Source organism: Pelodiscus sinensis, chromosome 1, assembly GCF_049634645.1.
Source record: "Pelodiscus sinensis isolate JC-2024 chromosome 1, ASM4963464v1, whole genome shotgun sequence".
NCBI lineage: Eukaryota > Metazoa > Chordata > Testudines > Trionychidae > Pelodiscus > Pelodiscus sinensis.
In genome coordinates, this window is record NC_134711.1 from 158,586,826 (window position 1) to 158,658,914 (window position 72,089).

The following is a 72,089-nucleotide window of genomic DNA, read 5'->3' on the forward strand; positions in this document are numbered from 1 at the left end:
GCTTTTTATCAATTACCATGTTGCCAGTATCAATGTTCTACAGAAATTATTAAAATCTCCTTATTTGACAACTTTCTTAACATCCTCGTGCATTGAAAACTAATGAAGTGAGATTGATTGACAAGACTTTCCCCCTCCTCTTTGATCTTTATGCTCTGCTGTGAGAAGTTTGGGCTTAGCCCTTGGCTTTTTTTAAACAATTCCATGAGCTCTGTTGTTCTGACCAGCCACAGAAAACTTAATTTTAACACTTTGTCTGCAAGGGATCCAGGAGTTAAGGAATTTCCTTGTTCCAAAGAAAACTATATACGAATGCACCTGGATGTTAGGGTTTGGTATCCCAGACATTTTCACTTGTCTCTTCCCAAAATTATGATTGTCAGTTATGCTAAATCTTGTTAGTTCATTATGTAAAATACAACACCATCTTTTATGCTAAGTATCAAACATCTTTCCTGAAGGACACAGGAGAATTTTAAAGCCCTGTGTAAATAAAGAGCAAAAGCCAGGCTTGGTATAGTGTGGTGTAACTCCATCGGCGTCATTGGATTTTATCTATTTACACCAGGTCTGAACTGGGCCAGGGTAGCGCAACCCTCAGAGCACCCAAATGCTAGTTAGCATAGGGCTCTCTGGGGTGTAGCAATGAGTCTTAGCTGGCCTGATCACCTCAGTGCACCTCACACATTGTTATGATATCAATCCAAAAGGGGGCATGTAATAAATCATTGTAAAACTAATAACTTACTGATCATTAATATGCTTCTGTGATGTATGTATGTATGATTAGCCTATAGAGAATTATACTGAGGTGCTGGAAATATTTAAGTAAAATGTATGTAAACTGGGAATGTCAAGGGAAGTTGATAAACAGGTTTTTTTCCAGAAAGGGCTGACACCTTAAGCCATGTGTGGCCTATGAGACCAGACAACATATTTGTTTCTGAGACTATAGAAAGAACATTTATTTTATAAAAATAAGCAAGGAAGAAGCCAACATGCTGCCTACTCTCAGCAGGGGAAAGAAACTATATCTGTGGACACACGTCAGGACAGTGCATTTCAAACTTTTCCTGGAGTAGATGGAAAGAAATGGGTTGAAAACCTGTAAGTTGTCCTCAACTGCTGAGTAAAAAACGCAAGTGCTTTGGGCTCTGGCATTGCAGTCTGGCTAAGCATTGGCTAGCCATGCTGGAAAAATAAATGGGGTGAGAAGCTTACTTTGAACAAAAGATTCTATTTTGTTTAAATATGGCTTTAGTTTCAGAAACATTTTTAATTCTGGTTTGCAACCATTTCTATCTCTATTCCTTCTGCTTAGTATGAAGTATCTGCTCTTTGTTAATACATTTAATCTTGTTTTATTACACAAACACCCCAGTGTGGCAATTCAAACAGAAAGGTCGAACAGCCAAAGTACAAGCCTGTACTGTAGCCTGTCTCTTCAGAGGAGAAGAGACTTTTTGAGACTGTGCTAGTGAGAGAGACCGGATGTCACAGGGAAGACAGTTTTGGGAAAACTCAAGGCCAGAAGGGCTGTTGGTGTTACCCTATAAGGCAGGAGCGGGGAACCTTTTTTGAGCCAGGGGCCGCTGACCCACAGAAATGTCAGTCAGACCCAAGCTAGTAGATTTTGTGTGCTCCAGCCCCACGGGGAGAACAGCAGGGGGGTGAGGGACTGGAATGCCAGTGTGGGCTCCCCAGTGCTAAGGGGAATCCTGAACCCCAGGGGCCAGATCCAGGCAAGTCTTAGATCCCCACCCCTGCTATAAGGAGTAACCAGGCTGCTAGAAGATAGGAGGAGGTCATGGTTGTTGAACTAGGCTTCTGGAGTCAGGACTGAGACAAAGCTTCCCAGAATACACACAAGCCTCGGTCATCAGGGCAGGCACTGATGCAACATTTTACTAGTCTGGGAGACTCCCAAAGCATCACAGGTAGCACTAGGGCAGAGCTGCATCAACAGGTGTCACAGGTGGGTACTGTGTCAGTTCCAACCTCATTTCAGTTTAATTCTTCCATTACTGTGAGAAGATCAGAGAAACCATTGTGTTTTGCATACAGACTGGTCAGCTCTCTCTTTTCAACTCTGGCAGCTGTTCCCTCTGATCTGTATTCTCATACACCAACTTCTCATTAAGGAATGTTAGGCTCAAACTCTTTGTAAGCAGTTGCTCTCTCCCTATAGTTCTGAATCTGCACACGCTACACCTTGTCTCTTATCTGTGGCAGAAGGTTCTCTACTCTGTATTTGTCATTCCCTATAGATCCACTATACTCCACAGCCCATGCTTCAGGCTATCACGGCTGGCTGGTCTGGTAGGAAGAATGTTTGCCAAGAAACAGTATTGAGAATACTGTAGCTGATGCAAATGAAAGCAAATCATCTGCAGATTTTGTTACCAAAGAAGATGACATTGCACCAGTGCTTGAAAAAATAGAAAAGCCCACAGGCCGTTTACATGATCAGTAACACCAGTTCCCTCATTCCTAAAGCATGCTGGATGGTGGAAAGGCAACCAAACCCTAGAGCAGATCCTCAGCTGGTGAAAATTGCTGAAGCTCCACTGATTGATCTCCAGCTGCTGTGAATTATCCACCCTTGGCAGTCTTCAGTGGAACTATGGCAGTTGACTCTAGCTAAAAATCCTTTGGGAGGAGACTGTTTCCCAAAATTGTCTCATCATCCATGTGTTTATTTCCCTGGGGACAGGTATCAGTTTAGCACTGCATTCCTCAGTATGTTTAGCGAGTCGAGCTCAATCAGGTGCAAACTGTGTCTCCGGCAGGCTGGCTAAGGTAAGGTTACCTCCTTTTCAGAGGAAAGAAAACTGGCATTCATTGAATCCTTACAAACTGATAAAGCTTCCAAACAGGGGAGTATATAAGCAGTCAAATACTGGGAACCATGGCAGTTTTAAAACATGAATTGAGGCAGGGAAGTGAAGAATAAATCAAACAGCTGTACAATTAGCAAGCTCCTAACTTACTTTTAGTTTCAGAGAGAGCGCTCTCATTTGTGCCACAGGGATATGTTTTTAGTTAAAACACCTTGGTTTTAGTCTCTCAGTGCAGCAGACTACTGTACTTAGGGACAGCTGCTTTGTATAACTTATGCGGTGCTGAAGGTTTACAGAAAGATGGAAGGTTTTTCAGCTAGTAGTGTTTACTTCCTGCATCAGTAAATGTCATTCAGCTTTTAATGCAGAGGTTGGGAACCTCAGGCCTGGGGGCTGTATGCAGCCCCTGGCTTGCTTGCCTCCTAGGCTCAGGCTCCCCCATGGTGACACCCTTCCCCCTCCTCCTTACCCCTGCCCCCAAGGGCCTGGAGCACACAAAATTAGTAGACTGAGCCCCCTGGGGTCTGGTGTGTGAGTAGGGTTGCCAGGTGTCCAGTTTTGAACCGGACAGTATGGTATTTGAGCTTTCTGTCCAAGAAACAAAGTGAGAAAATACCAGACATATAAATATCTGGTATTTTCTAATTGTTTTATTATTATCAAGAGTATCAGTATGTAGTTGCATACTGCCTGGCTGGTAAACGCGCTCACGCTGTGTGAGTGTGTCTACCAACTACACAGTACGGGGGAGGGGAGGCGAGGTGGGATGGAATCCCTGAGGCTAGACTTGCTGGGACCATGTGTGGGAAGGGCAGCACCCCAGGATCTGTGTGTACCTGGGCCAGACCTGCTCCCCGACAGCTGGTCCCCCCCGGCCAGTCCTGCTCTCCCTGACCTCCTCCTGGCTAGCCCTGCTCCCCTCTCAGCTGGTCTCTCCTGCCCCCCCCCCCCCCAAATCTGAGATCAAGTGTGTTCGGTATTTTTTTGAAACCCTCTGGTAACCCTATGTGTGAGGAGAATGTGGGGAGTGTTCTTCTCAGTTGGGGGATAGTCAGTGAGGGTGTTTGGGGTTGTTGTTTTTTTGCTTCTCACTTGTGTGCAGCCCCTGACTGACTTTTCTATAGATTAACGGCCTCCAACCCAAAAAAGGTTCCCAACCCCTGATGTAATGTTTGAAAGAGTGGTGGGTTTCATCTATCTATATGTGCATATGTAAATAGCTATATAAGTATGTGTGTGCATGCATAAATATGTAGCATGCCCGAGAGAGAGAGAGAGAGAGAACTATAACTTGGGTTTCAGTGAATAAAGCCAATCCATCTTCTGTCACTATTACCTGCTCTCTCGCACTGTCTGCCTCACAAAATAAGATTTGAATTGTTCAAATTAAATTAGAATGTCAAGGCCTTGACCTGAATAGAAACAAACTGCAGAGAATCATTATACAGAAGATATTCCTATATTGTGCATGGCCTGAAATGCTGTTAATTTGTGAGCCTTGTTAATTCACTCCCAATAGCCTGCAATATTAATGCAGTTGATTGTCAATATTAACATTCAGTATTATATGCATAAAACGCTTCTTGTTTGCTTTTTTTAAAACATGCATGGTCAGATTCAGGTATAACACTCTAAAATTTGTGTTTTTATTTAAGCCATCCAGATCTCATTACATTAGGCAAACACTGCACAGGAGAGAAGTGGATCATGTAAATTCCCCTGATGATATTCATGAATTTTCCTATTGTATATAACAGAATATTCAAAGCATATTTTCAATATATGACCTTGTTTAAATTCTGGTACTGAATTTCTATATTTTATTACTATTTAAGGTGACTTTGATTTACCTCTCTGGATAACATTAAATATTCTGTCTCTTCTCTTTTTCTAACTATAGTTTAACTATTTTCCTTTCCTCTATCCGTTTGGCTGGCCTCATAGTGCCAATCCATATTTCTGGTTGGGATTGCCATCTAAACTTAGTAAGTTTAGCTCTAGACAAAGTACCGTTTTTGATGTGTTTTAATCAGTCCACAATGTATGGCTACTCTGTGCTGTGTCATCGAGTGCTAGAAATGAGATGGCTAAATATTTGTTGCTAGGGGCAGTTTTGCAATGTCTCACATGTAGCATATTTGCTGTTGGTGATAGAATGTGTACAGCCTAATTCTGCAACCATCAATGGCCATTGTCTTTATCCTTATGGAAGAATCCTGAAAAACCAATGTTTGTTTTGGGGGCCATCTTACTGTGTTTAATAAATTTCCATAGGATGGCTGAAAAACATTATACAAGGGAATTTTTTTTTATTAAGTTCCATAGTTTCCAGAGTAATTTTTATGGAAAACTTTTACACTGATGTAAAATCCTGTTGTTACAGCCCTTTTAAATTCTGAAGGACTTAAAAAAACAATAACAACAACAAAAACACCCACCACACATAGCTCTGGGGAAGCCAATGGGAAGATTTGTGGTAGCAAGCACAACACCTAGTAGCTCTCAGGATGAGGTGTTATGTTTATGTGGTGTTGAGTCTTGTGCATGAGAGAGGTCTAAGTATTCCTCTCTCAACATTATCTTGGTTGCAGTACCTGCAGTATATTTTTCATGGTTTTTCTCTGTTATTCCTTTTAAAATTTAAAGGGGAGATGCCTATTGTGTGTTGGACTGTGTAAACTGAGGAGATGATTTGGGGGACCTGTCTATGTGCAGTTTGAGTCCATTTGATATTATAAACTCTGTGTATTTAGTTACATCAAACTCCATTTTGTTTTCTAAATATCATTTTGATTATAAGCTGGCACTGTGCCTTCATATTGGCTCTCTAGCCTCCATACTGAGCTGACATACACAGAAGGTGTTAGAAGAAATACTTGTACCTACCAGCTGGCCAACTAAGAAGGGTCATGTAACCTTGATCATCATCCATTTGAATGGACAAAGAGTTGGCTAATGGTAAGAGCAAACCAGGTTTTCAAATCTGGACTCCAGGAGGCTGGTGATTAAGCAACAGAGTGGCTGCCCCACCTGAAGGGGGGGATTGAAGGTCTGCAAAAGGAAGGGTCTCACACCAGCCTTCTTAGAGGGAGACCAAAATCAGAAAGCAAAGCTATGCAAGAGGAGGAAGGGGAGAGGAAGGATCCTTGACTCCTGGAGGACTCTTATCAAATTTCAAGGAATGAGCAAGTGTAGTGAGGAAATGTAGGCAGGGGATGATATATCAGTGTGTGTTGTTTTGCATAGATCTGTACATCTTTTTGTACTGTCTAGCACAAAGAGTGATTGATTTAGAAATCACTCTGCAAAATCTCTGTAGTATTTAACTATCACATGAACCTGAAGGGCAGGCTATAAACCAGAGTACCCGCAAGAATGGACTTCTGGAAAGAGGATGCTTAAGCTACTGGGGAATTTGGTAGGTGGGGGAAGAGATGTTTTACACTTGTTACTAGTCTTAAGGCCTGAACAGACAGACTGTGGGATTCCAGGGAGGGAGCACAACCCAGCCCTGCTCTACCCCCACTCCAGCTCTGACCCCAGTAGCAGCAGTACTCCACCACCTGCTCTGCCCCCAGCTCAGCTCCTCCCCCATCCTCAGTTCTACCCCTAGCTCTGCTGTCAGCCCAACCTGCTCTGCTGGGTCAATGGTGCAGTAATGGAGAGGGGGCATAGACCAATCCCATTACTGGTAAAGGGAGGAGTGTGCCCCAGGAAAAGACTGGCACCACTGACCTAGACCAAATTGGTACTTAAAAGTGCATAAATCCAGTGTTGAGATCGAAACGCAGAAACTTAGTGTCCAGCTGGGGGGCCACGGTCTAAGCAGACAGCTGCAAAAAAGAAAAACGATTGGCTATGAATGAGGCCAGGTCTACACTAAGGAGGAAAGTCGACCTAAACTATGCAACTCCAACTACGCGAATAGCATAGCTAGAGTCAGTGTACCTTAGGTCGAGTTTCTGCAGCATCCCCCTGTGGGAGATGGATGGGAGACACTCATTACCTACCCTTACTCCTTATGACCTGGTAAAGTGCTGGAGTCAATGGAGATTCTATCAGTGGTTGATTTAGCAGGTCCTTACTAGACCTGCTAAATTGAGCACTGGGAGATGGGTTGTCAGAGCATGAATCTCCCAGTAAATGGAGGCCGGGGGGGGGAGGGGGAAGTGAGATTATATATAGGGGCAACGGATATGATTATATTGTCAGGACTCCTGCTTCCATTCACTTATTGAATATTACAGTTGTGCCCCTTCCCTTTTTTATTTGAGCAGTGACATTGTTTTTCTACTTTCATCTCCCATTACCAGGGCTCCGATATATTGGGAGGCTTTTCTGTGACAGCAGTAGCATCAGTCATTGCATTACATCTGCAAATACCAACTCCAAAAGGTTACTTGGGAAACGGTTCATTCAAATTTTCATTACTGCAAGAGAGCAGTTTTTCTGAAGAGCTGTCCCCTTGTACGACAAATAAAAATCAGCACGGTTTGCTGTGTTCGTCTTGCTCGCCTTCCATCTGCCACAGCTGGAAATAAGCTCTGGGGCCTCTTGAGGGGACAGGCAATAGGAGGGCGTGCTCAGTAGCATGCTGGCCAAACTTGGTGGTTTTTTTTGACTGCTTTGAAAGGCATGTCAAGGCAGTGTCTTTTTTTCCAATTAGCGGAAAAGGCATGCAATTCGGTTTCACTCCGCTGAACCCAATCTGCAGGATTGACAGCATGCCTTGAAGAGATGCCTCCAGTAGATAATTAGAGCGATGTAATGCGAGCACTGTATGAATTAACATTTGCACTCCCATATGAATATTCAGTGCTGAAGGGTGTTTGGTGGTTCAGGTCATTTTCAGTGATTAGCAGGGCTGCCTATGAGGGGCTTGTACAATATTGATTGGTTCAAAATGGGACCAATTAGAAAATTATAAAATGTGCAGTAGGTCAGAGATTAGCTGTTTGTTAGTATTTATAACTTTCCAGTAGGCAGAGACCCAGAACCTACATTGCTCTGTCCAACTTGACAGAAGACAAGGGTCCTTTTTTGGTTGCTAAAAGCAATGACATGCTTTGTTTTATTATATAGAGTGGGAGTATTGCTGGATTTCTTTGGACTGTATTTTTTCCCCTCTCACTTCTGAGTGCCGAGGTTAATAAAAGGATGATATGTTCCAGTTATTAATAAAAAAGGGAAAATCATTAGTCCAGCCAAGCCTGACTATTATAGTAATAAAAATACACAGTTACATTTGCACAGCAGATGACTGCATAAAATATTGATTTATTGCCTTATTTACCTTTGCCCAAGAATTTCATAGCTACAGGGCCATTAATAAATATAAATCTCAGGGGAAGGACCCAACCAAACCATGGAAATGTGTTCAAATCTAACCCAGGGCAAAGTGAGTTCAGGTTTGATACTGGCTCTTTCCCCAATTAACATGTGATAAAGACTCAGAGAGGACTGGAAAAAAACATTCCCTGATAACTGTCAGATTCGGCTTGCTTCCTGATTTATCCTCCTATATGTATTTCATTGATTTATGACATTGCCTCTCATAAATCGCTACGTGTACTTACAATACAGTTAAAACACACACAGCATAACTCATCTACACTGTCAAAAATTTTGATGAAATTCTAAAAACTCACCTTCCCTTTTTAAAAAGAAAAGTTCTCCCTCCTTTTGTTCTTCCCCGCAGAAGAAGCTGGTGTGAATGATAGGCCTTGGAGGCTATCTACTCTGAGTTGGGACAAGGGGGGAAGTGTATGCCAGAAATATCGACCTGTGAGTGGAAAACATCCTGTGAGGAATCATGACTAGGTGTTGGACACAGAGAATAAAATCCTCAGTCTCTAAGAACAGTCAGGTCAGGCTCCTCATTGAAGTAGGAGGAGAAGTCATCTGTAATCCAGCCATGACTCAAATAGCTTTATGGGTTAAAAGCAATATCTTGAGTTCAGGAAATGAAGTGAAGCTAATGGAGGCCATCGAACAGGGGCGGGGGACGCTCTGTCTGCTTTCATCCTACAAGGTGCTAAATGTCCTTAGGTGCCAATGAAGTCAATGGTAATTGAGAGCAGTCAGTACCTTGTAGGACCGAGTCCTCTGTAGGACCATTTCTTAACATCCTGAAGCCATTGCCTTTGTCTTCTGTAATTTACCTAGGCTATGTACACACTACAGCTTATATCTGTAAGTAGAAGTCATGGCACGCAGGGATGTAAGAAGCAACTCCCCTGAGTGATATAAGTTATGTTGACCATACTGGCTTTTATCTCGGTGGGAGAGTTTCTTGCACTGAGATAACTGCTACTATTTATGGGGGTTGGAGTTGTTAAGCCAGTGTAAAAGCTCTCTCCTGTTGGTTGAGAACATCTGCATTAGCAGCAGTGCAGCTGTATGCTCTGCAGAGCACCTGTAGTCTCTGACTGTAAGCTCTTTGGGGCAGAGGCACTCCTTTTTTGATGTATGTAAAAAGAGGAGAATAAGGGGGAATATGATAGAGGTCTATAAAATCATGACTGGTGTGGAGAAAGTGAATAAGGAAAAGTTATTTACTTGTTCACATAACATAAGAACTAGGGGTGACCAAATGAAATTAATAGATAGCAGGTTTAAAGCAGACAAAAGGAAGTATTTTTTTTTCACTCAACATACAGCCAGCCTGTGGAATTCCTTGCCAGAGGATGTTGTGAAGACCAGGAATTTAACAGAGTTCTAAAAAGAACTAGATAAAGTCATGGAGGATATGTCCATCAATACTTATTAACCAGGATGGGTGGGAATAGTGTCCCTAGCCTCTGTTTGTGAGGAGCTGGAAATGGATGACAGGTGAGGGATCATTTAATGATTCCCTGTTCTGTTCACTCCCTCTGGGGCATCTGGTATTGGCCACTGTTGGAAGACAGGATACTGGGCTAAATGGACCTTTGGCCTGACCCAGAATGGCCATTCTTATGTAATGGTGTGCTGGTCTATGATAAGAGCTTCTAGGCAATTTTATAATACCAATAAGAAAGGAGAAGACTACATTCACTATCACATGGTGTTAATAGCACATGGTGAGCAATAATTTTTGTTTCAATCAACATCCAAATAGTACAGCATATAGTTCTCCACAAGTGTCTGTCGAAGCAAATTCCTATCCTCTCTCTGATAACATGCAGGAATACCCAGCTGTAGTTCTTGGGATTTATCAGCAAGGCTCCCAGTCTATACTACGCAACTATAGTGAATTTTGCTGCGTGATGCAGCAATGTTAATTGATTACATCTCTCTCAAACTGGAGGGCATTGTGGGAGAAGCAGGAAGAATCTTGTCCAGATGAGATGACATGGTATGAAAATTCTTGAAAGTTCACAGAGCAGGGGCCCAAACCTGCATGGGAATGCATCAGTGGCTTTCAACCTTTTTTTTTTTTTTTTTTTTTTTTCACCTCATGGCCCAGTTGAAGAAAATTGTTGATGCCTGTGACCAACATAATTTAACTGGAGTGTGGGCTCTGGGATGGGGCTGAGGATCAGAGCTTTCGGGAGTAAGAGCGGGGGTGTCTGGCTGTGGGGAGTGTCAGGGCCAGGGCAGGAGGCTCTTACCTTGAGCGGCTCCTGGTCAGCAGTGCAGTGGGGGTGCTAAGGCAGCTTCCTGCCTCTCCTCGCACCACAGACCATACTGTACCCCCGAAGCAGCCTGCAGCAATGGGAGTGCAGAGCTAGTGCTCAGAGCAGGGGCAGCGTGCAGAGCCTTGTGTGCTCTTTTCTCCCTCCCCCTAGGAGCCCAGCCTGTTGCTGGTCACGTCTGGGATGCAACACAGTCTGAGGTGCCAGTGCAGGTCACCTGAGCACCCTGCAGCAAGGAGACCCAGTGCCTGATATTCTACAACCCAGTGCTGAAAACCACCAGAATACATCTCTAATATAGTCTAGAAAGGGACATGCCATGGGGCGCTCCTTAAGCCTTACTGGAATGAATGCAGATCCACTCTGCTTACAATGCTGCCCAGATAACTGCCATGTCTTCCTACAAACCTCCTCGTGTGCTTCCAAAGTGCTGCTTCAGCCCCTTCTGCTCCATACCCTGTGGTCCCCTCAGCCAGCTGTGCAGCCTGGGTACGGCCAGCACCAAGCATTCAAAAATTGAGGTTGGCTTAAAAAGCATGGGATTCTTTGAAAAGTCATAAATGTTGGCCTCTTTGCCTTGCAGTTTCTGAGTCTTCAAGGTTGACTTTTTCAAGATTTTTATCTCCACGTGTTCTTGGACACATTTCACTAACATTTGTGGTACATCTCTGCTGCCTGGAACTTACGATGATCAAAGTAATTGACTAAATGGTTGTTACCTAGATACAGGAAAACCTTGTAAGTAAGGTTAGAGATACAATTAAATCCCCTCCTCCTCCTGTCTTCTGGGGATTTAAACAATTGATTTTACATAGGTTACAAATTAAAACTTTGATAGCATAAAGAATGCACTGAGTCCTTGAGGCCAACTGACTTCAGTTGCTCTTGAAAAAACAACACCGGCATATGCTAATGAGGTTTACAAGATACGTGATAGATCTATGGGTTTACAAGTTATGAGGATTTGGACTAAAGCAGCATTTGTAGTTGCTATGAGGTAGGCAAGGCACCATAGTTTAAAGTGTGATGATTAAACTCTGTATTATGTGGCAATACATATTTCAGATCTGAATCCTAATCCTAGCCTAGACTAGCTTCTCCAGCCCTTCACCATAACTCAGTCCTTTCTCTCATTGTCAGCTCTGAGGTGGGAGGTGGGAGTTGATATAAAACACATGCCCACTACCAGTGCTTATATTTTCGTGTAATTTTGATGATTAATTTATCGGTGTCTGCTAACAACTATAGCTTGAACTTCTCTAGTCCAGCACTTTCTGGTCTGAAAACATCCATGGTCTAGCATGATTTTATTTAGCCGGATAGTCACTTCCCATGGGTGTAGCCAAGTTTCCTGTGATCCCATAAAGTTTGTTTACAGCCACCAGTCCTGGCTTTCAGTGTTGTGTGCTGTTTGTTTAGTTCTAATTTACCCCTAAATGTCTTATAACAGCTCAGTAAGCAGTGGCAATACTGCTGGACTATATTGACCTCCCGTGATCTGGAAAATTCTCTGATTCAGAACTGGTCAAGTCCCAAGGATGCTGGACTAGAGAGGATCAATATGTAGTGGTTTAAGATGAAAGGCAGAAGAATCCTTGAACCTGACTCTTCTCTCATACCTATTTAACTCTTTGATCCTGATCTGTAAGTGAAAAGAAAATGCGACTCATTGGTGTATACTTTTACAGCAGGAGCCTTCTCTGTGTGGATGTACTGAGTTGGGTATGGAAAAATGGTGCTTTGTATCCACCGGTGGTAAAGCTATTACTTTGCAAACTGTGCCGTCTCTGCAAAGCATAAAAACTTGAGGGCTACGTCTATGCTGGCATGATTTTCCGGAAATGCTTATAACGGAAAAGTTTTCCATTAAAAGCATTTTCGGAAAAGCGCGTCTAGATAGGCAGGACGCTTTTCCACAAAAGCACTTTTTGCGGAAAAGCGTCCGTGGCCAATCTAGACGTGCTTTTCCTCAAAAAAGCCCCGATCGCCATTTTCGCAATCGGGGCTTTTTTGCAGAAAACAAATCTCTGCTGTCTACACTGGCCCTCTTGCGCAAAAGTTTTTCGGAAAAAGACTTTTGCCTGAGTGGGAGCAGCATAGTATTTCCGCAAAAGCACTGACAATCTTATATGATTGTGGAAATTCAAGGGGCCAGTGTAGACAGCTGGCAAGTTTTTCCGCAAAAGCAGATGATTTTGCGGAAAAACTTGCCAGTCTAGACACAGTCAAGGAGTATAAGATAAAGGATCAGATTCTGAACTCAGTGTCCCTAGGAAAAAAACAAAACGAAGCGCCACCACTGACTTAACTGGAAACACTTGGGTTTACACTGGTGTTGCTGAGATCAGAATCAGAGCCAGTGGCCCTTCTGATTGTGCTCTGCAGTTAAAAGTAAAATTATTAAGAGGGATAATTAACTTCCACTGGGAGCTGCTAACAGACTTTTTGGTGTGTGAAATTTCTGTCCAGTGTGTTGGAGTGTGATGAATGGATAATTTATTTCTTAAAGTAGAATAGGTTCACTATTAAACTTTGACATAGGAAGAGCTGTAAATGGAATCTGAAAAGATGTCAGAAGAAGTCACATCAAAGAAGGCAACCAGGTATGTCTAATAAAGAAATGGTGCTCCCCTCCTGCTGTTTAGATCTCATTAGCATGAATGTGTTAATGGGAGATACTTGAGTTGGTAGAAAAGTCCATTACTGAAAGAATTACCTTTCAATGTGGAGCTGGCATGTGAGTTGCCAAATCTTAGTTCACGAGTTAAGATAATTTAGAATTAATTATATTTGGAACACTTTGCATCAGATAGTCAAACAAAGACTTGAATAATCAACAGCCTGTTTAGGCTTCTCCGTCCATTTGAAGCCCCTGTGTGTGCCCTTGAAGCCAATGGGAGCACTTAACATGCTTTGGACTTCCCAAAATCAGGCCATGAAAACTTAATAGAAAAGCCCACTGAAGTCAATGGAAAGATTTCCATTGACTGATTCCAGTGGGCTTTGCCTTTATTTAAATATTTTTATGTTTAGGACCCTCACTTTAGACACCCTTTTAAAAAAAATCGTGGCCTTTGTCCAGATAGTTGCTCACCATTATTCATTTAAATATGATACTGCTACAGCAGAAACTCAGTTATGAACACCAGTTACAAACTGACTAGTCCACCACATGCTTTTATTTGGAATTGGAGGCAAACCATCAGGCAGGAGAGACAAAAACAACACAAAACAAAAAGCAAATAGAACATAAGCTACTTTAAAAATAAAGGGAAAGCAACATTTTACTTTTTGCAACAGTAAAGTTTCAACGCTGTATTAAATCAATAGTTAATTGTGAACTTTTGAAAGAACAAGCATAACATTTGATCAGCATTACGAACATTTTTGAGCTACGTACAACTTCCAGTTGCCAGGGGTATGTTACTCTGAAGTTCTATTGTAATTTGTGTGAATCATGGCAGACTAGTTGTGAATTACTGAGATTTTCATAGAAGCAAGGAGACCTGCAATTATACGATCTTGTAATCATTCCGACATGTTTAAAGAATTGTGTATACACATTGAAAACATTATTTTAAAGGCTGTCACCAACCAAACTGAAAAACAGGTTTTTTCCAAACAGGAGGTAAGATGTGTATCTCGATCGTGTGAATTAAACACTATAAGTCTACACAATGGAAACTCTATTTACACACAGAGTCAACAGGAAGAGAGCAATCTCAGAAAATGAACCTTTTGGGCTTGTCTCTGTATGCAGTTACTCAACTTGGGGAACATAAAAGAAAGGCAAAAACACCCCCCTGTATACTGAATCTGAGGAAGTAATCAATTAATAATGTAATTGATGACATTCAAGATAACAGGATCCCTGCCCTGGATGGAGGCACCGTAAGGGACCTTTGGGTGATGTCGACTTGGATAGGAAGTTTGCCTTTAATCTCTAGAAAGTGTGTTATGATTTTGTTCTCTATGCAATCTTTCTGTTTCTATTAGCCCTACTATCTCTTCCATCTTACTCTTTGGTAATAAACATGATTGTTTTCACTGTAAACGCATTTTAGTGCTGTGGTGTTATACTTGAAATTAGTCTGGGCTGAATCATGAAGACTGGCGTGTACTGTTTGGGTCAGGCCAAGAAATCTAAAACAACAGTGAGTGTGCAGTGGATATAGGATTGCCAGGTGTCCGGTTTTGAACTGGACAGTCTAGTATTTGAGCTTTCTGTTCAGGAAACCAATTGAGAAAATAGAAATGAGAATATAAATGTCCGGTATTTTCTAAATAAGATGTAATGTAGATTATGATGTAATATCAAATGTGTCCGGTATTTTTGTTGAAACCATCTGGCAACCCTAAGTGGATAAAGGGCCGAATGTTACAGGTGGACTCTCCAAAGGGGCTCAGAGAGGGACACGTCTCTATTGTCAACCAGAAAGGCAACATAAGGGCTAGCATAGCCCTGAGGAGATTGATTGGGTGGCAAACAGGCCACAGGTGTCAGGAAGCTGAAGCCCAGTTACTCATAAACAGATCTTCCTCTTGCTGGAGATAGCAGCAGGGAATAAGGTGACTCATGGTTCTAAGCACCCCAGAAAGCCTCACAATGTTTCATCACAAAATATATTCTCCTATTTTGTCACTGTTACCAGAGTCTTAAATATTCATAATCTAAAAATCAGTGTACTGCCAGAAATAATGAAATACAAGACCTTATTGTAGTACAAGCTCTTAAATCTTGCAGAGAAGAGGAGGAATCACCATTTTTTTTTTGGTTCAGATTGTAAAACGGGTGATTTAGCGAATCACAGACTAGTGAGCTTCTACAGGACTCTTACGTAGTCTCATTTTAAAGGTTCCCTTTGTTGTTTGTTAATTTTGTTTCTCATACAAAATCTCCTGCATCCATTTTATGACTTGCCTTGGAAATGGAAAAGCCTAAGCCTAACCCAGCCCAGGTCCCTACAACTGGGATGAAGAGGGCCCACTGCATTTATGTAAACACGAATACTAATTGCCTGTGATTCCCTCCCAAAGACTCAAAGCATTGAGGAATGGGGTGTTTCCCTCAAGTCTCCAGCTAGCATTCTTCCTAGGGCTAGCCCTGTAGGGGAGGCATAGTGATATGAGCCAGAGCTGATGAATTTCTATAGTGCTGTCTTCTGCACAACCAAGGAGGTTCCCCAATATCTCTTTTCTCTGATGCTCCCCAGATAATACACCTTCCCCTCTTTGTTCTCCAAATTTGATCACTGATATGCAGCTCCTTTTTTTTCTTCTTGGTACTGAAAATCCTACTGCTCTCCCAGGCCTGCCGACAGGGGCAGGACTGAGGCAAAGAGAGCAACTGCCCTAGGGTATGGCGATTCAAAAGGGAGTGTGGCTCCGGGCCACTGCTACTGCCAGTGCAGCATCCGGAGCCGAGCATCCAGCCCTTTAAATTGTCGCCAGAGCCCCAGGCGGCATGCACCAGGTAGTGCTGAAGGGCTGGCGAGGGAAATAGAGAGAGGAGCTAGCTCCCGGACCTGCCCCTTCTGCCCGAGGGTTCCCTAGTGGTCCAGCTAGTCCAGTATTCTGTCTGATACTGATCAATAGTGGTTGTTTCAAAACAAAACAAGACGCCCCGGGAACAACCTCTCCACAGGAAAGTTTCTTACTAACTCTCTTGACTAGAGCTTGTATTTTTGGATGTTCCAAATGCCTGCATTTTTGTATCTGTAACTTCAAGTTTAAAGGCACATGACTGGATTACCTTTCTGCCCATAACCTGACAAGGAGGGAAATATTTTACAATTGTAATATTACATTTTTAGTGGCTGTATGTGTAAGACTGAGAGTCAGTTGACCTAGTCAGGTTCTCCTCCTTAGGATAGCAGCAGAGAGGGGCTCTGAGGCATTTCTGTTGTACTAGCAAATATATATGTGTGTGTATTAAAGTTGCTATGTTCAATGTGGGTATTTGAGGCTGGATTCTGCCTCTTTCAGTGTCACAAAGCTCCCATTTGAATGCAATGAGAGTTACTTATCTTGGGAGGTGGAAATCCAAGCCTTCAGTTTTCATGGTGTGGATTCAACAACAGGTATTAAACCCTTTCCTTTCATTCAGAATGGAAAGAGAGCACTGTGTATACAGTAGAACCTCAATTTTATGGACCGACTAGGGTTACCAGGTGTCCGGTTTTGAACCAGACAGTCCAGTATTTAAGCTTTCTCTTTGGGAAACAAATTGAAAAAATATAAATATCCAGTATTTTCTAAATAAGATGTAATATAGATTGTGATATAATGTCAAGTGTGTCTGGTATTTTTGTTGAAACCATCTGGCAACCCTAGGACTGACTGCTCAACCACACACCTCATTTGGAACTGGGGGAAGTACACAATCAGACAGCGGCAGAGACACATCCGCACATCTCGAGTATAGTATTGTGTTAATTACTAAAAAAATAAAGGGAAAGTTTAAAAAATTGACAAAACGAGGAAACCATTTCTGTGCTTGTCATTTACATTAACATGGTTAAAAGCAGCTTTTTTCTTCTGCATAGTAGTTTCAAAGCTGTATTAGGTCAATGTTCAATTGCCAACTTTTGAAATAAAAGGTTCTCAATAGTGACAGATGACAGAACGAGGAGCAGTGGTCTCGAGTTGCAGTGGGTGAGGTCTAGGTTGGATATTAGGAAAAACTATTTCACTAAGAGGGTGGTGAAGCACTGGAATGGGTTACCTAGGGAGGTGGTGGAATCTCCATCTCTAGAGGTTTTTAAGTCCCAGCTTGACAAAGCGCTGGTTCTGATGATTTAGCTGGGTTTGGTCCTGCTTTTAGCATAGGTTGGACTTGATGACCTGTTGAGGTGTCTTCCAACTTTATGGTCCTATGAATGATGATGATGTTTTGTTCAGCATTATGAACAATCTAAATTTTTGAGGTGTGTAACTCTGGGGTTCTACTGCAAATATCTACAGTTTCACCATAGTTGTGAGCTTTTCACTGGGTTTTATTTTATTCTCTCCAAGTTCCTTATTGGGGCATTTGGGTTCTGTTTGTTAGTTTTCCCTGGTCGCAAAATCTGCTTTGTCGTCTTTTGCTTCCAACACTTCTCTTTTGACCACGCCTGTACTCTGTTGCAGTTGCATTGCATATGAGTGAAATTTAATTTCCTCAGGAGAAGGGACTTTGCTTTCAATAGTTGTATGAAATACCAATGCATAATTAGGTAAACATTTAAAAAATGCCAAAGTCCCATTTTCAAAAATAATTTGGGCACTTAACAGTCTTAATCTCATTTCGTCTCCTGTGAGACATCTCTGAAGTGTCTGTTACCTTTGAAAAGAGGACTTAGACTCGTAGATCACTTAAGTACTCTTGAAAATGTTGCCCATTATACTGATGAGGTTCACAGGTAAATATTTATTTGGGTACTATGACTTTTTAAATTTATTTTTCTGAGTAGGCTATATGGGGAGGCCTACATGAAAAATGTTATTGCATATAGAGGTTTTTGTACTAGATTGGTACATGTGAATGTTATGTTTGAGTGTTGTCCACTCTGGCATGATGAATGCAGAAGTGGGGGCCAGCAAAAGTACCCCAAAACCTTGTCTTTCCAGGCTTTGGTATAAAACTCCACCCTCCCCCCATCTTAAAAACCTAGATTTTGGAGATCAAAAGCACTTGATGGTGGCAGTGGATTTTTAACTCACGAACAGGGGTGGACACTTGAAACCAACCCCAGGGCATCCCAAGCTCTTTTCCCCCAAAGAGCTTGAAAAAGAAAAAAGAAAATACAAATTGCAGTCTGTGGCTGCTATCCCCTAGTCAGAGGCATGCAGATCCCACAGACAGGTTTTCCAGGACAAAGAACTGAACCAATACCAGCTTAATAAAAAAGAAAAAACTTTTATTATCAAAACAATATTCCTGTTGCAAGCATAAAGACTAGATGGAAAAAGTCACCAATTAATATACTCATGGGGACATCCCATGGGCCAAAACTTAGAAATGGGTTTTCCTCTCTTTTGTAACTAACAGCACAGACAAAGTCCCACAATAAAACCTAATGGATTTATCTAAACATTACCCTACTTACACATTATGAAGAGTCTTTTCCTTGGAGAGAGACATGTCTTCTGTCTCCCTCAGTATCTAGAGCAAACTGGCCAGAGATGATGACAAAGGGAAAATCCCTTTGTCCCAGTTTGAAATTCCTATCTGCATTTCTATTGGCTGACTGCTACCTAGCTAGGTACAGTTAACCCCTTAGTCCCCGGGCTGTTGGCCATCCCTCATGACCATGACAGAGGGCATGAACAATATTTTGTATATTTTTACATTGAGGAGCTTTAATACACTTATTTCCCTTGCTCCGACTACTTCCGTCTCTGTATCTATATTTTTCTTTAATTTACGTCTCCTTGTAATATAAAGCTTGCCTTCTTCCGAATCCATGACTGCTTTTAATCAAAGGCAAGAATGCTAAAAAGCATTAGATTCCTTATAGCTTGATGGTAGGAGTCCCAAGTCCTGCTAGAAGGATATTTCAGAAAACTTATTTAGAAAACTTCTCCTGATGCAGAAGTCAGGTAATTCATCTGATCTCCCCCCCGTCCACACACACCCCCTCTCTCTACTAGAACACCATCTCACAGAAGGGAAAACCCAGCCAGCCGTGTATGCTCATCACTTGGTCTGTCATTCTGAAGCTCTGATGTTTAATTTGCAATTCAGCATTCAACTTGTCTTGTAATATTGGCTTGCCATTAGGTAGGCATACATCCAATCTCCCATTCAATCCCTGACTCAACAACCACTTAAGTTTGAGGAGGTGGCCATTAAATTGGAAAGGCCTCTCGTAACAAACGAGACACATGTGGGAGTCATCTGGAGAAAGCAGATAGTTACCCTTTCCAGGAATCAGCTGATGTCTTCTCCTGGTGGTAAATTGGAATATTGGAATCAGAAGGAGCTGATGGAATTTATTGCTCTCTGGATATGAAGATGCAGCTGGTGGAGGGTCAGGATTCTTTCCTACCAGGTTTATAACCTGTGTAGTATTTGCTCCTTATTCTCAGGCTGTAATCTTCCCTCTGCTATTTGGGGCTTCAAAACCTCACAGCTGGAGTCTTGTAACTCCTTCTTGTCCAGACTGCCAAAAGATTCTGTCACCTGCCGTGAGTGCTGAATGTTACAGCGCACTTACTCCCTGGAGTGAGTGTATGTAAATATATATTGTGTGTGTGTGTAAATATATCACTAGTCTAGTTAGAGATGTGTATAACTGGTGCAAGTAAGAAAATAATCCTGCCTGTTAAACATACCTTGCATTCATTTTGACAACTGACAGTAGAAAAAGTAACTATGAGAATTCCATCCCAGTCATGCCACCCTAGGTGGTCCAGATAGATTAGAGAAGATTTGAACAAGCATGCAACTTTTGGGTGCTCACGCAACCCTATCCTCTATAACTTTTGAAGCTCCATCATGTGACTTCACTGCAGGATCAAACAGGAGGAGACAATGAGCCATGAATGAAAGCTCAAGTCTTTAAAAATATCAGACTCCTGACTCCGGTATCCCTGTTGGCCCCATGAGCTCCGCAGCCCCGCCTGCTGTAGGCTCCGTAGCCCGCCCGCCCTTGGCCTTGCTGGCTGTGGCCTCCCTATCCCGCAGACTCCAGGACCCCGCTGGCTTCCCGGCCCTGCCGGCTACGGGCTCAGTGGCTCCTCTTGCCCCCGTCCTGAGGACTCCAGTGGCCATGCCAGCTTCCGGGCCTGCTGCAAGCTTTGCTGCTCCCTTTCCCTGTGGGCTCCGCTGCTCCGCTGGCCGGTTCTGCTCCTAGCTGCCAGCAACCTCTGTGCTAGGGCTTTCTAGTCCAGCAATATCTGTTGTCCTTCCAGACCATGGACGTTGCCGGACCAGAGTCCTGGACCACAGAGGTTCAACCTGCACTTACTCCTTTTCAGGAGTCTGATTTGTCTTGCATACGCCTCAGATTGCATTTCACGTAAAAACTACGTAAAATTACAAAAATGTCACAGCACACTATTACTGATACATTAGCTTCTCATTTTGTTTGTATGAATTTTTCGCTTGTTACTGACTTTGCTAGTAATTTTCATGTAGCCTGTTGTAAAACTAGGCAAATACCTAGAGGAATTGATATCCCTCCTGCCCCCCCAGAAGACTGCTACACATACCCCCGACTGAGAACCGCTCCTTTAACACACTCAGAAAACAGAATGACTATACTCAGGAGAGGATTTCAAATGAGTTCCTGAGAATCAACTCTGACAGCTGAAGGCCTTGTGTGGTGCGCAGGACTGCTGATGGTGTGGAGGCAAAGGGGGCAGTTGCTTCGGGCCCTTTAAATCACCACCTGGAGCGCTGCCCAGAGTATATGGTGGGGTCGGGGGAGCTTGCCATGCTCCAGGTGGCACAAGCAGCTGGCTGCCCTGGCCCTGCCCCTTCTGCCTGAGGCCCCGCCCAGGAGCACAGAACCATGCTCCACCTTGCCCAGGAAGTAACAAAACCTGTTATTGCCCTGATGGTATGTGTTAAAGTGGCCTTATTGTTATAAAACCTGTGGCCCACTGATCTTTTTTATCTTCTTTCTGTACTTGATCTGTGATACTCTGATGCAGTTGTTTCTCACACCCCCACCCTTCTTTTGTTAAAAAAAACTCTTTGACGCAGCCTTTCCTTAATTGAAGAATTGTGCTGAGCTTAATGCCAGTATTGTGAGTGCCAGTCTGACATTCGAGGGCTGACAGGGTGTGCTTCAGAGGCCTGGCGTGACTGTGCAGGGTTAAAAGCGCTTCCATTTATAATAGAATTTACATGCCTCAGAGGTTTCCCATCTCTTTAACCTGTCCATAAGGAATTAATAAGCTAAAGGTATTCAGCTCAGAATGGTGGCTTGGTTGCCCTTTTTTTTTTTTTTAAGTGGCTGAGGCACGAGGTGACTGTCGCTTGATATATTTACATACGCTGCCCCATGTAGACATGACGACAGTTCCTTGATACCTTTTCTTTCAGACCTCTGCACTTAATCTTATCCTACATGGTCTGTACATGGCTAGTATAATAATACTTTTCTTTGAGATCTTTGGAGAAAGCTGGCACATAAAAGCACTTTATAAACATTAACTAATCCACAAATACAACTGTAAAGAATATGGAATTCTTCTTTTCACTGATAGGGACACTGAGGCAGAAAGTGGTTCGGTGACTTGTTCAGGAGTATTGGGTCAGTAGCAGAAACAAGAACAGAGCCCAGAACTGCAGACTACTATTTCCTCCTCTAATAATATTTCCTAATCAAAGCAGTTTCTTTACTATCTTTAGTAGCCTACCTACGATTTCATTTTGTTAATTGTGCAGCAAGGTTCGGGACAAAGTATGCCTGATTCTGAAAACTCTTACTACCAGACCATTGATTATACTTGGTAGTAAATGCTATGCTTAGTAGTAAGTGTTTGCAGGATTAGGACCTTATTTAAGAAAATTTGGATATTCTGGTCTATGTCCATAACCCAGTTTTATTTTTCTAGAACAACTGAAGATGAATTTGAAGTATACCAAGAGCAATGCATAGTAGGGATAGAGCAAGCCAATGTAGTTAAAATACCTGTTTTGAATGTTTGCTCTTGACTTGCCCCCTGAAAAATATTGGCAAAGGGAGAGATTAGTCAGACACTATGGGTAGTTAGGCATCCCGCTCCCTGAAAGTCCCAGCATTCATTTGTGCCCTTTGAAAATATCTGCCTGACTTCCTCCTCCCCCCACACTCCATCTCCACATACCTTGGATGTTCCCTGGGACTAGAAGCAGATGTACTATAATGTGCAGCAAGAGGAACTGCTCTGACAGAACTTCATCCTGGCTGAATCTGCGCAGTAGTCTGACAGGGAAGCTGGTTCCTCCAAGAGCTCTAATTCTCCTTGCAGACTGGAGAGGTTAGCTTTCCAATTGCTGAAAACTGCACACCCTTTCCCTACCCCTTACCCTGACTCTTTTTTTCCCAAGGTTCCACCCCCTGCTCACTCCTTTTCCCTTTCCTTCCATTTGCATGCTGCCTCTCCCCCTATATACACACTCACTGATGCCTCAGACTTGTTGCCTGGGAGAAGTTGATGTGGAGACTGATCAATCAGGGGTTGGGAGGGGGCACAGCAGGACACTGCAGGGATTGGTCCCTGGAGCAAGGGTCCAGGGCTGGGGCAAATAATGGGTTGACAGGTGTCCGGTATTGGACTGGACAATCCGGTATTTGTGGCATGTGTCCGGAAACCTCCCCCAGAAAATACTAGACATGTAACATGTCCGGTGTGTTCTGTTTTTCTCAGATGAAAGGCCCCTGGTTCTGGGAAGGTAGGAAGAGTGTGGGAGTGTGAGGGAGAATTTGGTTCCTTTTTTTGTTATTTTTGCGCAACCAATTTTTTTCCCCGCCGTGTTCGGTAATTTATGTGAAACTATCTGGCAACCCTAGGGACAATCAGTGCACAGCATGGCAGAAGGGTGTGTGGACAGGATGCCCTCGCCCTGGGTGGTGGCACCTACCTCTTGGGGTCTGATTTGGAAGCCAGCCACTGCTCTGTGTCAGGGTTCAATGGTTGAGCTGTGGCTCCAGACAGAGTCGCTGCTCTTCTCACCCCCAGTGGTTATTGCAGTCACCTGTCAGGTTCCCTTTTCAACTGAAAATGGAACTTTTCATTTTGAAAATGGAACACCTGGCAACCTGTTTGGATCATTTTATTGGAATCTGCAAATCATTTTGAGGCTAATCTATTGATCACCAGTGACTAAAATCTGTTACTACTACTGGGATTATTGACTGAAACTCTCATTGGTTTTGCCACCATCTCCTGCTTCCCTTACCCCTCCCCCCCCAAGAAAAGTCTGAAATAACCAATAGAAATGTAAAATATCCTTTAGAATTTCTGATATCTGCTCTCGAACTTTACAGTGACTGTGGCCATCTAAATCGGACTGTACAGGTTTGGAAGGAAAGCAGATATGGGAAGTGATGTAGTTTACAGCATTTAAAATATGTCTGGAGACCATTCATGAAAAAATGGTGTACTTTGGGGCCAGGGTATACTGGGCCCAAGTTGCTGAGGGCTGTGTATGCAACTTTAACTTTTTTTTAAACCTTAATGATAAAAATCTCACAAGTTCTGCCATCTGGATCAGTCTCTAGATGTTTAAATGTTGATCCAAACCTGTGGTTGCTCTCCAAGGCTGTGTCTAAACTACACTCCTCTGTCGGCAGAGGGATGTAAATTAGACTTATCGAAAGTGCAAATGAAGCTGGGATTTAAATATCCCGCACTTCATTTGCATATTGGCGGCCGCCGCTTTTTTCGAAATGGCACTTGTCGAAAAACCCCCGGCAGTTTAGATGCGGCATTTTCGACAATTTTTTGAGGAGTACAGGATCTTTAAAAACAGGGCTTTTCCGCCATTATGTAAATGAAGTCCAGGATATTTATATCCCAGTTTCATTTACACTTTTGATACATCTAATTTACATACCTCTGCCGACAGAGGGGTGTAGTTTAGATGTAGCCCAATGGTATGTCTACACTGGAGTTAAAAAACCTGTGGCTGGCTTGTGCCAGTTGACTCAGACACATGGGGCATAGGCTAAGGGGCTATCTAACTGTGGTGCAGACATTCCAATTCAGGCCTGAGCCCCACCTCTAAGATCCTGTGAGGTGGCAGGGTCCCAGAGGCCAGTCTGAGTCAGGTCTGAATGTCTACACCACAGTTAAACAGCCTGTTAGCCCCAGCCAGATGAGCCCAAGTCACTTGATTCAGGCCAACTATGGGTGGCTGATTCAAGTGTAGATGTACTGCAACTGGTCCGTCATCTTAGGTAGGGCCACGATAAGGTGGGTGCATAATTGGCTGGATAACCGTAGTCAGAGAGTTGTTGTTGTTAACGGTGCTAAATCCTGCTGGAAAGGGATAACAAGTGGAGTTCCGCAAGGGTCTGTTTTGGGACCCGTACTGTTCAATATCTTCATCAACGATGTAGATATTGGGATAGAGAGTACGCTTATTAAGTTTGCAGATGATACCAAACTGGGTGGGGTTGCGACTTCTTTGGAGGATAGGGACATAATTCAAAATGACCTTAGCAAGTTAGAGAAATGGTCAGAGGTAAACAGGATGAGGTTTAATAAAGAGAAATGCAAAGTGCTCCACTTAGGAAGGAACAATCAGTTCCATACATACAAGATGGGAAGCGACTGTCTAGGAAGGAGCATGGCGGAAAGGGATCTAGGGGTCATAGTGGACCACAAGTTGAATATGAGCCAACAGTGTGATGCTGTTGCAAAAAAAGCAAATATGATTCTAGGTTGTATCAACAGGTGTGTTGTAAGCAAAACTCGTGAAGTCATTCTGCCGCTCTACTCTGCACTAGTTAGGCCTCAGCTGGAGTACTGTGTCCAGTTCTGGGCGCCACATTTCAAGAAAGATGTGGAGAAATTGGAAAGGGTACAGAGAAGAGCGACAAGAATGATTAAAGGCTTAGAGAACATGACCTATGAAGCCAGGCTTCATGAACTGGGCTTGTTTAGTTTGGAAAAAAGAAGATTAAGGGGGGACATGATAGCGGTTTTCAAATATGTAAAAGGGTGTCACAAGGAGGAAGGAGAAAATTTGTTCCTCTTGGTTTCTGAGGACAGGACAAGGAGTAATGGGCTTAAAGTGCAGCAGGGGAGGTTTAGATTGGACATTAGGAAAAAATTCCTAACTGTCAGGGTGGTCAAATACTGGAATAAATTGCCAAGGGAGGTGGTGGAATCTCCCTCTCTGGAGATATTTAAGAACAGGTTAGATAGACATCTGTCAGGGATGGTGTAGACGGAGCTTGATCCTGCCTTGAGGGCGGGGGGCTGGACTCGATGACCTCTCGAGGTCCCTTCCAGTCCTATTATTCTATGATTCTATGATCTCCAAGCACTCCTTGCTATTAGGTTCTCCAAACCAGCTTTTGTCATCTTGGTAGGAAGTTTAATGGCCTGCTATCTTTCACAGGCCTCTTTGGGGAAGGATTCCTTCCCCATTCCCTCCCGTGCATACTGTTTTCCATTCTTATTTCTTTAGAGGATGAGAGCAGATTAATTTTCTCTCACATTTTCAGGAAGTAGCTCCTTTTCTTTCACCCTGAAGTTTGCCCTAATTTTTCCAGGAGCAGAGAGGCAATTCCTATGCGCTTCTCCATTTTTTTTTTAATTCCCCAAGATTCTCCCCTATTTCCCTATCTCTCTTCTTGAAGAGGTGTTCCCTCTCCTTTAGCCCATCCCTCATGGCAGTGGGTCCCATTCTACCCTGAGTCCTGAGCTGGTCCCTTCTACCAGGGCCTCCTTCCTGGGTAATGCCTTCTTAAATGAGGGGCATGTGAAAAATATGGGTTCTAAAGCAGGGACAGTCAGTAATTATGAAAGAGTTCAAACCCTAAGATTTATTTTGGTATTGAAAGACATTGATTAGTACTGGTGAAATGCTTTATAGAGAGAGCCACTTCAAATGTCCGTCCAACCTGAGATACAAACATTAAGCTGTAAGATAAAGTTCCTTTTTGTGATCATGGAGGTGTGCATGCTTGCTTAGACTACAGCATCAACTACTGGAGTTGATATTACGAATGTCTGTATGGTGTATTCATCTCTGTTTAAGGGTTTTGCGACAGGTGATAAGGTATTACACATTTCTCAAATGTACAGGGAAATAAGCAGCCAGATAACTGCCTTCTCATTTTTCCATTTTTCTCCAAACAGCATTAGCGCTTTAATATCTTATGCATTTTCCATGGCTTGTTTTTTATCTCTGATGTTTCTCAGAATGTAAAAGATATGACCAATTAATAACACGCATTTACATTGTCAAGCAAAGCTTTGTGTGAACATTCTTTGTTTAGTACTTCTATATCAATTGCATTTATTTTTCTCTATCCTGACGTATATGTGTTTTGTATCTGTGTAGTCTCATTTAACAAGACATTAGAGGAACATGGTTAGGATAAAAGCAAAACAAATAGCTTGGCTTTCCTCAAAATGAAGAAAAGCAGGTGTGAAATATACAGGTGAATCTTAAAATTGAAAATGCAGGCACCTGAAGATCATCTTTCCCAGTTAGGACTGACTGGGACTATCTTCTACAGAATATCCAGGTCTTCAATCCTATCCGATTTACTCTTTGAAACTCTGATCTTGTCCAGTGTAATTTGCGATGTCGTCACCATTGAATTTTATCATGAAAAGACTTCATAAACGTTCCCTCTAAAGAAATAATGAAAATATATAGTCTACTCAATAGCCTGAACTATAAAGAATCTGGGAAACGGGACTGATAATAGAATGTGGAACCTCCAGTAGGCAGTGGGAAAGACAAATGTAGGCTGTGTCAGGGGATTTCTGCTAAAGCTCTTTCGTTAATCCTTGCTCAAGATTCCTTGAAGAGCCTATATGTGGGGAGCAGGCAGGCCCAGGAGTATGGTGACAAGAAGACCTGAATTGCTCTTCTCCTCTGGCATGCAGAGGTAATTCTGCTAAAAAGTTGGTATAGTCTGAGGCTGGTTGGAGGAAGAGCCATTGTATATGTGATTCTGCGTATCTGGGGTCAGGAGACCCAGAGAGAGGATTCATCATGATTCCGTCCCACAAACTGTATAAATGACTGTAGATAAGACACTTTGTTGCTGCAGAGTCTGTGTGCAAGTGAGGGATGGGAATTTAATCCTTCCTGATCTCCCCAGAGTTCTTAGCACAGTCTGATTACTTGGGCTTTATGTAGTACAAGATGGATTCCCACACTCCCCTTAGGGACTATAAATACTTTAAAAATCTACTTGTTAACAGACACATGCAGCACTGATTAACATCCTCACAACTTCTGTCTGCTTCCTTATCATAATACCTTGTTTACCTAGTGCTTTTCATCAATAGACCTCAAAGTGTGTCACAAAGAAGCATTGTGTTCTACATTAATGTTCTATAACATGTACTATCACAACTTAAAGCTATAATGACTGGAGTTATTTCTGTACACTTTTTGTGGACAAGCTATAATCTTAACACAATATAATTGTTAAACTTTGGCTTCCTAAGCACAAATAAATCCATTCACTTCTTAACAATGTCCATGATAAAATTATCTAATGCAAGAGATCCAACTTTTATCTAGTGACTTCTAAAGCAAAATGGCAAAAGAGATGCAGTTCAGCAGATTGAATTGTTCTTCTCAAAATAGAGGGTTTTTTCCCCCCTGCTGGACAGTTAAGTAGCAAAAATGAAATAAAAAATAGCAAATCATTGACTAGAATGTTTCACAAGGGAAATAAAGTCTATACAGATTTCTCTTTCTATGTCACTTAAAAGATTATATTTATGTGAAATATGATAGCAGATATACAAAATGCTCCAATCTTGTTTTCTGGCTCTACTTATCACTTAAGACATGACAGAGAACTCAGGCTAGCAGTACTTTGAAGGAAGGAAAATACATAATTTGAAGATCATCACTCTGTCGCATTCACAGTTCATAGTGAGGTTGTCCATTTATACAAATTCATTTAGATGCAGCTTTCGAAATGCGTTCATTGTATCATACCAACTGAACTACACAGCACAAGATTACACTATAATGTATGTTTCCCCTGGGATACTTCAAAACTCTATCAGCAAACAGAAAAATTGTCTCCTGATTGACTCCATTGGTACTTGTAACAATCAAAAACACATACTGCAAAGTGCATTCCATATTCATGATGAAATTTGCTAGTCGAGTTAAAGAGACTTTTATTTAGTAACCACTTCAATTGTTGATCCAAAATCTTTACAGAAGGGTGGGGTGGGACCATTATGCAAATAAGTAACATTATGTATATGAGTTTTATGTAAAATTAGCTGCATCTTTATGAAACTTAGTGGCTTGTCCAATGCTCACATAAAGCATTACATTCCAAATCTTGGCTGCTTTGCAAAGTCAATTGTATGTTCTCATAGTGTCTTGACTGAAGTCTCAGGGTATGTCTACACTTGCATCCTAGTTTGAACTAGGGTTCAAGTATAGACATACCCTCAGTGTTTAAATATCTGGCCAAAGAGTCAAACCGGTCATTGTAGTGCATCAATACTCTCTCGGATTGCAAAGAGTCCAGAAAGACCATCCTCCAGTAAGAAGAGACTAGAAAGTACCCACCGCTATCAATAGATGTTGTGAAAGAACTTGGAGTCACGCTGAGTCAGTTTCAGGGTATTAGTTTGGTATGACCTTTTCTCCTGTCAGTGTCTCCTCTCTAACTCACTCATGGTGTAGAGCCTTGGGAATGATGATTTACTCACCAGTTTAACACAAGTGTAAATTGATTGAAGTAAATGGAGCTTGATTGGTGTAACTGAGTGGATAATCAGAACCATGATAATTAACATTGGATACACATGGCAAGAAATGGCTAACAGATTTTACAGTTCACTGTAGCTGGTGTATTGGCTGGATTACACACACACACACACACACACACACACACACACAGCAATAGAATAAGAGGCATACACAGGTGTGATCTGATAACCCATGTATGTATTACAAAATTTTTATACCTCGACCTCTGGCTACTGAAATAAATGAAAAAACTTACGTTGCCTTCAGTGAGCCTAGGGTCAGGCATTTAGTATTTTCAGGGCCAGATCTAAACTGGTGTAGCTCCAATGCCTTCAAATGGAGCTGTGTCAGTTTTTGCTAGCTTGAAGATCTATCCTCCGGTCACAAACTTCTGATATTCAAGAACGATCCCTTGAAGCTGATATTGAGACAGGTGTAGATGAGGGTAAGCTTGACAGACAATGGGATCGGTGGGAGGTGGGAAAGAAGAATAAAGTTCAGTTGTTGAAGACGGTGGAGACTTTGGTATAGATAAATGAGGTAAACAAGAGAACAGATTTATATTTATGGAAATTCTCCTCAAGATTTTTGCACTTCAGAAAACTTTCAGATTGGTTTAAGTTACTTTAGTTCTTCCATTGGAGAGAGAATTTTGTGCCCGACTCTTTCTGTTCTGACCTCGTTCTAATTGAATTATTCTGAGAAATAGTCTGCTTGGAACCTGTCTTGCTGCTTGTATTATTTATGCAAACAATTATACAATATTTATTGAAACAAGGGAGTGCTGCGGACCTGGTTATAAACCTTATTAACATTCTGACCACTGGCATCATTTGACAGTTCATAACACGAAGTGTTAAAAAATCCTAACCCGTATTCTGTTTTGTCAAGAGAGCTCCCTTTGTTAAATTCACATGGTTTCAGCCCAGCTTATCCTTTTGTCTGTTATATATAGACATAACCTTATCAAGTGATGATGTGTAAATAAGAGAATGCATTGTGCACATAAATAGACTCCCACTGTTGAACAAGTCCTTAGGAATCTGCATTAAAAATAAACACAGATGCAAACCAGAATGCAGCATTTATTTTAACAGCAGGAGTTTATCACTGGTAGCATTCCCTGATGGGTCTGGTATTAAATAAATGGCTTTCAAAATACATTTGTCAGTCCAAAAATTTAAATAGATAAATCTTGGGTATTTTAGCAAAGGCAAAGATGATAATGATGAACAATTCTTCGCTAAATCAAGTGATTATATTTGCATTTATTTACAGAGAATGGACAGCTCAACCAAACTGATGTCTGTTTTCCCTGTGAAAAAGGCAGGATATTTAAGGGCACAATCTAAAGCCTGCTGACTTCAGTGGGCATTGAATTAGGTCTTAAGGTACAAACAACAGTTGGGCATATAAAGGTCTCTTTGTGTGGAACCCTCTATAATGATTCGTTTAGCCATGAGCATTGCTGTTTGATGTAATGTTTAGGTTAGAGGGGCAAATATGAGTCTTTAAGAATTAGTGATGGGGTATAGAGCTACTTAGGCCAGACTAGAACCTGTGAGTTCTAAGTCAGTAGTGAAAGGTCTCTGAAAAAGAGCTATCAATAGCAGTGAGAAGAGCTGGGTGTAAGGCAGCTGAAGGAATACACAAGTATTCTTTCATATAAAACTAAAGCTTTATTTTGCAGTTAATTCGCTTTTATTAACCTGTATGCAAGCACACGTTGGTTAGTGAGACTGAAGAAAGTGAAACGGTGAGGAACACTCAGGCAAGTACTTTTGTGACTATTGGTATAGTCACTGGGTGTGCACAATGGAAGTGCCTGCGTGAGTCTCTTAAAATCTGTGAGTTTAAGTGGGACAGGAAACAAACAAAAAAGTGACTCTGGGGACCAGTCCTACAGTGAGAATATTGAATATCTCCATGAACACTCCCAAGAACCTAGGTTTGAAAGGTGTTTGTAGAATGGATATGCTGAACTACTGTGAATAGTGAAGAAATTAGTAAAGATCAGTCTGTGTACCAGGTCACGCAAATGACTCTCTTGTTGCTAATTGGCCACCCAATTCTAGCAGTGACTGAAATGAGCTAGAGGTCTCCTTCAGTGTCTGGGGTTATTTTTTTCCCCTCTCTCTACTTGTTAGCAGTGGTGCCTATTCACATAGTTCTTGGGGTGGGGGATGATAAATTCAGTCTTCTCCCCACCCCAAGGACTCATACCAGTCCCTGCTTGTGCTCCTCCTCCATCCTGCAGAAACACAGGTATCCCTTGGCTGAGTAGTCTTTCCTCTCTTACCCATACAGTGTGTGAGCTGGTGCAGTCTAGGGATGTAAAATAAATAAATAAAAATATTAACTGTGTAACCAGTACAAATTCTGTCTGTTACACCAGCATTTCTTAAACTGTGTTTCGCAGCACATTGGTGTGCTGCGGAAATATGGTGACCATGCATCCCTTTTTTTTTTCTGAGACAGTCCCAGATTTAAAGACACCCAGTGCTAGGACGGCGCAGCAGCAACTCCCTGCCTCAACCCAGCACATAAGTGGCTCCCTTGGCGCTTTGCGCGGGCAGCCAGGAGCACTGCCAGAAGCACGCAGTGTCCAGACCTCTGAGCTCCCATGCAGCATGTGCCGCTATCCAGCAAGTCCCTCCCCCGCACTGTATGGCTCTTCCCTCCCGCTGCGGGACTGCCTTTGCCGTGTGCAGCCACCAGCCCAGTCTCCTCCATCCACAGGTGGCCACCAATGCTGCAGGAGGGAGAGGAGCGCTGGTTGGAGCCGGTGAGCTGCTCCTGGGAGCTGCCACCAGAGTCCCTGCAGAGAACACACAAAGCTCGGCTAGAGCGCTGCAGAGCGGGGTACATTCGGGCTCTGCCGGTCTGCTCTCTGCTTAACTTGATGCACATGAGTAGCCCCACTGAAATCAATGGGATTGTTCAAATGTACAAAATTTAAGCATTTACCTAAATCCTTGCAGGATTGGGCCCTAGCCACTCAGGATGAAAATGTGGCCCTGTTGAAGTCCATGGTACTAGGATTCCCTAAGATGCACATAAGGCTAGAATATCCCCATTAGCAGATATCTACCTTCTTAAGAATTCTAAACTGACAAACCTTCAATTTGCCTCTGTTCTGCTAGTGAGATACAGCATAGGGCTTTCTTTTCTGTGGAAGGATGATTGGTTAATGAGGCAGGCTCTTGCAGTAAGCCTATTTCTTTCTCTGAGTTCACAAATTCAGTGAGTTGATTTATCAATATTTTAGTGGATGCAAAAGTCCCCCTACCAGTGCTCATTATACAGGAGAATAGCACATTTTTGATTGGTTTGCAGTGGAGAGTACATTTAAACATTTCAGAGTGTCTGGAGGAACTTTCAAAGCCATTTAAAAAAAATGACAGCACAAACAAATGTTTAATTTAGTTGGCACCAGCTGTCCATTGTGAATGTAAATGATGAGCCTGCAGAGCTGTATGGTTGCATGAAGTATGTGCAGTAGAAGTGTCTTGCAACACATCCTGCAGGTGCCTCTGTTATGGGACACTTTTCACTCAAAGGACGTTTAGCTGATATCACATACAGCTGGTCAAAGAATGCCTGGAGGCAATTTGAAAGCTTCTATAGGAAATGAAATGGTTTGATGAAGTTTGCTGCAAAGTATTATTCTGTAAAATAGGGCTAGTTTTGAGTGTCTTGTTTTCCTGATGATTATTTCAGATATCTTTCTATACCATTCAGTGTGGCTTTTCTTTGAACTAAGTGTGACAGATACTGCATTTGCAATGCTATAGCTGTATGAACCATATTGAATTAAGCTTATGGATGGTTCCTATATTGCTTTGGGCCAGTGGTAGGCATTACCACAGCTCCTCCAGGTACTAAAACAGTGGTAGGTGATTAAAGTGAATGATTTAGGTTGTAAACCTCTGGAGAGATACCACCTCCTGGAGTGGTTTGCACATACTAGTTCAAACTGGGCTTTCCAGAGAATAGGAGAGGGGTTTGGTATAAAAGCAGGAGTTTGGATTGACATGGAGCCTTCCTCCTGATCCAGCAAATGGACAGGGCTTCCTGTTCAAATAGGGCCTCAACCCTTGCAGAAGGGTTGGAAAGACTCTGGCCTGCTTGGGCCTGGTAAGGCACCTGGGTGACTCCTAGTAGGCATAGCGTGCTTACATCTGTGTGTTGATTTTTATGATGTTTTCTCTTCAATTCTCTTACCTTCAGAATAAATGTGCTTGGTTAGAAAGAGCTGTGTGGTAACCTGTAACGGCTGGCAATATGTGATTGGTAACCCTGCAGAGAAAGCAAGACCTAGGTGATGGCGATTAGGCAGACTGGCTTGCTGGGGATATCACGGTGTAAGGCCGGGAGGTGTGCAGCTTTGAAATAGCTCTCTCAAAAGAGAGTGGGACAAAGGTTCTTGCCATGGGCGGCTGGTATGCTAGGCGGGGGGGCGGGCACAGCCATCCCAAACCGCCAGCCTGGCTCTGCTCACACTCTGCCTACTGTAGGCATACTGGGGATGGAGTGTTGCTGCCCCCAAGAGCCCTCCCCATACTCCAGGCCTGGGAGGCTGAGGCCATGAACTACCCCACCTCCCTGTGGTGCTGTGGGGGGAGCAGCGTGGCTCCTGTGGGGAGCGGGACCTAGGCAGAAGAGGCAGGGCTGGGAGCAGGGTGGGGGAGGCACTACCTTCACCCACTGCCCATGGTCCCTGCCCAAAGACAGGTGATGCCTGGGGACTTGGCACTTGACTGGACAAAAGAGTGGGGGTTACAGTTGCCTTGAAACTGTGATGACAAGTCCAATGCTTTGGAGGTCTAAAAGACCGTGAACACGTCCATCTGTCGGGAGTTGTGTATTGTTTCTTTAAATCTGTTGCAGAAAGCCAGACCTGAGGAGGGCAGCTGGAGAGGGTTCTAGGCAGAACCCCCATAGCAAAGCTGAAGGAGACAGAATAGCTTTAGAGAGAACACTGTTTTCTCATTCAGTGGGTGGCTCTTCACCAGACGATGTGGAGTGAGAAAGTGACTAATTTTGGGGACAGCATAAATAAGGAAGATAAAGGCTGTCCGTGTAATGAGCCCACAGGATAGTCTGAGCAGAAGGAGTTCTGCACCAGAGTCCAAATGGCAACAAAGCTTAAGTGGGAGAGAGGTCAGTTCATGAATGGATGCCGCAGGGATTAGTGAGGCTGGATTTGAATCAGTTCCATTCACTGAGGAAGGATTTAAGAATAACAGTGCCATTGTTCTGGGAAAGCACAGTATTCTCTTACAAGAGGGCATATTGCATGTGATCATATTGGCTTTTACCAGACTGCAGAGGCTAGGGAGAAGTGTTGAACCTTTTAAAGGGACGTCATGTGAACAAGAATAGCATTTGTCTTCACTTGCAATATCAACCTGCTACTATTGCTGCAGGGCTCTACCTGATTTAGATTGTACACAGGAGGAGGACAGGGTCACAGTGTTTATTTTAAAATAAGAGCGAGGTTGCACACTATCCAGCTGCTCTCTGTTTACCCAACTTTAAACACGGGGTTTTCTTTCTGAAAATTAAACACACTAAATGCTGTAATGGATACAGCTGCACGGTGTGGCTTTGTGACCACTGCCCTCTTTAGGTGTGTGGTACTGTGCTCCATGTATCATATTGGCTACAAATGCCACCAGTGCTTCAAGTCCTCAGTGGAGTCCCATGAATATTAGAGCACTCTGTGGAAGTGACAGAGGAGACTTAGAACAAAAAAGGTGCAAAGTCCCTATCCTGTGCACAGTTGCTTTAACAACCAGGGGCGGCCCTAGAGTAGCTGCCAGCAACTGGTGCCCTAGGTGAACCATGCAATCGGTGCCCCCACCTCCAAACCCCTCTATGAAATTGCGTCACCATTTGGTGCCCCATTTAACTTGGCACCCTAGGCAACCGCCTAGTTGGCCTATATGGATGGGCCGCCCCTGTTAACAACCTCAGGAAAAGATGAATCGTACAGTTCCTAACCCAGCCCAATACAGTGCTAGGTTGGTGGTGGGAGGGCTAGTGACAGAATATCCACTCTACACCGCTCTCCCAGAGGAATTTGCACACAGGCCTGCATATCTACTAGCCAGAGTTAAAGTCTCTTGTTTCCTCCCACTCTTGGGTTCCCTTTTGGCAGGGGTACTGTTGGGTCCTAGCAAGCAGCTGGTTACCCTTCTGCAGCTACCACGCAGCCAGCTGCTCTTGCTCTGATGCCATCTCTGGCTTTCTCCTAAGCCTGGTCCCCTGCAATCTCAGAGTGTTACTGAGGGTATTACTGTTCCTGGTGCGTGTTATGGACTCCTACAGGTTGGAAGTGGAACTGAGTATCAGTGCACTTCATTGGCATTGTCCATTCTGGCAGGCTGTCCCAGGGCTTATATTGTAAAAATAATAAATTGTTCGTACTGCCTCTGCCAGAACCGTAGGATGGATTGAGGTAGCCACCCCAGGCTTTTGGTTGCCACAACCATCCCATGGATGGGAGGGATCCCAAGGGATTATGGGAGTCTGGTGTGCGACGACAGTAGGGATCACAACCCCCTGCACTCACCACACAGGCAGAGGGAGCCAGACCCTGCCACATTGCCCTTCTGGCCCGCTGCGCCGTGGTGGGAAGCGGAGTGCTGCGGCCCCAGGGGGCTCCACTTCTTGTTGCTGTGGAGATGACAGGCATAGTGGGCCAGGAGAAGGCAGTAGAGTGGAGCAGAGCAGGCTGCCCCAGCGCTCCAGCTCCTGCCACCCACCTGGTGAATTCAGGGGGACTCTTACTGTCGCCCTGTGCAAGGCTCCCATGATCCCCTGGGCCACATTGCTTGGGGGAGTGGGCAATGGGGCAGAGCGGGAGTGGTGCATGAATGGGGCTTGGAGAAGAGGTGGAGTTGGGGGCAGGGTTGTCCCCAATCTTGCACATCCTGTGCTCTGTTCTCACAAGGACGGCCCTGGTCACTAGCCAGTCTGGAAAACCTCTGCATGATGAAATCCTATTAAAAATGGTTTTGCATAAGCACAGTATAATACTGCTACTGTCAGGGCCATCCTTTTGGATTTATGGGGCTTTACACAGTACTCTTAAACTGATGCCCCTATGCCTGATAGCAGCCAGGAGGATGGGGGTGAGAGGACCATGAGAAGGGATGATATTTTCAGAGGTGATTTTATTACCTTCAGCAACACACTAATGAAATATTTTAAAAGGAAATTTTAAACGGAAGTCCTGTAATCTAACATTTTCTGAGGAAAATATTACAACAGTGAAAAGCTGTTTGTAGCAGTAAATTCTGAAACTGAGAGAGTATACCTGGAGATTGGTATATGCTTGTAAAAATGGTTTCATTACCACTTGAATGGCTCTTTAACAGTTTCATTGTTGTGCTAATAAGTCTGGAAGGGTGGCAGGCTTTTTCACTTTTAAATTAACTAGACTCACCAGGCTTCAGCAGCCATAGAATAGGCATAGAAAGAAAAAAAAAAAACTGAACTAATTTTCCTTGACGTTTACAAAAAATAAAAATGTTGAGTGGCAACCATAACTGGAAAATGTGAGCTCAAAATGTGAAAGAGGAGGGAAAAAGCAACCATAGAAGATCTTGTGGATTGAAAATGCTTGGGTAACCTCTTGTACTTTAACCATAATGCAAATGAATTGTTGCATGTTTTTTATCTGTGGTATCTGTTCCCTAAAGTATCCTTCCTCTTTCTCTAATGCTCTACACAATGCATGATGCATATTCCTCATTTTAAAAGCAATTTCCAGATCCCTGGTCCAGAAATATTTCCTCTGAAATCTTTACAAGATTATCCAGTAGATAGTTAATATAGAGAAGTGTACATTTTTCTATGCTATTAACTGTAAATGTAAACTCTGCTAGTGAGAAAACAGAATTGGGAAATGAGAAAAGATAGATATAATATAAATATATAGCTTGTATTAGATACGATTCTTTAAGGTCTCCTTTCAGTAAAGCATTTAGGTCCAAGCCTATTGAACATTGTACATGATGGCATGTTGAAGTTTAATTTGAAGTCCATAGTATGTGACAGGTTGCAGTCCTCCATCCTGTCTTCGGATACGCAAGGCTGAAATGCCTCCATTTTGCAAACTGTCTCCCCCTTTACAGTCCTGTGCCACTTACTTCACTTGCAAATGGGGATGATGTAGTATTTCACTGTAAGAAAAAAGAGAGCAAAAATATTCTTTCCCACAGAGATCTCCCTTCACCCTGGCCTTGTTACCCTTTTCCCCTTTCTTTATCTCTGCCCTGTTGTGCTTTCATCCTGTGCCTCTTCCAGTTGATGCATTAACTAGCTTCTTAGCTCCGACACTAGAAATTATCCCCCGCTTCCCTAAATCAGGCCTTTTGCTAGGGAGACTGATTTGACGTACAGTGACCAACGTGCTGATTTAGCTGCCGATTCTCAGCACTTCGGTGATATTTAAGGGTATGCTGAAAATCAAGCATGTGCTTTGACTAGGAACTGACTGCTCAGGTGGGGCTCATATCTGACACACGTACAGTTGTCAAACCCACAGTCTGAGGGAGAAGGAGGCTGGCGTGTGATCATTTCAGAGATGAGGAAATGTCCCAACCCAAAAGGCAATCACTAGAAACATATTCATCCTTTTTCTTTTCAGTCTGATATTGGGAGGGAAAACCTCAAATAATCAGAGGATTTCCCTGAGATGCAGTAAGGAAGGACTGGGGAGGAGGATGTGGCTGAATATACGTTGTTACCAGTGATTGTAAGGAATTTTAGACAGGGGTAGGTACCAATGGGGAAGGAGGGGCAACTGCCCCGGGTCCTTTAAATCGCCTATGGAGTGCAGTGAGATGTTTCAGGACGTCCGAGGGCTGGCTGCCTTCATCCTCGCCCCTTTTTTGCCAGAGGCCTTGCCCCTTCTGGGAGCACAGAGCCAGCCCCCTGCACTTTGGATGTGACAGAGCTAAATGAGATGTATGTACAAATATTAGCACAGGAAACTTAAAACCTAAAAAGGCCTGGGATAAATCCCTTTCAGGTTATGGAAAGATACTCATACTAATTGCACAGTTCTATTTCTGTTGTGCGTAACTTTGGAGAGCAAGTGTCTGGGAACACCAAGTCTGCCAGGGACAAAAGTGAGGGAGGTGGGTATAACAGAGGTTCAAGAAGTTAACTTGCATTAGTAGGAAAAAAGCTTAGGTCCAGGACCTATACAGTAGCTTTTTCGAATATGCTTCCAGCTGAGTGTGCAAGACCATCTTGATAGGGTGAATCGTAGTGTCTCAATGCGTGTCTGAGAAAATGGTGTAAAGAGGAAGGGAGAGTTTCTGTAGAAGGGAAGAGCTGCTGGTTATCCAGATTGCTGACACAACATGAACTCCTATAAATCTTGTCACTTTAACGTATGAGGGCCACTTCAGTCAGACGCAGACCTCTGATAAGACTGTCAATAATACAAAGGTAATGCTGTTGCAAGTGATGGAAAGGAGAGAAATTAGATCTGTACTGGAAGAGAGAGATGATGATGATGATGATGGAGTTAAATTTGGGAAGAGTAATGGTGTCAGACAAGAATTAAATTGAAATGACAGAAGAGCTATGTGAAAGGAAATGGGGAGGGAAAATAATCTAAACAATGCTTTTCAATGATTTAGTATCCTAGAGGAACAAGGCATAGTGTAGTGGTTAGAACTAGAGTCTAAAAGTGTGTCTATATTGCAGTGAAATTGGTGGCCACACCCCTCAGGTAGTCACCCCCTCCAGCTTTTATCTTCATGTCCATGAAGATGTAGCAACACAAGCTTCAGCGTGGGCTATACAAGCCTCTTGAGAACTCTAGATATCTACTCATGTTGCTAGCCTGTTCCAGGCTTTCTCCTGCTGTGCCCGCACTGCTATTTTAGTGGTGCTAGCTAGATTACAGTCAGTCATTGGCTCAGACTCAGTCCTTTTGAAGGCTGGGCTAATGCATCAAATCTGCCTGTGTTGTAATGCCAGTTGAAACTTCACCAGGGATGAATTTGGAAGATAATGTTGTGTTTCATTTCAAGATGGCATCATTAGACTTGGATTGGCATTGCTCCACAAGACATTGGAGCTACTGCTCCCAATGTAATACTGAGGCCATGCAAGCAAGTTTCCGTACCATTTTCACCTGCCAGAGCTTCTTCTCCTGGCCTGTTTATCAATTCAGTTAGTATCATTTGCTATTTCAATGTTTGGAATATAAATGTTTTTTTTTCTCATTTGTGCATCTCGGTGATGAGTTCTAGCACCAGAATTATGTAATCCATGCTATAAATACCTGACGTACTATTATTCAGCATTGCTTATGGTCTCTAATAATCCCCGAATCACTATTTGACTGTTATGGGTATGACCAATATCAAAGCTAGCAGTGCCCCCAAATGTAAAGGCTTCTCAAGACTTAAGTAGATAAGAATCTTGAGCGACTGAGTCACTAGCTGACAGTGAGTCATGGGTTCAGTTTATTTGTAAAACCAGTCTCTGTGAGTTACTGGCTGAAATGACTCTGCCTTTTTGACCTAATCTCTCTGTTCAGATGTGATCCCCAATAAATCAACACACCTTTCATTTTTCTCTGTTGATAGCTGTAGCTTTTCAGATTCTCTTTTAGGCTTCCTGGACAACTGCTAGTTATAAATCTCTGATTAGGATTTCTGACTAATAATGGGAAACTGGATGAGGTTTGGAATACTGGATGCGCTTCCAAAAATTTAAGGAGCAAATCCTCTGTTGCCGTATGTTCTCATAGCTTCGCTGAGTTGAGTGGAATGATGACCGTTTATATCAGTTGAGAAGCTGCTCCATGATGTTTATCTAGAGACCTTTGGCCTGCTAAAATGGGCAAAAAACACTGTAAAAATTGTGTGTTACAGAACGTTGACTGTTGTATGTTGGACCAGAAAGAGGAAATGCAAAGGCAGGTGAAATTGGAAGGGTGAATAGGGGGAGGAAATAATAATTAGATAAAAGATTTAAGTCCTGTTTTTTGAATCTCAAAAGATTTTGTTCTAAAATTTCAGGCCAGTTGTTGTTTTCATGAACTGGTCCCCCACCTCTTTCACTAGTAGATTTAAGCTTAAAACAACATGGCTGTGTCTAGGCTGGCAAGTTTTTCCAGAAAAACTTGCCAGCTGTCTACACTGGCCGCTTGAATTTCCAGAAAAGCGCGGACGATCTCATGTAAGATCGTCCGTGCTTTTCCGGAAATACTATGCTGCTCCCGTTCGGGCAAAAGTCTTTTTCCGAAAGACTTTTGCGCAAAAGGGCCAGTGTTGACAGCACAGTACTGTTTTCTGCAAAAAAGCCCCGATCGTGAAAATTGCGATCGGGGCTTTTTTGCGGAAAAGCACGTCTAGATTGGCAGGATGCTTTTCCACAAATCTAGACGCGCTTTTCCGAAAATGCTTTTAACAGAAAACTTTTCCGTTAAAAGCATTTCCGGAAAATCGTGCCAGCGTAGATGTAGCCCGTGTGTTAAACTGCTCCTGCTGCCTACTTAGTTTGGTGCTGATGACTATCAGTTGTTTGCAACATTGCAGTTCATCCTCCACAGAAATGTCTGACCAGAGTTGGCCCTAACCCCAAAACTGGAGCTAAACATTTGCACGTGTGGGGGAAATCTGGAATTGGAGCTCTGTTATGAGCTCAGTAAAAACTCTGGATCCAAATTGGCCAGAATTCTGGAGGAGTTTCATCCGGGCTATTGCCAGGATCTAAATGTGACATGACAAATGCTTCCCTGCAGCATCAGAGAATGAACTGCCTAAGAGGACCAAGCTAACAATAGAGAAAAAAGCTTCCCTTTATACATAAACACCGCAGAATTAGATTAGCTACACACTAAGATGGTATCTGGTTCATGTATACAGTATGTCTCTGCAAAAGAACTCTCCCTTGGAGACTTTGAATCATGATCTGAGGACTTCAGTAACTCAGCCAGAGGTGAGGAAAACACCACAGTAGCCCCACACTGTAGCATTTAATTTCCGAAAGGGAGCCTACACAAAAATGGAGAAGTTAGTTAAACAGAAATAGAAAGGTACAGTGCTTACAGTTTCCTGTAAGCTGCATGGAAACTTTTTAGAGATGCCATAATAGAGGTTCCACTTAAATATATACTTAAATTTAAAAAAACTTAGTAAGAAACCAAAAAAGGTGCCACTGTGCTTAAACGGCAAAGTAAAAAGTAGTGAGAAGCAAAAAGGCATCCATTAAAAAGTGGAAGATAAATACCACTCTACTAGATGTGTTTTTGAGGGGGGTCAACAAGCATGTGGACAAGGGAATCCAATGAATATAGTGTACTTAGATTTCCAGAAAGCCTTTGACAAGACCCTCACCAAGGGTGTTAAGTAAAGTAAACTCTCATTGGATAAAAAGGAAGTCCCTCTCCTAAAGCAGTAATTGGTTAAAATAAGAAACAGTGTGTGTGTGGGGGGGGGGGGGGGGGAGGAAACAGTCAGTTTTCAGAATGGAGAGAGACAACCAGTGGTGTCTCTGAGGGGTCTGTACTGGGGCTAGTTCTATTCAACATATTCATAAATGATCTAGAAAAAAGGAGTAAACACTGAGGTGAAAAGTGGTAAAATTTGCAGGTGACACACAACTACTCAAGACAGCAACGTCCCAGAAACATTGTGCGGCGCTACAAATGGTCTCATGAAACTGGGTGCCTGGGGAACAAAATGGCAGATGAAATTCAATGTTGATAATTTTTGAAGTTATGCACATTGGAACACACAATTCCAACTATAAACATAAAATGATGGAGTCTAAAGTAGCTATTGCCATTCAAAAAAGGATCTGGGAGTCATTGTGGCTAGGTGTCTGACAACATCCACTCAATGTGCAGCAGCAAAAAAGTGTCTAGAATGTTGGGAATCATTTAAGAAAGGGATAGAGAATATGACCAAAAAAATCATGTTGCCTCTATATAACTCCATGATGAACCTACATCTTGAATAGTGAGTGCATATGTGCCCTATCTTGAAAAGGATTTATTGGAATTGGAAAAAGTTCAGAAAAATTAAACAAAATGATTAGGGATATGGGACAGCTTCTGTAAGAGGGCGGATTAATAAAATGTGGACTTGTCAACTTGGAAAAGAGACAACTAAGGGATGTTAAAATTAGATCAATCAAATAATCAAATACTTGATGGAATTTCTATAGACTATTCGATTAGTCAATAAGAGCATTTCTGCTTTGAAATGTAGCAAAAGCAAAGGTGGAAGTACCATGTGGCATTTCACATTTGAAATGTACAAGAGCCCCAGTGTGAAAACCTGCCTGGGGCCAGCAGTCTCCATAAGATGCTTCTGAGTCTCCTGCTGGCCCCAGTCTCCATAAGATGCTTCTGCTTTGAAATGTGCAAGAGTCTCAGCGGGGGGACACTCTTACATTTCAAAGGTGGAAGGCCGCCGCTGTACCCCTGCCCCCTCCCATGAAGCTGGAGCTGGTGGGCAGCCAGCTTTTGCTGATCAGATAGTGGTCTAGTCGATTAGTCGCTTACTTCCCTTGGGAGAACATAATAGAATTCTATAAAATCATGACTTGAATAAGGAAACTAAGGAAGTGGATTTTATTCCTTCTATGAACATAAGGACTAGGGGGTCGCCAAAGGAAATAAGGAATTATTTCTTCGCACAGTGCAGAGTCAACCAATTGAACTCCTTGCCAGAAGATATCATGAAGACCAAGACTAGAACAGGGTTTAAAAAAAAGAATGAGCTAAATTCATGGAGGCTAGATCCATGAGTGGCTATTAGCCAGGATGGGCAGAGATGGTGTCCCAAGCCTCAGTTTGTCAGAAGCTGGGAATGGTCACACGGGATCGATCACTTAATGAATACATGTGCTATTAAGAACATAAGAATGACCATACTGGTAGAAACCAAAGGTCCATCTAGCATAGTATCTTGTCGTCTGACAGTGGCTGATGCCAGGTGCCCCCAGAGGGAATTAACAGAACAGGTAATCATCAAGTGATCCTTCCCCTGTGGCCCATTCCCAGCTTCTGACAGAGGGTAAGGACACGTATCTTGGCTCATAGGTCCATTAATGACTATCCTCCATGAATTTATCTAGCTCTTTTTAAACCTTGTTGAAGTCCTGACCTTCACAACATCCTCTGGCAAGGAGTTCCACAAGTTGACTCTGCACTGTGTAAAGTAGTATTTCCTTTTGTTTGTTTAAAACCTGCTACCTATTGATTTCATTTGGTGACCCTTACTATTTACATTATGGGAACAAATAAAACATTTTCCTTACTCACTTTCTCCAGGCCAGTCATAATTTTATAGACTTCTATCATATCCACCTCAGTATTTCCCCCTAGCTGGCCAGAGCACGGGGAAGTGAGGCTGGCAGCACGCCACCTCTGCCTTTCCCAGACTAGCCAGAATCGGCCCCATGGCAGACTATGAAGGACTGTGGGGGAGGAGGGTTTGTTTGCACCCTTCGCACTCCTTTCCCCACATATGGGCCTGCAATATGGCCATTGTTATAAAAAGTCAAAAAAGTTGGCCCAAGCTAAAAGTGACTCTGCATCTCCATTACCATTAGAATTCAAAGCACCCTCGTTTCCTAGTCTTTAGTGCTAGGCACTGGAGTTCACTGCCCCTTAAGACATAAAAAGGGTGTTTTCCCATAAATTGTAGGATGTAATTACTTATCAACAATTATTTGAATGTTAAACCTGATGGATTTGTAACTCAAGAATACATGTCACTGGCCATACGGAGTATGACTATTAATAATCTTTTACTTGCCTATATCAAAATATTCATTGAATGGGAGTAACGGCTACTATAATAAGGTATGATTTTGTACATCACACGGGGTCACTATATACCTGGAAACAATGACAACTTGTGCTAGCCCACAAGGACTTGGCTATTATCTGCTGCCATAACACATCGTTGCTATTAAAGACCTAAACCCTTGTGTGCTGCAGAAATGTTCAGACTGAAAGACAGTGTTTCAATAATCCTATTTCCTGCTTGTTCTCCTATCCCAGGGATTTGTGCTTTCCAAGAGCAGTATGCTGTCCAAATGGCTCTATTACAGGGAATATAGTCCTGGACTTAATGTTCAGGCTCGGTAACTAGGGGTGCCTATGCCTGTTGCTGTTTTGCTCCACACACAGGTTCAGTTTCCTTGACAAATGATGGACGCTGCCTCCAAAATTGGAACTCTGATCCCAAAGGGGCCCTGTGTTATTATAACATAAAGAATGGTTATTAAACTGTCAGAGGGTTAATAGTTTCATCTTAATAATTTTTATAGATGGTGCACATTTCACCAGCGCGCCAAAATCCCACAATGAGGTTTAAAATATTTTACTATTGGCTTGCCCTTCATATCCCAAAGAAATCTAAGGAGAACTCTTCTTGCTAATAAATTCTTTATCATAACGTAGCTGCTTTTCCCTTATAGGAGGGGAATATATCCTTTGCTGTGCTGGTTGATTAATTGATCTCATTTTATCAGCAAAATTAAATTCTCTCCTTTTGTCTAGGAAGTTATTTAAAGAAGACTCTGTGCACGAACCTGATGACCCTGGGCATCAGAGTCTTCACATTTTATTAACTTTTCATAGCTGATTTCTATTCGAAGAATCCCTTCATCTTTAAGGGGTGTGTATCTTTCATTCTCAGCATTTCAGGATGACAAATGGGATGTCTGATATGACATAATGTTGGACTTCAAAGCTTTCATAGAAGAATATGGTGCTAATTACCCCGTAAATATTCTTTCTGTGGGGTAAATTGGCCAGTTGACCAGTCAGATTACCAAGACAAATAACTAACACAACCCAACAAAAGCCAAAATAGCTCTGATGTATAAATTATTTATAGAAACTCTTTGCTATAGATATTTTAAAATGTAGAGTGTTGACTTGCTCAGAAGGAAAGAGGGAGGTACACAATATTTGAGAATTGAGTGGTCAGGGCTATAGTTTAAAACTAAGACGTATGACATACAGAAGTCTCAAGCTTCCAAATGACACAAGCAAACCATAACTTTTTCTGACTCAGCTATGGGGTGTTCCCCTTTTAATTCATGAGGAAGATGTGTTGCTCGTGGAAACGTATAGGTGTCTTTGTTTGTATTTTAGCCTGGGTAATATGCGATATTGAAGAGCCCTGTGTCCAGCAACCAGATGGGGAACTTGGCTAATTTATTTAGGCCATTCTGGTGTGGATATCAGTTGGCAGGCAAGCATGGCAATGAAATGAGAATAAAAGGAATATAAATCCTTATGGTCCAGGAGATTAGTCAATTAAGTACTGCCTGGTTTAGGAAGAAATTTCCATCAGGGGTGTACTACTCATGATTGCGAATGGTAGGGTTCCTTCCATCTTCATTTGAAACACTTGGCTACTGTTAGAGACAGGATGCCACACTAAATAACCCACTAGTCTGGTTTGTATGGCAATATCTAAGTTCTGAGGTGACTACCAAGGACAAGAGATTGTGAAAATAAGACTGTCTGAGGACAACTTCCACGTTAGGCAAACAGGTCATGGCACCTACTGGCTCAGCCATTTGTCCACTTGCTTTTGACTCCTATGCCACCTTACTGCTTATGGACCATTAGGGTATTGTTTCTGGTCTCCATTAAAACAATAGATTGGATGGACACTCATTGCATTTAGCCTGCAGATTAAGGATTTTCCCAAATGTTCAAAACGACGCTGGTGTCTGCTTGATCTTTCTCTCCTCGTTGAGGACTACAAGTCATTTAGGTGCAAAGTCCAGGAACCTTAGTCCTCTTAATATTGGACTTTGTTCTTAAATCACAGATCTGCCATAAAAGATCAATAGGAAATTGTAAACATGCAAATGTCTATAGAATCTTTATAAAGGGTGTATACATGATTTTTTTTTCTGTGGCTACCTGTGAAAACTCTGAGCTGGTGTTTTGTTGTCCAAACATTTTGAAAGTGACCATAACAAATTTGTTGTAGCAAGCATTTTTCTGCCATATCATTGAATATAGCATTCCTGTGGAATTCCACAGTTATTAATAAATAGTTAAATTGTTTCCCAATATTTTATATGACAGGCAATGGAAAAAAAAATCACTGCTTACCAAAGTAGAATAGTAATTGTGTAATAGTAACACAATCAACAGCATATTGTAAGGCGGCAGTATACGCAGTAAAATAGATACATTTAAAGACCTTTGGAAGTCTCTTACTGATTACATAGACAGAGCTACAATGACAACAAATCCAGTCCACCACAAACAGCGGGTGATGTACACATTTGTATTTTCTGTATAAAGAGTTTGTCTTGTTCTTGGACACTTCCCTGCTTTTTAGTTTTAGTATATCACATATAAACCAGAACAAGCACTAGCTATACATAAAGCATTTGGAATGTGTAAGTGTTTACAAGAGTAAATGTGGTAGAGGATGCAGGGGGTTTGTCTGTCAGTGGAGGTGTCTGTTCAGTGTTATGCATTTTAAACTTGTTTGAGTGGAATTTGGTGCAAATCCAGAGGTTGCATGGCCATGGTGACCAAGGAAATATCAAAGGGGGCACCAACCAACCAACCACCCCATCCTCCAAGCATTCTTCCTGTATAAAACACACACAATATGGGTAAATATCTTACTTTTAAAATTATAACATACTACGGGTTGGACCTCTCTGGTCCAGCACTGTTGGGCCCCTACTGGTCCCAAACAGGAGAATTTGCCAGATCAGAGCAGGTCCCCAGCCACCGGCCCCCAAGTATATTGCCTACTGCTGGCAGGCTACCCCAGCAAGCACCTGCCTCGCCTGCTCCCTCTGCCCATCCCCGCAACCTGGCTGGGCTGCTTGCTCAATTACTGGGGGCTCCCTGAATGGCCCAGGCTCCGGCTCTTGCAGTGGGGACCCAGCCCCACTTGTCATGGGCTGCCACAGGACTCCAGTCCTGACCTTGTGCTCCATGGGGCTGCCGCGGGGCTCTGGCCCCATGCTGCCACAGGCTGGTAGGGGACTCCAGCCCCAGTTCCACACTGCCCCTGGGCTGCTGACCCTGTTTCCCCTGACCCTGGCTGGCCCTCCAGCCCTTAGGCTCCCTAGATCTGTGGTCCACAAGCATCTGTGGTCCTGCTGAACCATGGATGGTGCCAGACCAGAGTGTGCCGGTTCTTAGAGGTGCAACCTGTAACTGATTTAGTTATCTCTCTGTATCCTTATATATCTCTGACCCAGATGACCTGCAATGCATACATGACACTGGGTAAAGTGTCACCTCCACTGACAGACGAACCCCCTGCATCCTCTACCACATTTACTCTTGTAAACACTTACACATTCCAAATGCTTTATGTATAGTTAGTGCTTGTTCTGGTTTATATGTGATATACTAAAACTAAAAAGCAGGGAAGTGACTTGTGTGGACAGAAATCACTTTCCAAATAGGATGTGTTGTGATGTTAACTTGCTATACTGTGGCACTGTTGGACATGAAGAGAGCCTTTCCCGCATTGCTACTGCATATACAAAATTTCATTGAGCACATCTCTTCCACATAGTTGATTTGATTAATTCTAACAGTGTCCACTCAGTTTCAGACTTTTCTTACCGCAAAGCATTTTCTAGATGCTTTGAATGCAAGATCAGTTGGTTTTAGACCACATTGGCTGTGTTTGGTGAGGACAGATCTGGGCCAAGGGAGGATAAACATGGCGTCTTCTCTGGTCACATTACTTCTTTTCATTCAGATATTTGAAAGGCAGTTGAGGAGCCTCAAGTTGCTATCTTCAAGTTGGGCCTCTGCCTTTCTTAGGCCCAGATTCAGGAAATCTCCATTCAGAGCATAGCTGAAGTGTTGTCCTGTATATGGGTGGATTTAAGCATGTGCTTAAGTGCTTTCTAGAATCAAGGTCCCTTTGCTGATCTGGTCATGACCAAATGTAAGTCTGGCAAAGGAGGGACAGTGGCAAAGGAGGGACAGTTACAACAGCCACCTGTCCAGAAATTGTTTTCCACAGAGACCTATGCGTAGCAAGGTGCAGAGAGATGATGAGCATGCTTCAGTGACAACTGGTTTTAGTCACTGAATAGTACCTGTGCTTATGGAACACTGAGAAGAACAGAAAAAGCCAAATTAGGGCATCAGCTGGAAGCTCAGGATGAAACAATCAATGAGCTAAAAGCATGCAAAAAAGAAGCCACCGTGTATGTCTGAGATGCCACAGCTATCTCACAAATAATGTCTGGAGACAAATTCCACAAATGGCTGCTGGGTACTTGAGGCAGGTCCAAAAAGGATTTGCCAAAATTTAATTTGGCAACCAAATTCTTTGACAGATAAGACACAAGCAGTTTTGTGAAAACTGTAGAAAGACAGTACTGGACATGATCAAGGGCTAGATGCAAGAAATACCAAGTGATTGAGGGATGCCCTATGCCTGTGTGAACATACGGTTCAAAATGCACCTGAGGTTGGGAGCACAACCCCTGCAAACACTCCTCTTTGTTGGATATTTTTCCAGTGGTACAGTAAACAAACCCATCCTCAGTAGAAATGTAGAAGCCTAAGACTTGTACGGTATTCCTGAGGAAACAGACACAAGAATGCTTCTGAATTCTTTGTGCCAATATGCCCTCAGGGTCTTTTGGTGTCAAGGGAACCACGGTAATTGTAATATGGATATTTGTGTCCTTGGTGTTGAGTACTTTCCAAAAATGGAATACATAGCTAAGATGTGGTTTGAAACAGGAACCCGTTATCAGCACAAGTAACAAACATTCTTTCATTCTTGTGCCTGTGGTTTGTGATGCACTTCTTCTGGATTTCTTCATGCTGTTCGTGAATTAACAGGATTTGACTGTCATCTCTATTTGGTATTGGGGAAGAAAAATCTGTGTGTATTGTCCAAAACTAAGGGAGCTTTTATTGCTTCAGAGATCTTGTCAAATTGGGAGAGTTGCCATTTGTGCCGCAAGGAAGTTGGTAGCAGTATTGTATGATTGGAGAGAGAAAGAGAAGAAGACTCTCAGAAATCAGAATTATTTGTGCTTCAATCAATCTGGCCATCAAAAAGGATTTATCACTGGTCAAACTCTCAACATGTAAGGAGATGAGTTTTGAAGATCATATGAAAAGGTCATCTCGGAAAAAATCAGGATATTTTTTTTTCACACAGGTAAAGCAGATTTCAGTATGGATGATGAATTGCTTCCTGTACTTGTTAATGGCCCAGTGACATGAAGGCTACAAGACCTTATTTGTACCTGTAGGGGTCACTGCACAATTAGGTGTTTGTAATGAGAACTCTCTTCACTCTCCCATGCACTGATTTGCATACATGCCAAAGTAATTTATTACTTAGCATGCACATAGTTGTCTAGCCAAGTGATGGCATCTTCAGTGGCATGATACAGTTTTTCTAGATAATTGCTGGCATTCATCAACAAAGTGTGTCATCTGTATTGTACTGCAGCTGCACAAAGGGCTAACATGAAGGCTCCAGTGATATTGGTTGGGGCAGTGGATCAATATGAGGGCAATGGATCAGCACGCACCACCCACCAGTACCTGACAACAGTCAGGGAAGCTAATGATCCAACCAGTGAGCTGAATTCTGCTCAGTCCCAGCACTGTCATCGGTGACAACCTCAACATGCAGCCCAGTGACCTCTATGTCATTGCACCAGCTCTATACTTGTTACAACTCAATGCTGAGGCTTTGTAGTATGCCAAGTGTGATTTGCCAGAGCTTTGAGGGACTCTCCAGAGATTGTAGTGCAGGATGATTATATTGAGTAGAAATAGCACCACATCCAACCTAATCCGAAAGTAGACTGAAAATAAGCTGTCAAATGATGTGTGGTGTGTATGTGTGGGCATACATACAAGTGATACATACAAGCGATATATTAAGTTGATCAAATCAATGGTGCCCACTGCTTGATTATAGGCAGTGGTTTTGTGTGGTTGGTGTTTACCTGAGGGTTCCAGGTGGGAATCCATATTACCATATTGCTTCTTTCCTTGAGCTCAGTGTTGTGCATCTGCAAGCTGATTTTAGCTATTATGGTGTCAGTCTGCAGCTGATGCACAGTGCTATCTCATTCTCATGACCCCCACGTGATGCTGTCTTTCACAATTTGAGAGTTAGCTTTGGCTTTGAATGAGAGTAAATGGTTTGAAGGCAATGCTAGTGTGTTGGAGAAAGGATACTGAAGGTAAGGGTACTTTTAAGACCTGTACTGAAAGGAATTTGCTCATGTCTTGTCTAAGAGGCTATTGGATAGACATGATGATATCCACTTAACTCTTTCACCTACAGCTGTAACTCAATTGCTCTTTTTGATGTTTGCAACCTCTAAAATGGATTAGTATAATGATTTCTACATAGTGCTAGTCCCAAGCACAATTTGGAATCTACTCCTGGGACAGAATCCGGTATCCCCTATGATTAGCACTGCCAAATAGGGGGTCTGTACTACACCAAGTCTCTGCCAACTGCATCAGCTTGCAAGTGAAACTGAAGATAGTTTGTCTTTAAATCATTCTTTTATTTGATTTTTTTGAAGCTGTGGGGGTCTGTCTCTCTCTCTCTGCACTACTACAGCAACTGAGAGCAAAATGAATGCTCATTCTAACAGTCCCTGTGCTTTCAATAAGGATGGTTCTCCCAGCTGTTGTTCATTTTCGTCACTCTTTTAACCAAGCCAATGTTACCGTATAGAGCGAAGTTCATGGATTCCCGGTGTTTTGGTGTAACTTCTTTTCCTATGTGTGGGGAAAGACGCCCTTTTGCTGTGAGGGGAGGTCTTTTTCTGTGTGTGTGTGTGTGTGTGTGTGTGTGTGTGTGTGTGTGTGTGTGTGTGTGTGTGTGTGAGATACTGTATCTGTGCTATGGCTGCCAATTAATTGCCAGGTCCGTGGGCAAGGTGGGAGGGTTAATGTTCCCCAGATAGCTCTTTAATACTGCTCAGCCATGTTGTGTGAGGATCCAACTTCTGTTGTAGTAGCAGTGGCCGTGAGTGGCACTTTTAAATTGCCAGGCCCTGGGGCATCTGGCCCTTTTGCCTCCCCCCCTCCACCCCCCCGTTGGCAGCTCTGATTGGTGCTCACTCATATTGCCACATGATGTATATAGCAGTGGCACAAGGGGTCTGTAAAGGGACCATCCTTAGCAGGTCAGCTGAAGAATCCATAGGAATCCTAGGGCTAGTATAGCTGGTTCTCAGCCAATCAATCTGACCCCTGGTGCAGAGGGAACATTAGGGATATGGCAGGTAGGAAAGGCAGAAATCAGAATTCTGCCGCACACCAGCTATAAAGCTATATTCATTCTGTGGACAGTGATGTGGCATTTATGTCACCTTGGTTGTGTCTAGACTGGCCAGTTTTTCCGGAAAATCAGCTGCTTTTCCGGAAAAACTTGCCAGCTGTCTACACTGGCTGCTTGAATTTCCGCAAAAGCACTGACTTCCTACTGTCAGAAATCAGTGCTTTTTGCGGAAATACTATGCTGCTCCCGTTCGGGCAAAAGTTCCTTTTGCACAAAACTTTTGCGCAAAAGGGCCAGTGTAGACAGCTAAGATTTGTTGTCCACAAAAAAGCCCCGATTGTGAAAATGGCGATCGGGGCTTTTTTGTGGAAAAGTGCGTCTAGATTGGCCACAGACGCTTTTCCGCAGAAAGTGCTTTTGCGGAAAAGCGTCCGTGCCAATCTAGACGCTCTGTTCCGAAAGTGCTTTTAACAGAAAACTTTTCCGTTAAAAGCATTTCCGGAAAATCATGCCAGTCTAGACATAGCCCGTCTATTATCTAGTCACAAACCTTGTTTTACAGCTTCTAGAATATAATCTTTAAAATTATTCTTGAATAAAAAAGAGTCGACACTGAGTTTGATCTTCCAGAACCAAATTTGGGTTGTGTTCATGTTCAGGCAAGTCTGACCTACAACTGCTCACTCAGAGGTAGGGATGTTAAATTCAGATTAATGGACTAATCGAATAGTTGATGCAATTTGCATTGACTATTCGATTAGTCGATAGGGCACCTCCACCCTGGGGCTGTTGCTACACTTCAAAGGTGAAAGCGCTGGCCCTATGCTCCCATGGCATTTCAAAATGGCAGCGCCACATGGAGCCTGGGGTCCCCAGCTGACCCCAGGCTCCACGTTGGCACTGCCACTTTGAAACACCATGGGGAGCCCATCGTCAGGCTCCATGCAGTGTTTCAAAGCGGCAGCACCGCCTGGAGCTCAGGGTCTGGCCCTGGGCTCTACGTGGTGCTGCTGCTTTGAAGCACCCCTTTTACTCCCCCTACCACTTGCTGCCTCTTTCTGACAGAGGCAGCAACGGGCGGAAGCGACTAGTCGGCTAGTGTGTCGACTATCCAATAAGCATTTGCTGATCGGATAGTCGACTGGTTGTTCACATCCCTTCTTTGGGTTGATGTCTCTGTCACATCTTTCTAACAACCAGAAGGCTGCTGTGGCTTTAAGTATCACCCAGTCAGCTCTGTTTGGGGTGAGCAGTCTCTGCCAGCTTTAATCACTCATCTTAGCCTTGTCAAGAGGGAGAAGCAGAAAATGCTGCTCAGCAAGGCTGTGGGGGCATGAAATTGTGTTAAGCAACATTCATGAAAATGACTGGATTTGCTATTTTAGTGTAAGCGTCTAAATGTTTTTGAAATTGTAATTTTCCTGTGCTGTTATGTGTAAAGGTGACCGCTCCATGTTAGGCCCTCAGCAGTTTGCACTAGACAGCTAATCAGGTTGATTCATTTGTTGAAGTGGTCAGTAAGCTCATTCTCTCTCTCTGCAGCTGTATAACAGGATTGAGCTCTTCTGTGACTCTCAAGGATAGAATTCTGTACAGTTATTTGTCAGCGTATGTATCAGAAGGACAGAACTTTCTGAAGAAAACTGTGCAGACTCATTAAGGTTTTATTTTTGTAATAGCACTTCAGATAATTATATTGGCTAACACTATACACTTATTTAGCTGGCTAGCAGTTTTTAGATGCAGTAAGGGCTATTATTACCTGGGAATTGAGAGCAGGCTTTCTTACAGCTGGCTCAAATGAAAACATTTCCACATTCAAGTTATTTCATTATGTGTGTTAATTACAGAGGACCTGACCTAAATAAGGTTTAGAACATATGAGCATTACCCGGTTCTGCCACACGATGGCATACATAAATTGAATGAAAATTATCCCTGTGAATAAAAATGAATTAAATCTTTTATTTAGGTCTACTGTGCTCAGGATTCATTTTCCCTAGTTGTTGTTTCAATGCACAATTTAGCTTGATCTCAAAGCAAGGGAAAGTGGAGTTGGCTGCTTCCATCACAAGCTGCAATAAATCAAGCAAAAGGAAGAATTATGTTGGATTTTGGGGAGAGGCATGGATAGAAGGGGAAGAGTCTTGCAAACAATATCAAAATGTAAAAGCTGTTGGTGGGAGCAAAGCTGTTTATAAATCGCTTTCCTTCCTTATGCGTTTCTCGTCAGAAGATCAGCAAACACTGAAAGATCCGGAAATTCTTTTAAGTTTTGCAAGACCTATGGGAGAAACAATATACTTAATGTCTTTGTGAGATAGTGTTGTTATTTTTTCAAATGGTCTTCTGCTAGAGTTTAGTGAATAGAAAGTATCAAATACATGCTAGTGGCAGGGGAAATATTACTTTAGCTACAGCCGATAAAAACATTTACAGATGAGTCAGTGTCAGAAAGGTACAGGATGTTATATGGATCTATGACATTGTTTAGAGCTGAGTCAGAGTTACAGAAATCAGATCCAAATCCTGATTTTTTTTTTTTTCCAAGAAAGTGCTCTGATCTGGATTTTGGATTCATCTTACCCATCTTTTGTATCTATATGATTATCATTAAAACAGCAGACTCTTGTGCATATCTTACCCATGACATTGGTGTATGCTTCGTTTCATTCACAATTTTCATGAAAAAGATTCCTATTATTGGGAGCTGTTTACACATTTTTTATGTTCTTTATTAAATGCATGGTGCTAGACAGTGTACATACATATAATGCTTGCCCAAAGAGGTTGCAGTTCACATGCAAGGCTACAGACAACATGTGGATAGTGTGAACACAAAAAAAGGGGCCGACTCTTTTTGATAAGAAAAAAGAGTGATAAGAGTATAAAAAAATTCTCGCAGCAAACCAACTGTCTAGCACAATGGTGGGCAACCTCTGGCCCAAAAGCTTCATGGAGCCCATTAAAGTTCTGTGTGTGGCCTGTAAGACATTTTGTTTACTGTTCCACATGCAGGGTTGCCAGACTATGCAGGTTTCCATCCACCTAGGTTTTTTTTCTTACTGGTATTACTAAAGTGGCACACAGGTAAAGCAAGGCGAAGTGAGGTGCATGCTGATTGCACAATGTTGACTCTGATCCCTCTGCATCCAATGCACGTACCACTGTGATTCAGTTGGCACACCCAGCAAATTTTGGAAGCACAGTTAGAAAACCTACCCTACCGTCTTACAGCCCACTGAGATGAAGGAAAGTCACTTATGTGGCCCACTGGCTAGTCCAGGTTGCCCATCGCTAGTCTAGCCATTGCCAAGATTTTTCCCCCACAAGTATCAAAATAGAAAAGATTCCTCTGTTTTGTCCTGGGTTTCACTGTTTTATCGCGAGGGCACATCTACACAGCAGGGCTCAAGTCAAGTTAAGCTCTGCAACTTCAGCTACGTCAATTGCATAGCTTAAGTCAAAATAGCTTAATTCGGCTTTTAGCGCTGTCTGCACTGCAGGAAAAACACTCTTCCTTTGACTTCCTTTATTCCTCATGAAACGAGGGTTACAGGTATCAGAGTAAGTCCTCCAGCTCCACATTATTTCAAAAGTAATGGCTTGCAGTGTAGACGCGCACACTGTATATTGGAATAATGTCCGTTATTCCGAAATGATGGTGCTGTGTAGACGTGCCCTGAGTGTGGCTGATCAGGGGATAATTCACAGCATGCCTCAGAATTAAGGGTTAGGCTGAGATTTGTAAAGCTTTCTACAGGATGGGGTGTCCAATGTGTCTTCTCCCCTCCTTCAAGGCATTCTGCCCTATGTGTTTCACCAAAGATAGTGGGCCAGTTCACCCGTCTCCCCCTCTGCAATGGGAAAAAGGGTTGGTGTCAAGGAGGTAGCCTCCAGGATTGGGTCCAGTGTTACTTTTCAGAGCAAGTGATAGTTATTTACCAGCCGACAGTACAAGTCACTCTGCTTGCTTTGGAAAGTGCTATACCTTTATATTAATCACAGTTCCTTGGGTGACCTTCCATTCATAAATACAAGTCAGCAAAACAAAACAAAATCCCTCGGCATGCTTCTCGCTCATATAATGAAAAGCATTCGGATGTCAGAAGCGCATATGAAAAATCCTAAGCATCAAAATGCCTTTGACATCTTTATTAGTAAACAAACACAAGGAAGAAACATTTCTTGTGACACTGAGTTATGGAACAGTGTATTCTATCATTTGCTCTTGCTTTCCCATCATTCCTTCCCCACTTTCCTTCTCTCCTTTTTGACAAGCTGATTCCAGAGGCCAATGACAATGCCCATGTCTCTTTCAAGTTGAATGCATTTGCTCTGTGTTTGAGAGGGTTGCTTTCCTGCCCTTGGGTATCAAGTCACGCTATGTGGGGAAAAAATGCAGGAGTTCATAGACTGCTAAGTGCTTAGCCAGTGCACTTTCCTAAATGAAGGCAACTGGTGAGCAAGTGCAGCATTTAGAAATTTAAGAAAACATTTCTCCATTGGGGATGCTTGTTTATTCCATTGACCCCAGAACTGCAAGTTAAAATAAAAAGAAAAAACAATATAGGGATAGCTTGAGAAGAGAGAGGTAGGGAAAGAGCGCCAATGCTATTTTTTTATAGAGGCAAGGATTACTTTTTTCCTCCATTGAATTTACTGACCCACATAAAGAAACCATTTCACTTTGAACCCACAGCTTTAGACCTACTTTTTCCTAAAGATATCTCTCGTACTGTGAAACACACTTACAAAACATTTGAATGACTTAACAAATCAGAATAGGTGAAGTTCTAGAACCACCCTTCTGAGGGGAGCAGTATGGGAAAAAACTGATGGGTTTCAAGACTGAACTGGAAAAGTTTATGGAAGGAATAATATGATTGCCTAAAATGACATGTCCCCATCTGTGACTGCTAGTAGCAAATATCCCCAAAGGACAGGGATGGGACACCTACATGAGGACGATTCTAAATTACTACATTGAATTTATTCCCAAGTGTCTGGCTGGTGGCTCTTGCTCACATGCCTAGGGTCTAACATAGTGCTGTATTTGGGGTTGAGAGAATTTCCCTTAATCAGATTGGGAGGGATGTTCCTGAAAACCCTGGTGAGGGCTGACAGTTTGAACCATTTGCTATGCTGGGAAGGGTCCATTTGTGATTGTGTGACTTCACTGGAGGGTTGAGCCACTGAATACTCACCTAGCAAGGTCTGCAACCTACAGGGGATGCCAAGAGTGGGGAAAAGATTGCAGTACTACCTCCAACCACTAGGAGGTACTCAACAAATGCATGCCAACCCATTTCACTAACATGTAATAAGAGTTTGGGTCTCCGGGGCTGTGTCTAGACTGGCATGATTTTGCGCACTTGCCGCCTGTCTACACTGGCCGTGAGTATTTTTGCAAGAACACTGACTTTGTACTGTACAAAATCAGTGGTTCTTGCGCAAATGCTCCCACTCAGGGATAAGCCCTCTTATGCAAGTATTCTTGCGCAAGAGGACCAGTGTAGACAGCCATGTTAATTTCTTGTGCAAGAAAGCCCGATGGCTAAAATGGGAGCTAGCCTTTGAAATGTCCTGTGTCGGTGATCTCTCCCTGTAAGAATAATTCAGGTTCTATCTTACCTTGGTCTTCGAGCCCTGCAAAATCTGCAGATGTCTGCTTTATATCTGCAGATATCCACGGCTGTTGATGTTGATATCCATGGCTAATGTTTGTAAATACAGATGAAGATGCAGATATAAATTTTTGTATCTGCACAGGGTTCTACGGATACTTACTCTTTATTGAGGAAATGTAGGTCTCTTGCATGTGACCCCTTTTAATACACTTTGCTTCATGAACACCCAGTAAGCAGGTATTGGGTTGTCTGTTCCATGCTTATTTAGCTATGTCAGTTTGCCACGTTAGCCCTGTAAGCAGGATGTAAAATGGTGGAGCCTTTTCCTACCTCAGAAGCATGGCTGTGTAAGTCTTGGCTGATAAATGCACAGACCCAGGTTTTTGATGATATTTCATTAATTACCTGTGTTTGACATCACTGCAGCTAACTGTATAATACTGATTAATTAGAAATCAATGAAATTGCCATACCTACTCTTCTCCCTTTGTTCCTTTGCTTTGGGCACAAAGCTGCCTGGTGCACAGGTGTGGACCTGCAGATGCAGCTAATTCAAATCTCCAATCAAAAGTGTGTGGGTGCACACATACTTCCCATGTTGGCGCACCCATAGGGACAGCAGTGGTGCTACAGGTCTCATTAGCATGAATCTTGGAAACAAAACACAAAGTCAAATTGAGTCCTTGGACTCAGTCTTGTGAACTTTCAGGTCTTGTGGTGCTTTATTTGATCCCTGTGTGTCAATTCACTACATTTCCTTGCAAAGTGGAATTAATTCTTACTATAAGCACATCTGCTGCTAAAGCCATCTTCATCTTATGAAATTGATTTTTCTTCACCTTCCATCGTCTCAAATAGGTATCATGCATGTCGCATTCTACAATGTTTTCTCTTGTTTATATCACAACATGGTACATTGGTAGGGCACTATTTTTTTTTTTCAGTCAGGACTCTCTACCTGAACAGGAGTCGGATAATATGAACAAGACATGTCACCCAGATCATTAATGAACACACATTTTGCTTTTGATACATCAAGGATTCAAACTGCTGCAGTCAGGGAAAGGGTGAGATATTTTATTTATTCATCTTTGGTAATTTCTTGAGTCAGTTTGATATATGAATTTCCAGAGAGATGCTGCCATTTCTTCACCAGTTTTGTGATAGATAAGAGATGGATTCAAAGTAGAGACAGCTCCAAAGCCTATTTTTTCACAGACTTTCCGAGTGTTTGTATCTGTATCTGTGCACTGAAGCTTATGTTTACCTTTGTGAGGATTTTAAACAAGAATCTTTAATCCTGAAACTCTAAGAAACCTGAGCTCAGGATCTGAACATTATGTCTATGGTCCATCTATCTTATAAAAGATGTAAATAGAAAGTCAGTGACCCATCACTGAGAATTCAGAAACTTAGATAATCAGGCCACTTATTTAGGAGTCCTTATATTTAATTTAGATACCTCACTTAGGCACTTAAGTCTGATAATTTTGCAGTATGGTATGCCTGGAGATGCAGGAGAAATGATCCTTATTCTCTGGAAAAGGTTTATTTCTCTGTTTAGCCATCAGTTTATGTATTACATAGTTTATAAAGTGGCGTTGTAAAACTAATTGGAAGAGGAGAATGGTCTTTTTGTGAGATATCAATGTTCCATAGTCTATTTTCTCTTTATATATAGGACATAATTTGTGTGCATGAAGTACATCTTGATTTGTATGGATCATTGTTTGGGGAAAAGGTTAATTCTTCCATTTTCTGTTTCTATATTTGCAAAATCCTTTTTTTTTTTTTTTTTTTTTTTTTTTAAAGCTCCAGAGGGATGATGAGTGTAGTATGACCAGCACTGCCCTTCTCATACAGAATCACTTGTCTGACTTTTTAATCAAGGCTTTCCAGTCTCATTCTGGAAACACAGTGCCAACTAGGCAAAAAGTGAAAGCACATAAGTTGAGTGAGATACACAGAGGACTCCTACTAAAACAATAGTGACAAACATTTATCAGGTAAAAAGAGTAACGCTTTTGCTAGCATGCATTTCACGTTAAAACTGAATTTTGACCTTCTGTTAATATGACATTGAATTAAATGTAAAAAACTAATGTTCTAATTGCTTCTTGCTTCGTGTGTTCTCTTGTGATCCCTATTACAAACTTTGTACAAATATATCCGAATGAAAAGTAAAATTAATTAATTGAAACTTTCTGTTGAGCCCTAGTTAAAGGGTGGGATATCCTGAATATTGATGACTGTAATAAGAGAAATTCGCACACAAGCAATATTGATCAGGGAGCTGCTGACGGTTCTCCCCTCAGCATATCATTCTACTCTGAAATGGCCTAGCAGCTGACAGAGAGGATTTACTCACAACTTTGTGCCTGGGTGCACCAGCACTACTGCAGGACTGCAATCTTCTCAGAAGGAATGATATGTCCTCTTGCTTGTTGATATAATGCTACCGTTCTGTCTTGGAATGCTACATACAGTCTGTGGCTTTTCATGTAGACCCCCCAGATCTGTGACCTAATCTAACCTGCCTGTATCAATTATACCAAGGCAAGATGGAATCCCCTTTGATCAGTGTCATTCCTCTATACAAAAGGGGTAGCCGAGTTAGTCTGTAATAGGAAAAACTTAAAAAACAACAAATAGTCCAGTAGCACCTTAAAGACTAATAAAACATGTAGGTGGTGTCATGAGCCATCTGAAAAAGTGGGTTGTGCCCACTAAACCTCATGATACCATCTACATGTTTTGTTAGTCTTTAAGGTTCTACTAGACTATTTGTTGTTTCACTATATATCAGGCATACCAGTTTATAGGGTCAGGGTCATAAAAATGGGTAGTATGGGTAATAAGCAGGAAGAACTGGAAGTGCTAATAAATAAGTACAATTATGACATTGTTGGCATCACAGAAACTTGGTGGGATAATACACGATTGGAATGTTTGTATGGAAGGGTACAGCTTGCTCAGGAAGGATAGACAGGGAAAAAAGGGAGGAGGTGTTGCCTTATGTATTAAAAATGAACACACTTGGAGTGAGGTGGAGATGGACATAGGAGATGGAAGTGTTGAGAGTCTCTGGGTTAGGCTAAAAGGGATTAAAAACAAGGATGATGTCATGCTAGGAGTCTACTACAGGCCACCTACCCAGGTGGAAGAAATGGATGAGGATTCTTTTAAACAACTAACAATATCATCCAGATCCCAAGATTTGGTGGTGATGGGGGACTTCAACTATCCAGATATATGTTGGGAAAATAACACAATAGGGCACAGACTATCCAATAAGTTCTTGGACTGCATTGGAAACAACTTTTTATTTCAGAAGGTTGAAAGCTACCAAGGGGGAAGCTGTTCTAGATTTGATCCTAACAAATAGGGAGGAACTGGTTTAGAATTTGAAAGTGGAAGGCAGCTTGGGTGAAAGTGATCATGAAATCACAGAGTTCACAATTATAAGGAAGGATAGCAGGGAGAACAGCAAAATAGAGACAATGGATTTCAGGAAGGTGGATTTTGGTAAGCTCAGAGAGCTGATTGGGAATCAAGACTGAGGGGGAAAAACAACTGAGGAGAGTTGGCAGTTTTTCAAAGGGACATTGTTAAAGGCCCAAAAGCAAGCTATTCCGCTGTGTCAGAAAGATAGAAAATATGGCAAAAGACCGCCTTGGCTTAGCCATGAGATCTTGGATGATCTAAAAATAAAAAAGGAGTCCTATAAAAAATGGAAAGTAAGACAAATTACAAAGGATGAATATAGGCAAACAGCACAGGAATGCAGGGGCAAGATTAGAAAGGCAAGGGCACAAAATGAGCTCAAACTAGCTATGGGAATAAAGGGAAACAAGAAGACTTTTTATAAATACATTAGAAGCAAGAGGAAGACCAAGTACAGGGTAGGCCCACTAGTCAGTGAGGAGGGAGAAAGAGTAACAGGAAACTTGGAAATGGCAGAGATACTTAATGACTTCTTTGTTTCGGTCTTCACTGAGAAGTCTGAATGAATGCCTAACATAGTGAATGCTAGTGGGAAGGGGGTAGGTTTAGAAGACAATAAAAAAAGAACAAGTTAAAAATCACCTAGAAAAGTTAGATGCCTGCAAGTCACCAGGGCCTGATGGAATGCATCCTAGAATACTCAAGGAGCTGATAGAGGAGGTATCTGAGACTCTAGCTATCATCTCTGGAAAATCATGGGAGACAGGAGAGATTCCAGAAGACTGGAAAAGGGCAAATATAGTGCCCATTTATAAAAAGGGAAATAAGAACAACCCAGGAAACTACAGACCAGTTAGTTTAACTTCTATGCCAGGGAAGATAATGGAGCAGGTAATTAAGGAAATCATCTGCAAACACTTGGAAGGTGACAAGGTGATAGGGAACAGCCAGCATAGATTTGTAAAGAACAAATCATATCAAACTAATCTAATCTAAACTAATCTAATTCAAAATAAGTTAATTCGAAATAACGCTGTAGTGTAGACATATCCTGATTACGGTTATCCAGCCATTTATGCACCCACCTTATAGTAGCCACATCTAAGTTGTATTTGTCTAGTTTATTGATAAGAATATCATGCGAGACCGTATCAAACACCTTACTAAAGTCTAGGTAGACCACATCAACGACTTCTCCCTTATCCACAAGACCCGTTATCCTATCAAAGAAAGCTAATTCGAAATAACGCATCTAGACCCAAAAACTAATTCGAATTAGCGCATCCACACGGATTGGATGCTGGGTCGCATGTAAGGCCAGCTGAAACCGGTTCCAGCAGGGCATCGGCTCAATAGTTGCTTTGTGTGGCTGGTGTCTGAGGCTATCTGCGGCTTGTGCTTAAAGGGACCCCCCCAGGACAGCCGGTTCTCAGCTTTTCCGCTGGCTTGCCTACCTCGCCGAGGCAAAGCATTTTCCTCTCTGCCTGTCTATTTCAGTCGTTCCCATTGGGGACACCGCAGCAATTGGCACCATGGAGCCAGAGCTGCCCCTGGGCATTCTGGTGCAGTTTTTGGATTTGTTGCTGCAAGCCTGGCAGCAATGGCTGGAGGCTGCCTGGCACCGTCTGGTGCATGTCAGCCCCCTGCACCTCCCACTGGCCTCCCTGGGGGCCATGGAGGTGCTGCAGCAGCGCCCGGATGCCAGCGTGCCCCGCTGCATCTGGCGTCTGGACACCAGCAGCAACTCATGGGACCGCATTGTCCTGGAGCGCTGGGGAGACCAACAGTGGACCCAGAACTTCAGGATGAAGGAGGACACCTTCCTGGAGCTCTGCGAGTGGCTCGCCCCTGCTCTGTGGTGACCGGACACTCGCATGAGGCCCGCCATTCCCCTCCACAAGCGGGTGGCCATCGCCCTATGGAAGCTTTCCACACCGCACAGCTATCAATCTGTTGGGAACCAGTTCGACATAGGGAAATCCACTTTTGGAGCAGTGCTCATGCAGGTACTGCACTCACCGGCTCGGGTGGAGGGGTGCTGCTTGGAGGGGCTGGGCTACCCCAGGGAAAACGGGGGAGGAGGCGAAAGTGCCCTGCACGGGAGGGTTTGGTCTGTCTCAGCTGTACTACACACCACCCACGGTGGCCAGGATTGCAGCAGGGGTTGCTTCTGGGAGTGGGGCACAGGGCAGTGCCAGGGAATGAACACTCCCAGCCACCTGGGCAGCCCAGTGATTCTTGGTTTTGTGTCTCTCTCTACAGGTGGTCAAGGCCATCAGCAGGGTGCTGGTCCGCAGGTTGTCTGCCTCACTGACCTGGACACGGTCATCCAGGGGTTCGGCGCCCTCGGCTTCCCCAACTGCGGGGGGGCCATCGACGGGACGCACGTCCTCACCCAGGCCTCCCTGTATATCAACAGGAAAGGCTACTTCTCCGTGCTCCTGCAGGCCGTGTCTGACCACCGGGGCTAGTTCACGGACATCAGTGTGGGCTGGTCTGGCAAGGCACACGATGCCAGGGTGTTCCGCAACTCTTCTGTGTGCCAGAGGCTGTACACCGGGGACCTTCTTCCCTGACTTCTGCATCAGGGTTGGAGATGTGGACATGCCTGTGTGCCTGGTGGGGGATGCGGCCTACCCCCTACAGCCCTGGCTGATGAAGCCGTAAACGGAGCACCTCAACCCTTCTTGGCAGGCCTTCAATGCCAGGCTCACCAGGGCCTGCATTGTAGTCGAGGGGGCCTTTGGACGCCTGAAAGCCCGCTTCAGATGCCTCCTCACCCACCTCTACCTCACCGAGCACAATATTCCTCCCATGGTGGCAGTATGTTGTGTGCTGCAAAATTTATGTGAGACAAAGGGGGAGGCTTCCCTGCCAGCCTGGATGGCTGAGGCGGAACACTTGGCTGGCCTGCATGTGCAGCCCTGCACCAACGCCATCCAAGAGGCCTAGCGGGGGGCTGATCAGATCCGGGAAGCCCTGCGGGAGAGCTTCCAGGTGGAGGAGGACTGAACTCTTCCTGGCATGCCCCACTGGGTCTTTCTTCCACCCTCCCCTCCTTTCCCTTTCCCCTCCCTAACCCCCCTTCCTAATGTAAAATAAAAACACCTGTTTTGCCAACAAATATGTCTGTTTATTTCACAGAACTCAGGTGGGGGGAGGAGGGGAGTGAGAGTGGGAGAGGAGAGGGGGAAACCTGGGAGGAGGGAGCTGGAAGGGGGAGGCAAGGAGAGGAAGGGAAGGGAAAGCTCAGGGTTGGGGGTCTTGCTGGCTCTCCCGTTGCGGGTGCGGGGGCATCGGGGGGGGGAGTGGGTGTGGAGGGTGGAGCAGGAGGGACGGGTGGGGGCAGAGGAAGCGGGAGGGGGAGCAGGGGAGGAGGAGAAAGCTGGGGCAGCCGCAGGGGCTGGAGCAGGAGGAGGCAGGAACCTGTACACCAGGGTCTGGAGGTGGCCTCAGAAGGCACGGCCCTGGTCCTCCAGCGCCTGCAAGTTCCACTGCTACAGCTGCAGGTCCTCACGGACCCAGTGCTCCTGGTTGTCGAGATGCTGCCCCCTTAGCCACAGGTGCCGCCTCTGGTACTCCTCCAGGTTCCGGGTGCGCCTGCTGGCCTGGGTGCCGGTGGCTGTTCCAGGCAGGGTGGTGCGCCTAGCGTAGGCCTGCTGCAGGTCTTTAATTTTGCAGCACACTGGCTGCGCAGGTGGCCTCTGGTGGCCAGGCTGGCAGCCATGTGGCTGTAGATGGCCGAATTCCTATGCCTACTGTGGAGATCGTGGACATTGGAGTCCTCCCCCCAAACCTCAATGAGGTCCACGATCTCCACACTAGACCAGGTGGGTGCCCGCCTCTTGCGGCCCCGGGGAAGGCTCCTGAGAGCTGCCAGCCTGGTCCTGGGAAGAGGTGGAGGGCTGGGTGGCAGCAGGTGGCTGGCTCATGCTGTGCCAGGTGCAGGGTTCTGCTAGCTGGATGCTGGCAACTGGCAAGGCACTATGGCCAGAATCTGTCCCTTTAAGGGCTCTGGGGCTGGGAGGGGGTCAAAAGAGTTTTCCTGGTTTGGCCCAGAGTGGCCACCAGGGGAACCTGGGATCAGCTAGCCTCCAGCTAGTTCGAATTGAGTGGCTACACAGCACTTAATTCCAACTACTTAGTTCGAATTAAGCGCTCCACTAGTTTGATTTAAATTTGAACTAGCGGTTTGTATGTATAGCCGCTATTAAAGTTAATTCAAACTAACGGCTGTTAGTTCAAATTAACTTTGTAGTGTAGACATACCCTCAGAGAGTAGTTACTAATAATTCACAATCCTGCTGGAAAGGTTTAACAAGACCCTCAGGGGTCTGTTTTGGGACCGTCTCTCTTCAATATCTTCATCAACGACTTAGATATTGGCATAGAAAGTACGCTTATTAAGTTTGCAGATGAAACCAACCTGGGAGGGGTTGCAATTAATCTGGAGAATAGGGTCATAATTCAAAATGATCTGGACAAATTGGAGAAATGGTCTGAGGTAAACAGGATGAAGTTTAATAAAGACAAATGCAAAGTGCTCCACTTAGGAAGGAACAATCAGTTTCACACACAGAATGGGAAGCGACTGTCTAGGAAGGAGTACGGCAGAAAGTGATCTAGGGGTTATAGTGGACCACAAACTGAATGAGAGTCAGCAGTGTGATGCTGTTGCAAGAAAAGCAGACATGATTCTGGGATGCATTAACAGGTGTGTTGTGAGCAAGATATGACAAGTCATTCTTCCACTCTACTCTGCGCTGGTTAGGCCTCAGTTGGAGTATTGTGTCCAGTTCTGGGCACCGCATTTCAAGAGGGATGTGGAGAAATTGGAGAGGGTCCAGAGAAGAGCAACAAGAATGATTAAAGGTCTAGAGAACATGACCTATGAAAGAATTGGGTTTGTTTAGTTTGGAAAAGAGAAGATTAAGGGGGGGACATGATAGCAGTTTTCAGTTATCTAAAAGGGTGTCATAAGGAGGAGGGAGAAAACTTGTTCATCTTGACCTCTGAGGATAGAACAAGAAGCAATGGGCTTAAACTGCAGCAAGGGAGGTTTAGCTTGGACATTAGGAAAAAGTTCCTAACTGTCAGGGTGGTCAAACACTGGAATAAATTGCCCAGGGAGGTTGTGGAATCCCCATCTCTGGAGATATTTAAGAGTAGGTTAGATAAATGTCTATCAGGGATGGTCTAGACAGTATTTGGTCCTGCCATGAAGGCAGGGAACTGGACTCGATGACCTCTCGAGGTCCCTTCCAGTCCTAATATTCTATGAAATGTAGGGCTGGAAGGGACCCTCAGAGGATATCTAGTTCAACCCCTTGAACTGAGGCATGACTAAGTGTATCTAGACCATCCCTGACTGGGATTTGTCTAATCTATTCTTAAAAACCTTCAATGAAAGGGATTCCACAACTTCCATTGGAAACCTATTACAGGGCTTAGTTGTCCTTCGAGTTGGAAAGATTTTCCTAATAACTAGCCTAAATCTCACTCGCTGCAAATAAGCCCATTAATTTTTCTTCTACCATTTGTGGACATGGAAAGCAATTGATCACCACCCTTTTTATAATAGCCCCTTAACAGATTTGAAGATTAGTTTCAGGTTCCCTGTCTGTTTTCTCTTCTCAAGATTAAACAGGCCTAGTTTTTTAACCTTTCCTCATTAGTCAGATTTTCTGACCTTTTTTCACTTTTGTTGTGCTCTTCAAAGTCTCTCCACTTGGTCCACATCTGTCCAACTCTTGACTGGTGCCAGGAGGAGTGGAACAGTTACTGCTCTTGTCACACATACACTACTCCTGTTGGTACACTCCAGAAGGAAAATTATTAGGCATTTTAGCATCTGCATCACCAGGGCTTGACAATTAGGGTAATCGACTCACCTGTGGCGAGTAGATTTTAGCCCGGCACGGCACCGCAGCATGCCAATCTGCGCATGCGCAGCGTGCCAAACTGTGCGGCTGGCGAGCGGGGCTCGCTGCCGCTTGTCAAACCCTGTGCATTACATTGCTGACTCATGTTCCAATTGTCATCCACTGTATCCTCCAAATCCTTCTTTTTTTTTTTTTTTTTTTCCTCCACTGCTGCTACTGCAGGTACGGGAGTGGCACAGCTGGCAAAGCGCTTGTTTAGCATGTGAGCTGTAAGGGATCAATGTCTGTATTCTACAGGACAAGGATAAATTAAGATACGCAACTTGAGGTACATAGCTGAAGTCGAAGTAGCTTGTAGACACAGCAGGAATTCTAAGGGAGAACACATTCCCTTCAACTTCCCTTACTCATTGTGGAAGCAAAACTACCAGCATCGACCAGAGAGCCCCTCTCAGTTCAAATTAGCATGTCTTCACTAGACCTATTTGAACCCTGGAAGATCAACAGCGGCAGATCGTCGTAACCCTTGTGTGACCTTTCTGACTCCAGATTAGTACCGTATGACCCCCAAAGCAAGGCTGCTTTACTTAACGTTTTTCCTCTTTGACTTCTGCATGACCCCAGTAATTCTAGCTTTGCTCTCATGACTTTGTTTCCTTTCTGTCTCCAAACAGACACTAATTGACCAAAGCTGTCCCCCAAATCATCCCCTGCATGAACCTAGTGCCTCCAGCCTTCTTCTTTGAGATGCCATATGACCCTTCTTTCATACTAGAACTCATTGTCCCTGACACAACCCTGTCTGCATCCAAATGTTTCCTTATTGATTCCTACATGTCCGCAATAACTTCAGCTTTGTTCTCTTTGACCCCAGATGGCCTCTTCTGCCTCCCATATGAAGAGTAATTGACCCAAGCTGCTTCAAAATCACTCCTCAATGACTCCTGCATGACCCCAATAACTTCAAGCTTTGCTTTCTGTGACCCCATGTGAATCCTTTGACTCTAGTCAGGTGCTGATTTACTGCGTCTGCCTCAAAATTGTTCTTCATTGATCCCTCGCATGAGCCTGCTACTTCCAGGCTTCCTTTATGTGAATCCAGGTGAACCTTCTGCCTGCAGATTGGCACTTGTTAACAACTCAGTGACCCTGGCTGCCTCCAATACCTGCCCCCTTCCACTTTTTGACCCAGCGTGACTGCTCTGCTTCCAGAGTAGATGTCATTGATCCCCTATGCATCCAATGTTGTCTAACTTGCTCCTAAAAATCGGCGATGATGATGGAGATTCTGCAGTCTCCCTAGGCCATTTATTCCAGTGGTTAACTACCCCAGAAATTTTTCCTAATGTCCAACTTAAATCTCCCTTCCTGCAATTTAAGCCCCTTACGTCTTTTCATACCCTTGCAAGAACAAATCGCCTCTCTCCTCTTTGTAACAACCTTTTATGTATTTGAAAACTGTCATCATCTCCCTTCTCAGCCTTCTTTTTTCCATTCTAAACAAACCATTTTTTAATCTTTAGCTCTGTTCTTTGACATGGTGTGACTCCCCTTCTACCATACCGGGCGTAACCAACCCAGGCTGCCTCCAAATTGTTTCTTATTGATGGCTGCATGACCCCAACACATGCAGCATTTCTGCCACCCCATTCTTGTGATTTTGCTCAAGATCCTGGCGTCAGCTCTTTGCTTCCCTGGTACCAGACTGGCCAGTTGTAGGTGGGGAATTAGCTCAAGCAGTAGAACACTCACCCAGAACTGGGGTGAGAGAGGTGAGTCTCCTTCATTGTAACAGCGAAGCCAAATCACCCTCCTTGGTCCGCAGATGGTGCCAAACCCACAACTCTGACAATATTAGTGCCACACATCAAGCTTTTGAACTGGCTCATGGTATTTCAGAAAGGAGCAAGAGGCCACATGGCAGACGTGGTATCCTCTGGTGTGACATGGGTGAGTCAGGGCCAGCTTCTCATTGGAGGGATCAACTCAAATGGTGGATCTATTTTGCATGCAAGTGGATGTAAGATCAATGCTTGCATTCTCCAATGGAAGTTTGCCAAAGGGAGGGGGGAGACACACACCAGGTCATTGTTCTTTCTTTTCAGGGGGACTGAGCCATTCAGTGCCCCTTGCCCCACTCAGCCACTGAAGAAGTGAGCCATGGCAGGGCTGGAGACAGGATGCTGCCTGACAACTAGGAGAATTAGCTCCGATGGTAAAATACTGGCTCTCAAGAGGGGAGATAGCAGGATTGATGCTCTGTGCTCTACACAAAGCACACAAAAAGGTCAGGGTCTCAGAGAGACACTTACCTGAGCAGTCTAGGTGGTTGAGTTGCATTTTTCAGCACAGCATCCCAAAAAATATTACTTGGAGATATCCATGCAGAGCTTCCAATCAAGCACATGGAAGTTGAGTGCATGCTTTTGATCAGGAGTTTACCTCCGAAATAACATTGCTTTTACCTTTTTTTGTAACCATTTCTCACTCTAACTAGGCAACATCCCACTTCAGAAAGAGCTATAGAGTTGTACCCTATTCAGCGTGACTTTAGAAATGTAATCATTTATTGCTTTCAAAATGCATTTATTGTGACATAAAAAAGTCTCTATTATGCTCTAGCAGATTTACCATCCTATTTTCACTGACTTATAGGGCAGGCTATTGCCCAGAAAAATAAATCCTGGGAACCTAGCAGAGTATAAAAGCATAACTGTCTGCTGAAGAAGAGCATGACACAAGAAATTGATTCTGCTGAGAAAGGGGCATGTGTGCAAAGCTATGGGAGTGATTCTGGTCATGTTTTTGCTGTTCTAAACTAGGAGCGAAGGCAATAGAGCATGCATTGTAAAACTGGAGTGAGGAGAGAATTGGGCCCTACATCTTCAAAGTGGCCAACATTTTAATTTAAGTGAGCAACATCTTCCCTGATAAACCTTATGGACAGATAGAACTGAGGCATGTATTTATTTGGTTTCTTAGAATAAGAAATATTTGGGTTTGTTTAGTTTAGAAAAGAGAAGATTGAGGGGGGACACGATAGCCGTTTTCAGGTATCTAAAAGGGTGTCATTAGGAGGAGGGAGAAAACGTGTTCATCTTGGCCTCTGAGGATAGAACAAGAAGCAATGGGCTTAAACTGCAGCAAGGGAGGTTTAGGTTGGACATTAGGAAAAAGTTCCTAACTGTCAGGGTAGTCAAACACTGGAATAAATTGCCCAGGGAGGTTGTGGAATATCCATCTGTGGAGATAATTAAGAGTAGGTTAGATAAATGTCTATCAGAGATCATCTAGACAGTATTTGGTCCTGCCATGAGGGCAGGGGACTCGACTCGATTACCTCTTGAGGTCCCTTCCAGTCCTAGTATTCTATGACTCTATGAATATTCACTCATAAGCATTTAAAAAGAGCACACATGCACCAAAATAATCTACATTTGTTTTTTTGAATATCTCTCTTGTCTAGCCCAATGGTTCTCTACCTATGGACCACTTGCAGCCCAATCAGCATGTAGCTGCAGCCCATGTGACATCCTCATGGCTATACAGGTAGTGCATATGTTGTGTAGTTTTGGCGCATGTACCACAGAGAGAGCTGCATATGTAGTCCACTACTGTAAATAGGTTGAAAACCACTACTCAAGCTTCTTAGTGTATGTCTACATAGCACTATTAGGGTCCGTCGATGGAGGCATGTAGACTAGACAGATAGGCAAAGGGAAATGAAGCCGCGATTAAAACAATCGCGGCTTCATTTAAATTTACATGGCTGCCGCGCTGAGCCGACAAACAGCTGATCAGCTGTTTGTCGGCTCCGCGCGCTAGTCTGGACGCGCCGTGCAAACCTGAAAGTCTTTTATTGACATCCCCCTTATGCCTCGTAGGATGAGTTTTACAGGGAATGTCGATAAAAGGCTTTCATTTCGACAGGGGAGCATCCAGACTAGCGCCCGGAGCCGACAAACAGCTGATCAGCTGTTTGTCGGCTCAGCGCAGCAGCCATGTAAATTTAAATGAAGCCGCGATTATTTTAATCGCGGCTTCATTTCCCTTTTTCAAATACACAAATCTACATGCCTCCGTTGACGGAGGCATGTAGTTTAGACGTACCCTTAACTATTTTGGATTTTTTTCCCCCAAAAGAGCTTATTTAAAAATATCACGTCTACACTACAGGGAAGCCTCAAAATTAGTCCAAGGCAGGCTTCCCTAATGTGGATGAGCTACCTTGAATTAGAGCCCCAGGAAGCACTGGGGAATAATTACTTTGAATGGCCCTGAGGAGGAGCTATTTTGAAATAGTAGCAGGGGAGCATCCACTCTACTACTATTCTGAAATAGCTGTTTTGGAATAAGTGTTATTCCTTGTGGACGGAGATTTACAGATTTTTTAAAAAAGCCACCCGTTATTTCAAAATGATTTCAAAATAATGCAATTGCGGTGTAGACGCTCACATTGTTATTTTGAAATAACGTCTGTTATTACTCCCCAGTGCTTCCTGGGGCTCTAATTCAAGGTAGCGCATCCACATTAGGGAAGCCTGCCTTAGACTAATTTTGAGGCTTCCCTGTAGTGTAGACCCACCCTTACAATGCACTATTAGCACTTTATGAAGATGTGATTAGGGAGATTTCTGTGGGGCAACCTCTTCGTACTGTTGAAGGCTGGGTCTGCAGGAGAAACGAAGGGTCTGATGTTCCTGAAATGTGTATGGAGAATAAGAGAAAAGGAGGAACTGTCTGTTTTTCTCATGGTCAATGTACAGGTGGTTGCAGCAAAGAAAAGTTCGTATTTGGGTTCGGGGTCTAACTTTAAAAAAGTTAGAGAAATGGTCAGAGGTAAACAGAATGAGGTTTAATAAAGAGAAATGCAAAGTGCTCCACTTAGGAAGGAACAATCAGTTCCATACATACAAGATGGGAAGCGACTGTCTAGGAAGGAGCATGGCAGAAAGGGATCTAGGGGTCATAGTGGACCACAAGTTGAATATGAGTCAACAGTGTGATGCTGTTGCAAAAAAAGCAAATATGATTCTAGGTTGTATCAACAGGTGTGTTGTAAACAAAACTCGTGAAGTCATTCTGCCACTCTACTCTGCACTAGTTAGGCCTCAGCTGGAGTACTGTGTCCAGTTCTGGGCGCCACATTTCAAGAAAGATGTGGAGAAATTGGAAAGGGTACAGAGAAGAGCGACAAGAATGATTAAAGGTCTAGAGAACATGACCTATGAAGCCAGGCTTCATGAACTGGGCTTGTTTAGTTTGGAAAAAAGAAGATTAAGGGGGGACATGATAGCGGTTTTCAAATATCTAAAAGGGTGTCACAAGGAGGAAGGAGAAAATTTGTTCCTCTTGGTTTCTGAGGACAGGACAAGGAGTAATGGGCTTAAAGTGCAGCAGGGGAGGTTTAGATTGGACATTAGGAAAAAATTCCTAACTGTCAGGGTGGTCAAATATTGGAATAAATTGCCAAGGGAGGTGGTGGAATCTCCCTCTCTGGAGATATTTAAGAACAGGTTAGATAGACATCTGTCAGGGATGGTGTAGGTGGAGCTTGGTCCTGCCTTGAGGGCGGGGGGCTGGACTCGATGACCTCTTGAGGTCCCTTCCAGTCCTATTATTCTATGATTCTATGAATGGGAGGCAGTTTGAGAATCTGTTGGCACTGTGAGGTCTGAGCGCCACCTCTGAGAGTGGAGAGGCATTTGAGCTTTGAAGATATAAACAAAAGGGGATAGGGGCCGGATCACTCTTCTGTGAGTGTCTGTCATGTTCTGAGGTGCGGTTCAGATCAGTGGGAGGTTGGAGTTACCTGCTCTGGTAACTTTGGGTGTCTTGAATGCTCTCCTGCTATGACTTACAGCTGAAACCCCCACAGCCAGCCTGCAAGCACATAGTTCCCTGAGTGCCTTGCTGCCCTACTTCAGCACTCTGACCCCAGCAGCCTGCCTGCACCACAACAGCCCCACCTTGGCCTTTACCAGCTATGGCTATTAATTGCAG

At 43.4% G+C, this 72,089-nt stretch overlaps 1 long non-coding RNA gene across 1 annotated transcript; it reads left to right on the forward strand.

The window, feature by feature from the left end:
- The first annotated feature begins 2,635 nt into the window (after positions 1 to 2,635).
- Positions 2,636 to 58,874, forward strand: LOC142826891 (uncharacterized). Its single transcript, XR_012901153.1, has 3 exons — positions 2,636 to 2,799; positions 57,705 to 57,827; positions 58,573 to 58,874. It is a non-coding gene; the product is annotated as an uncharacterized LOC142826891 (long non-coding RNA).
- Positions 58,875 to 72,089: the final 13,215 nt, after the last annotated feature.